This window comes from Juglans microcarpa x Juglans regia, chromosome 1S, assembly GCF_004785595.1.
Source record: "Juglans microcarpa x Juglans regia isolate MS1-56 chromosome 1S, Jm3101_v1.0, whole genome shotgun sequence".
In the NCBI taxonomy this organism is placed as follows: domain Eukaryota; kingdom Viridiplantae; phylum Streptophyta; class Magnoliopsida; order Fagales; family Juglandaceae; genus Juglans; species Juglans microcarpa x Juglans regia.
In genome coordinates this window covers 5544352-5616440 of record NC_054595.1, presented here as the reverse complement: position 1 = coordinate 5616440, position 72089 = coordinate 5544352, and the positions used below count along the sequence as shown (strand labels likewise).

Below are 72089 nucleotides of genomic sequence, written 5' to 3'. Positions count from 1 at the left end.
CCCTGCTTAGTAACGCTCTACCCCTAGAACTAACCAATCCCATCATGGTCTACCCAAATTGAGAATACCAAAGTGAAAAATAGTTATGAAATCACTTGGCATGGGAGCCCATCTCAAAATTTGCTGATTGGGGGTTATGGGAAAGCCCGTCTAGGAAAGATAGTAAAAAGAGTACCAATCCAAAGATTTGAACTTAGATACGCCAAATGTGTAAAAAGAAACAAGAGATACGCCACTCCCCAGATTCTCCTTGAGGACGGAAAAAGATCCCTCAGCCCTGGAAATATCAGAAGTGCCCCCATGAGCTATGAAAAAGACACTTGAACTTAGACATGCAACTGAATGAAGGGTAAAAGCATTAAGCAGAAATTTTGGGAACCTTGAAGCACAGCATGGCAGCAATGGTTTCTGTTGATAGATAAGAACATAGACCAATATCATAAGAAGGGAGTCTCAAACATGTATTGTTCTCTTGTGGTATTTCTGAATGCAAAAAATGAAATTCCCGTAATCATGAATGAGCAGATTTATCTGCATTTACATTTTGTATAAACCTTTCGAAATGCAAATTTCGTAATGATTGAATATGAAGGTAAATGAAAACAAAATAAACCCACGGGAATCTGAGAGACATTCATCGATACCACCACATTAATCTGAATGGAAACAAATTAGGGAGCAATTTCAAGCCTGGGCTCAAAGCAAAAACCAGTAAAGAGCTGAAGTGGGAACCTCTTTGTCACAGGGCACTTCAGTGACCATTTCCACTGCTTCTGGTTCATATCAAAGATAAGAAGTGCTGGAGCTCCATAGCTCTGGATATATATGAGATCATCTGTACCACTGCTTGCAAAAACATCATCAAACTCCCCAAATCCCTGAAAGAACTTATGTGGCATTCGCGCAATCTCCCGCCACTCCCTCCCATTTAGAACCCAGATGCCAATCCCCTTGATTATGTCCGCTCGATCTTGTTTACCAATTCCTCCCACCATCACCAGCTTCCCCTTGAGGTTCATTAGTCGGCCACACGTAAGAGGGCAAGGTACTGGAATAAAACTCCTATTCAACAAACCATGGGAAGTACGGCTAGAAAGACTATATGCAACTAAGCCATGACGACTTTCTGGTACACCACTCCCTGTTGAATAAATCAAGAAGTACAAAATTCCATTGCAGATCACACTTTCATCGCCACCTCTCCATCCTGTTAAAACCTCTGTCAAAGAGGTTGTCCACATAATTGTTTCTGAATCATAAATATGAATTGAGATATCCCATTGGAAAAAATTCCCGGGGACTTGCTTAGATTTCACGACTGTGATGAGATAACCAGGTGATATCCTGTTCACTGAGACTGCAAGGGAACTGTAATCAGAAAATTTCAAGCCAGGGGGCTCTTCAAGCTTTTTGCAGCGCTTGGTAATAGGGTTGCAGATATATAGCTCGCTTCGGCTTTCATTATCCATGAATCCAACCAATCCACATGATGAAGCAATGGACCAATCGGGTGCCTTGATCTCGGGTAGTTCAATGCCATACCACTTCCTAAGGATGGGATCATATGCATAACCAATTGGCTCACCAGAGTTGGTAAACATAAAATACCATGGTTTTTGTGATAGGACATGCGAAAAATTCCATAAAAACCTATTTGAACTAACAATTTCATGCCATCTTTTACACACACAACCTGCTCTAAAAATGCTAGCAATTGGGAGATAGGCTAGGATCCGCTCCAGCAGGTCATCAGGCAGGATCAACTCAAGAGAAACTGCAGTAGTTTCGTTACTGCTTTCATCATCAAGCTCTGAGAATGAATCAAACTCTCCAATCTCTCTTGGTGTGTCATCAAGGCAATGGTTGGTCCATGATGATTCTCCCGCCATGACCTAAACAAAATCTGAGCCCAAGAAAATCAAAGTAAAATTATGCTATTAGGTCTCCCAGTAAGAAGATCATCAGCAATGTTAGGAACTCATCAACGGCTGATTCATATAAAGAAGAATTAGCCCCAGATTAAATCCTTGAAATATGATTTAAAGCAAATTTACCAATCGAAAAAAACAAGTGAAATATGGTTCCCCTTATGTAAAGATAATTTCCACCTGCCTCCACGCTGTTAACAAACTTAAACTACCTCCACACCTTCTATATGAAGAGAAAACTGTAAGCATCCTCAATAACAAGCCAGGTTAAACAGATACGAGGAGCTAGAGAAGAAAACCCCGCGTCTCAAATCTGACAATTTGGAAAGAATTCAAAACCACAGAACATATTTTTCACATATATATTAGAGATTACTGCCTAGCCGGAAAATATAGCTAAATAGATAATAAACAAATTGAAACAATTAAGCAGCCTCCAATGAGATCGTAACATACTCGGAGGAAAAGTATCACGTAGAGGAAAATTAGCAGACCATGCATTTGTTAGCTAAAAACATCATTTTAGTAACCTATAGGAACAAAAAAAAAAAAGAAAGGAAAATCGCCTATTTCTCGCAACAACAACAAAGAATAAAAACAAAAACATATAAATACCAAGCAACAAATTGATATGAAAGGGAAGATTTTTAAGAAATTTTTTTAACCACACTGCGTCAGCTAGTCCGAGAACAAGTAGTTTTTCCTCAGAAACCAACTTTTACAGTACTCTTAACATCATACCCTAAGAGAGATTTGCGATTTATATTTATTAAATAAATGTTCGGAAGACAACGATTGGACCACGGAGACCTGCCAGTCAAAAATCAAAACCCCACATAACTGAAAAGCAATAACATCAACAGCTTAACCAATGACACCCATAAAAAAGATAGATCAGTGAAAACACAGAAAACAATTTCAAGGACACGAAAAGAGTAAAAACAATTCCAGAATAAAACCCATCATGAAAATACCTCGTTTGAAACCTCCTCGACTGTCACTGACTAGAAGGGTCTTGCTAGATTTGGCCAAAGTCTCCAAATTCAACACCCGTGAAAAATAAATCAAGGAAATAAAATTTCTGAATATCTGATACAGAGCAACCCGCTATTTCCACAAAGCATTAAAGAACATGTAGGAAAGGAGACTGGTTATATAGGAGATTTCCCTTCAAATGGTAGGAGAAAAGGAAAATGGGATGCTCTAGATTTAGCCGATAAACATGCCAAAGCAACACCCAGACAGAGAGAAAGGGAGTTCTGGGGGGGAGAGACACTGTGTGTATGTGCGTGTTTTGTTTCTTTAGCCAATTTTCTTCTTCTTTTTTGATATAACAAAAACGACAGGCAGAGAGTGAAGTGGTGAGGGGCGGTTTTTCTTTTCTTTTCTTAAAAGGACTTGCGTGGCTTTCATTTTTTTGGGAAATACAGATTCTTTGGATATTTAATATTAAGATATAAATATTAGAGAAGTGATGTGAAATAAAATTATTATTTTATAATAAAAATAATTTTATAATTTAAGTTATTACCTCAAATCACATCAATCTATAATTTTATTTTTATAAATTTTTTTATAATTAAAATATTTTATAACGTAAAATATATAAAATTGTGTCTATTTTTTTAGTTATAGAAAGATTTATATAAACAAAAAATTATAAACAACCTTAATTCAAAAGAGGGAGAGACCGAGATCACATAAATTTGAGCATTTAATAATTATTGTAAATTTTAACTGAGAGTACATATATTATATTTATAGTTACAATTGTCATAAATATTGTAAAACCTACTTTATGTGCATTTATTTCTCCTACTAAATCTTAAAATTTGAGCATAAAATTCAACCACCTTGATTTTTCTTTAAAAAAATTAGATTATTTTTTCTCTACTAAATACTCCCCACTCCCCCATTTATATTACAATTAATGCTTTTTTTATTACACATTGTGGCCCTATTCCTCCAACTTTCTTCCTCTTCATAATTTAATTTTATTTTTGATTGGGTTTTAGTAATAAATGGGAGGTTGATATCGTGGATTTAACCTAAACGGAGGAGTTCTCTTTTTATAAAAATAAAAAGAGAAGCAGAGATCGTAGATTTAAGTTGCGTTTAGATAGTAAGGTATTCTCAAATATTCTGAAGATAGTAGTAAATAGTAATAAGGTATAATACTTATGATATTCTCAGTATTCAAATTAAATATTATTACGAGTAACGAGTACATGCTGTAGAAGAATACAAAGTTCTGAAAATAAGAGGAATCCATGTTTTTAATATTTTACAATGAGATTGTAAGTGTTGTTTGACAAAGTTTTTTTTAAAAAAAAAAATAATTAATTTCATTCTATTCAGTTTGCATCTAAATATCCCAAATTAAGGGATCTACTCTGACCAATCATGCTGCCGACATGTGTATGCTTCTTTTCTTCTCCCATTTTGCTTTGGGTACTCTGGCAATGGGCCTGCTTTACCTAACTAAAACCTAATTGCATATCTTTCAAGGTCTCAACTCCTTGGTCATTTGGTAGTTCTTATATTTTGCACGGCCATATTGGCTCAGACTGTCTTATTCATTACATTAATTTAGCGCTACAATCATTCATGCATGCTAAACAATCAGATTTTATTCTCTGAACTCACTTTCTCTTACACAGTGGCTTTGGTTCGTTCCCCCATTAGATCTTGCATAATCTACTCAACAGAAACTTTGAAACAAGAAATACAAATAAAGAATAGAAAAATGGGCACACAAGCTAAAAAGACTGACACAAACAGAAATGAAGAATTACTGACAAAATTTCTACTATTCAAAGCAGAGAAAATAGAGATATGAACACTTTAAGTACTTAACTAAATAGATTCAGGATCTATTGGGAAATATAACTGTTTTCAGATATCCTCAGATTATTTCATTATTATTTACAAGTTATTTATTATTATTTCATTACTATTTACAGATAATCTGAGATACTCTTTATCCAAACAATGCCAATCTCTCTCATTTCACATCCTTGAATTCAGATAAAATTTTCAAAAAACCTGATCGACCTAACATCACAAACCTTGTAAGGATGTTTTAATTAGGTCGTCTGCCTGCTTAATGTATCCATTATTATGCAAAAAGGTCAAGTGAACATGACACCCTAATGTGCTGATTTCTACAAGTTCAAAAAAATCTAACTAGTTTTAGCGGGTAACACTTGAAGAGGTTTGCTCTGTCTTCTGTCTGAATTTTCCCTCTTTTCTCTGCAGAGAAGAAAGAAGCCATGGAAAGATAATAATAAAACAAGTGTAGGGAAAGAAGATGGCATTATAATATGTATCGATCCCGAGGCTCATCTCTCAAGAAACAAGCACAACAAAACATTATAGAATATTGGAATTTTCTCCAAAACACTATCAATGCACAATAGAACAAAATTGGTTTTATCTATAAATAATCTTCTAATTTATTGCTAAGTGGTAGTATTTGGAGCCTCATCCACAGAAAAAGAAAAAAGAAATCTTCTGCAGGTGACTAGACAAGCAAACCAAAAAAATAAAAAAAAGGCATGTGGGCATTTACCTTAGCATGCATATAGGCCTGTTTGGATAGTGAGAAGAGATGAAATAATTTTATATGAATTAAATAAAATATTATTAGAATATTATTTTTTAATATTATTATTATTTTAAAATTTAAAAAAGTTAAATTATTTATTATATTTTGTATGAAAATTTAGAAAAATTATAATTATGAAATAAAATGAAATGAATTGAGAATATTTATGTATCTAAACGGAGTTTTAATCACAGTACTGTACTTCATATACAAAATATATCTGAAAAATATATAATAAAAAAAAAAAAAAAAAAAAAAAAAAAAAAAAAAAGGGAAAAGAAGTGTTTGAAGTGGCTGCACCACCACCATAAACTCTCTTTCCAGACAAAGCCACCTGCTGCTCATCAAGTCATGGCTCACTTCAAATAGTTTATTGACCTCCTTCACCCAAAACCATTATATAAATGTTTCTGCAATTTGTCTACATATGTATAGAATCTATCAAGGAAAAGCCGCCAAGTACATTTGAAACATAAAGACATGGAACTAAAGAGAAATGGCTAAGCAGGAATTGAAAGTGATGTTTCAATGATAATTAAGCCTTACATACATGCTGCAGACTGCAATTCATAATAATAATAATACCCAGTTACACGTTCATTGCAGTCTAATCTTGTTCTGACCCATTCCTCTAAACTGCTTTGGTCTCTATCATTGTAAATTGTTCCTTGAGAAAGTGGCATGCAAGTCTTGAAAAAACTTTGCCTTTTGATTTTTGTTTTTTCCTTTTCCTTGAGCTTTACAGTCTCGTTTAGATTTAAAATTCACGCCAACTCATTTCAATTTATTTTATCTCATTATTATATATTTTTTTAATTTCTATATAAAATATAATAAATAATTTAATTTTTTTAAAATTTTAAAATAATAATAATATTTTATTTAAATCACTTCTATTTACCTCTAAATTCAAATGGACCTAAATGTCAACATGATTATCTGTCTGATTGGAGTTAATTTGGATGAGTAAGTGGGGCTGTTGAAATGACCCTTCCTTTCCAGTTGGGTGTCTAGCATTCAGTTCAGTACCTAATGCATGATACAAAAAGGTGGAGCCTGTAGCAGGGACTTAGTGGAGCTAGTGATTAAGGAAAAGGGACAACACATGCTTCTAAATTCGGAGGAGAATTATTACCTCTTTTTATGCGTCATGAAAGTGGGGAGGGAAATGAGTGTTCCCAGTTGAAAAAATATGTCAAACCCAAAAGTACCTAAAAAAAAAAAAAAAATGCTCTTAGTCTTATGAGAAAATGAGAAATGGTATAAGAGGGAACTATTTATTGTGAATTTATCGCTATTATAAAATATCAAAATAGTGTTTTAGAATGATTAAAAAATAGAATTGTTAATAGAATTTCTTTTTTCTTATTGAATGTCATGATTTGTCACATGTCAACAAAAGGTGGCAAAGGTCAGTGGCAATTGGTGGCTGCAATTTGTGGGGTCTTTCACGTTAGAGTGATGCTACTATGCTACCTCTGCGTGACCATTTCGTGTGCTGTTTAGTATAAATTATATATATATTTTTTTTAAATATTTTTTTAAATATTTTTTAAAAAATAAAATAAATCAATACACTAATAGTCACTTTTTTAATCATTAAAAATTTTTTTTTAAATAAATATATAAGTGGTCAAAATGAGCTACGTGCCCATTTCGTGTGCTGCTTAGTACAAATTATACTTTTCTTTTCTTTTTTAAAATATTTTTTTAAACATTTTTAAAAAATAAAAAAATTAATATATTAATAGTCACTTTCTTAATTATTAACAATTTGTTTTTAAAAATAAATAAATATACAAGTGATCAAAATGATGAGACAAAATGAATAGACATATTAACATTATTCTTCAAGTTAATGCTCCACATTCTATTGATTTGATCGAATAAATAAACATATATTTTTCTTCAAACCATTTTTTCTAAAATAAAAGTAAAAGATATACCTTTTTCATATCATAACCAATGGAGGTCTAATGTGGCGTGCGTTGATTTATATTCCTTTCTAACACAACTTCCGGACGATCTCTTCCAACATAAAGAGTATGAAAGAGAGGTCAGCCCTAATCAAATCATCATATAATTTAAAAAGATTAGAGGGGTCACAAATTTTTTTTTAATGGGATTAAATTGATTTTTTTTTTTTGTTAATATTTATTATTGTATATTAAAATATGTAAGGTTTTACAGTTTTGACTAAATACTAAAGAAAATTACCAAATATGTCTCTCAGTTTTTGTATGTTTTCAAATTAGAAAATAATTTAAAAATGATAGAAAAAAAATACAGCAAAAAAGACTACAAAAAAAAAAAAAAAACATACAACAGAATAAACATAGCAAATAAAAACAAAAAAAGAAAAGAAAAGAATGCAAATTAACTAAATGAGGTAAGGGCACTTTGATCTTCATGACTGCCGACTACTACTTTTTATATTTTTCTTGTATTTTATTGGGATTATTTTAATTGTATTTTCTTAGACATGTGAGTCGGTGTGACAATGTATAGTTGTGGGCTAAGCAACTCATGGATTCCTGAGGCCTAATTTAAAAATGAATCTGATGGTGAGTACAGCTCGTTTGGATAAAGAAATAAAATGAGATGTTTTTAAATTAGTTGAATAAAATATTATTTTTTAATATTATCATTATTTTGAGATTTATAAAAATTAAATTTTTTATTATATTTTATATAAAAATTTAAAAAAATTATAATAATAAAATAATAAATTAAGAGTGTTTCTATATCTAAACGAGACTTAAATCATCATCAATAATGGCAAATAAGGCGATAGGACTACTATCAAAGAATTGGCTGGATGGCAAATAAATCGTCATCAAAGGTTGGGGTGGAAACCAAAAAAACCAGTCAATTGGTGAATCGGATCGGTTTTATTTTTCTTAAAATTGGTTGAAATTGATCGATTTTTTTTTTTTTGACACTTGACCGGACCGATTCATATTTATATGTATTTTAATTTTTTATATTATATAAAATATATTTTTTATGATTTTTTATATTATATATAATTTATATAATTATATATAAAATAATTTTATATTATATGCTAAATTATTAATTAATATAACAATAAATTTTAAGATCATATTATTCATGTATAATAATAATCTAATAACATAAAATTAATGTAACATTTTACATAACATAAAATTAATCTTATAAATGTTAATATAACATTTGATATAAATTATCGTTAAAAAATTTAATTTTATAACATAAAATTCATATAACATAACATTTTAATCTTAAACATGAACATTTGATCATTTGTTATTAATATAAGCTATATATATATATATATATATATATATTAAGGATAAATACATTTTATAGCATAATAAATTATAATATATATTGTTTTTGATAAATAAATCTCTATACATTTGATCCTATACACTCATATAAAAAATGTATGTAATCATCATATTATCACTAATATACATGTAACCAAGCATATTATTACTAACATATATAATCAAATATATAAATTAGTTAGACACTGACATATTTGGAGGGGATAAAATATCTCAAACCCATGATGGGTCTCCAAGCCCAGCCTAGGTGGGAGAGTCTCATCAGAAGGGAAGAAATAGAGAAAGAATGAGGGCACAAAAGGTCTAGAAAAAAAAATGTGTCAAGAGGAAAAATAGGAGATGTGATATAAATGAAAAATGATATGACGTAAAGAAGGCAAGGGGCAGAGGATAAAGGGAAGAGACCAGACCACTTTAAGGGGGCTTCTTCTAGACGACTTTGGAGGTGAGACTTCAACTTTCCTAGTGGATCTTTTTCAACCTCACCACCAAATCATCAATGACAATGCCATCATCACAAGATAGACCTTCAATCTCCATTGTACAATGAGGATAAGAGACTATAAGAGATTGTAAAACAACCATCTTATAGGTGGATTCTCCCCCCAAACAACCTGTGGACGTAGTCATTATGCCAAACCATGTAAATCTGTGTATCTCCCTCTCTTTTACTTTCTCTGCATTTATTTCATGTTCATTGTCATGGATGTATGCACGGACATTGTACAACCACACCAGACCATCACCGTGGGCTCCAAACCACACCGATCGTGGCCCGAATCTCCATAGCGAGCCAGGAATGACTCTTTCTCTCCTTCCGGCCTATTGTTCCATTTTTAAGCATTAACAATTGGTGCCATCTCTGAGATTTGATTTACTTTCTACACTAAAAGTGGGAGAAGGACGATTTTTCATGCAATTAGGTTCATTGCCCGCCCAATCACACTATGCACTTAAGCACAGTGTGCATATGGGACACTGTGCACGAAAGACATCAAATTGAGGATTATGAAAGTGCACATACAACACACACGCTATGCCTGGCATGAACAACAGCGTGGGGGTGCTGAAAAAATTCATGAGTCTAACTCATCTCATAAAATAGGTTCTACAAGAGATGATTAATTACTCCTTATAAACATGCCCAAGACCTTGTCCACAGGCAATGTGATATTATTCTTCAACACCCTCCTTCACGTGCAGACCAGTATTTTCTCTGGTCCTTGTCACGAGGAAAGTAATGGAACCTCCATTCATCCTGTGGCAGGCTCTGATACTATGAAAAAATTCATGGTCCTAACTCATCTCATAAAACCGGTTCTACAAGAGAGGATTGATCATTCCTTATAAACATGCCCAAGACCTTGTCTACAGATAATTTGAGATTATTCCTCAACAGATGCACATGGCGGTGGGTTGGCTTCCTGTCGCCCCTTAGGAATGTCCTCGCTTGCCGGAGACCTCGCCTTCAAACTACCGGACAGAACCAGCGGAGGTCACCCCGCCAGGTTCACGTCGTGCGAAGTCCACGAGCTGAAGGGATCCATCCCGTTAGCCTCAAAGGGAGCCTGGGATAGCCACCGGCCACCACCATTGCGGTCATCGGCAGTTCCTGTCTCCGAGGTGATGGTCCCCCTTCCAAAACAACCACCACCAGCGGAGGCAGCACACACAACGGATACCGCATGCTAAGGATTCGCACAGACTGTGAAGTCCTTCAGTAACCACCATCATGCCTTGCCGATGACCACCTCTTAGGCCACCAGAGATTTCTGCAACCACAGGAATGGCCACCATCCATAGAGGCGGCGCACGCAGTGGACACCACGTGCTAAGAATCTGCACTGACTTCGAGGTCCTCTAGTGGCCACCACCACGCAGGCATTTTCTGTAGTCGGCATGGTGGTCCTCGGCCACAGAAAACGCCGGTGTTGAACCTCTCTACTGGTCCCTCAGCAGAAGATGCTCCCTGACCACATTGCGAGCTGCCTAACCATGGGTCTTTCTTGGCCACTTGTGGCTGGGTCACCTAACCTGAGCAATTGCCCAAACTGAGCAACTTAAACGCTGCTCGGCCTGGGCACTACCGGGACTGAACTGCTCGACCACATGCACATAGTGTAGAGCCACTGGCAAGTGAACAACCACCATCTCAGCCATATGCAAGCGAGTAGAAAACGTCATAACCCAACACAACCTCATTACTGCTCGGACTCATGCATCACGATGCCCGCCACCACTTGTGGCAGGCAACCTCTTGCCTGCCATGCAACGCCCTCTCTCTCGGCAAGCAAACCTCATGACATGAGGTCGTAAGCCTTGGCCAAATCCGATGAGACACAAGAACCTCCACGTGCAAGCCTTTCTAGTGGGTAACCCCCATGGTACATTGCATGGCCCATGCGATATAACCCACCGATCACCTGATACATTGCCCCACTCGGGCAATACTCAAACATCCCAGTATGTCTTTATCGAAATAAACTACATGGCATTCAAATGCACGAGGGTAACTCCCGAGTAGCAAACAACCTTAAGAAAAAAAATAGAGAGAGAAGAAAAAGAGAAAAAACATCGATGGATAAATTCAGTCAAGCAAAAATTAGAAATAACAACCTCAATGCTCTGATTCTCTCCACCAAACTCGTTGAGGTTCTACGAGAATCTCGAGGTTAGCACACCTCGGGAACATATTTTACCAGAGCTCACCAACATAGGGCAGAACATCAGATACATAGCCCCACTCTGTATCGCTGGCACCCCAGACCCTCATCATCATCGAAACATGGCTGCCCACAAGCCTCACTGGAGTGCCTCATACCCTTGCCACACTCCAACATGAAAATTCAGCTTCACAAATCTCAAACTTGTGATTTGGGATTATCTACGCTAATCGGTTTGGCTTTTGTAGCACAGTTAAGCACTTCCTCATCTTCCCCGTGAGGCTAAAAAAGGATTGGTAACGAGGCGAGTCTGCTCGGCCTCTGTCACTGAAATAAGGCGAGTTCAGTCTTACGAATTGTTCGACCTCCCTCACGTCTACGAGGGTCAACAAGGCGAGTCCAGTCTTATGAACTGCTCAACCTTCGTCACAGCAAAGTGCGGATCCAATCTTATGAATTGCCTGACTACTTACCTCACTCATGAGACTAAAGAGGCGATTCTAGTCTCTAGGCTGCTTGGCCCCTCTCATGATAGAGTGCGGATTTAGTCTTACGCACTGTCGGATGTTAGTCCCAGGACGGCATCTCCACCAGCAAACGTCAGGTCTCCGCACTCGTGCCATAACCTTTGTTAGCGAGTTACTTTTGAGAATGAGTCTTCAAAGTTAACTTGTCTCCAAACTCCACAACCACCTCATGCGGGTTACCTTCGGGAACAGGTAAACGGGCTCGACAACAGCCTAAGGTGGCCTAACGGGTTGACGTTCTCCCTGACCACTTTTCATAGGTTACTACAAACAAACACTAACCCTGATAGCAAAATGGAAACTTTAATAACAATTCACATAGAAAAAGAAAAACTCACCAACAGCTTCAAAAACAAAAACATCGGATGAATATACACTTTTCGACAACAGCAGACGTTCATAAAAATGAACTGTCCGACTACTTAGCTTCCCTTTAAGCCCCAATAGGCGAGTCCAGTCTTACGAAGTGTTCTGTCTCCCTCACATCTACGAGGGTTAAGGGTGTAAATCAGTCAGTTCGGGGGGGTTTCGGTTCATCATTTTCCTTGGACCAAACATCCATAGGGATCAGACCGGACCGATAGCTATCGATCCATTCTAGTCCGTTCGGTCCGACCTAATTATTTTTTGTTTTCTTTCTTTCTTTCTTTTTCAAATAAATTAATAAAAAAATTTATTTAAATTACTAAACTAAAATTAAGTGAATTATTAATGTGGATTGTGTAACTAACTCATTAAAAAAGTAATTAATTATAATTATATTGACGATGTTAATTGCTAATTTGTTACTAACTTAGAGTATATCAATGTGTTATGATAGTTAATACATAATGAGCTATATTAAACTCTCTACATTTTGTATATGAAGCATAAATAATTGAATTATCCATAGGTCCTCATCCATACATGTTTTATATTTACTTGCAACTTAGGTATTTTACAAAACATTTATCTAATAATTTTAATTAGATCATAGATGTAGATGTTAGTAATTAGTTAATGGTGAATAGGTGATATGTTAGTTAATTAATATCATACATTAGTTAATTACAATTTATAATAATATTTGTAATTGCTTTATATTTACTTGCAACTTAGGTATTTTACAAAAGATGTATCTAATAACTTTAATTAGATGATAGATGTAGATGTTAGTAATTAGTTAATGGTGATAGGTTAATTGATAATATACATTAGTTAACTAATAGAATATTAATTTGTAATTATATATTTAAAATTTTATATTGTTACTGATGATAGGTTAGATGAAAATTACATAATTTATTATACAATTATTGTATAAAATAATATATATTATATATTTAAAAATTAAAAAAATATATTTTCCTATTCGATCGGTCCTGTTCGGGAAAACCTCACCCCGAGACCGGACCGAAAACTGAAAAATGGAATTTCTTGGATCAAGACTGACATGTCCCAACTTCGGGCCAGTTCAATCGATTTCTTCAGTCTGGACCTATTGGCTTACAGCCCTAACAAGGGTCAACGAAGCGAGTTCAGTCTTATGAACTACTCGCACTCCCTCACGTCTACAAGGGTCAACGAGGCGAGTCCAGTTCTGCCTCCCAAGCGCCCAAATAGGCGGGCAAGTCATTTGACTACCCAACTAGCCTCGTGCACATAAAAGCTGAGCTTCGCACTCGTACCTTACTCGTTCGAGTACATCTCCCGCCAAAGCCAAACTACACACGATCGAGTACATCTCCCTCCGAAGCCTAGCCTCGCCTCCCACCTAACACAGTTGAGCCCATCTCTCTCCAAAGTTGAGCTTCATGCTCGCACCTTACACGGTTGAGTACATCTCCCGCCAAAGTCGAGCTTTGCACTCGTACCTTACGCGGTTGAGCCCATCTCCCACCAAAGCCGAGCTCCACACTCGCACCTTACACGGTCAAGTACATCTCCTGCCAAAGCCAAGCTCTATGTTGGCACCTTACGCAGTCGAGCCCATCTCCCACCTATCTTATGCAATCAAGCCCATCTCTGCGCTCGCACCTTACGCGGTCAAACCTATCTCCCGCTTAGTCTCGCACTTGGAAATCTTTCTCACTTAATGCAAGCAAAACAAAAATCTAGGGATTCATCCCGAAATTTATTTTTCTACAGATTTCTATGGACTACCTTTATCACATATTTTATCTTGAAGATTCTCAAGCCTTCTTTCGGAGTGAATTGACATTAAGAATCGCGGGCAATTGGAGGGGATAAAATATCTCAATCCCATAATGGGTCTCCAAGCCCAGCCCAATGTGGGGGGTTCATCAGGAGAGAAGAAAGAGAGAAAGAATGAAGGAACAAATGGCTGAGGAAAGAAAAGATGTCAAGAAGGAAAAAAAATGAGATGTGATATAAAGGAGAGGAAATGTGACATAAAGGAGGCAAGGGACAGAGGATAAAAGGAAGAGACCATACCACTTCAGGGGGCTTCTTCCAGATGACTTTGGAGGCGAGACTTCAACTTTCCCAGGGGAGCTTCTTCAACCTTATAACCAGAGCACTAATGACAAAGCCACCATGAGAAGATAAATCTCTGATCTCTATTGTATAGTGAGGATAAGAGACTATGAGAGATTGTAAAACAATCATATTATAGTGGATTCTCCCCCTCCCCCCAAATGATCTGTGGACATAGGCATTATATTGAATCATATAAATCTGTGTGTTTCCCTCTTTTTTACATTCCTTGCATTTATTTCTTATTTACTATTATGGATATACGTATAGACACTGTATAGCCATACTAGACCACCGTCAAGGGTTCCAAACCACACCAATCGTAACCCAAATCACCATTACGGGCCAAGAATTACTCAGTCTCCTCGTTCGGCCTATTGTGTCATTTTTAGGCATTAACAATATTATCACTAGCATATTAACACTAACATACATAATCAAATACTATATCATTATATGACTATTATATATATACTAAGACTAATACTTGTACTATTATTAATCCACTATATATAAATAACTATATAAATCACTATAGTATAATCTATTAATACTATACTAAAATTGAAAAAATAGAAAAATCGGACCGAACCGATAAAACTAGAAGTACCAGTTTAGAGACTTAATCGGTATGGTATCGGTTCTTTAAATCTCAAAATCAATATATACCGATTCGATTTTAAAATATATCTAAAACTGAATCAATTACACCCCTAACCAGAGGGGGATAGAAGTTGAACCAACATAAGGCAAGATGACATGCAAGTTATTAGATCAGGCTCAAGATTTGGTAAGAGCGAGAGCAAACTCAATCCTCCCTCGTTGTTCGAGAAACGGAAACTTCAAGACTTAGAGATACTAATTACAATATAATGTGTTGGAGTTAATAACAGAAATGTTTTATCTAAAAATAAATTTATAAACTTAATATAATATATTAGATTATAAAATTATTTTAATTTATAAAATTCATTTATATACTTGATGGAGAGCTCTTTGACATTAACAAGGACAAGACCAAAATAAGGTATTGCACACGCGAAATCCACACAACGTACGTGATCATTAAAAGAGGCATTAAATGTGACCATCAAAATATTGATGCTGCAAAGGTGTCTCCCACACAACGTCAGCGATACTCTACCATAAAAGGTTGATTAATGCATTCCGTTTTACTAAAGAGGCCAACATAAGTATAAGAGCTTTCGTATGCCGGAGTAAGTATCCGGACCAAGTTGTGTTCTTGTCCGTAAGAGCTGAAACTACTTTGAAGTTTGAAGAATCATCCATATACATTACAAGGGGTGGCAAATCATGTTTTCAAGTTGTATTCGTGTTGTATCAAATTATAAACATTCTATTATCTAAATCAATCCGAACTTAACCCGTTAAGCTAAACGTATCAAACTTTCAAATCTTAATCCAGCCTATTTAGATAATAGGTCGTATCGTGTCATCCATTTTGACCCGTTTAATAATTAATTAGAAATATATTAACACGACAATACTCATTTAAACCAAATTGTTTCATGTAAATTGGTTGAATTAAAAGGCATAACTCATTTAACATGATTAACCTAATTTTACATATAATTTAAAATCTATATTTATTAATAACCATAATATCTTAAAAAATATATATCAATATTTTTCAAATTTTAACATATAATAAAATCAATATTACAAACCATACAATAACAAATATGGCATAGGTCTAAAATTACAATCCTAACAATAAAAACAATAAAAATATAAACATACTGAAAATATCAATATATCAACTTAATAATAATAAAATTTTAAATGGTTCAAAATGGGTTGGTTTCGTGTTAAATATATTGACATGTTTTTGACTCATTTATAAATCGTGTCTTAACGGGTCAATCCATTTTGACCCGAACTCGTTAACATCATCAAACCTAAATCCATTAATTTTGTATAATGTTCGTATTGAATTCATGAATCGTGTCACATATTATCACCTATAATCTATGTATTGGAAACTATATTTTCGTCTATTAGGTCTCTGATCTCTTACTAAAAACTAGATGGAAAAATAGTAAATGATGAATTTAAAACCGGCCGAAATCACAAGCCCAAACTATCACAAGCACGTGAGCCAGATGCAGGTGTGTGGGCCCATTCGTCAGTTTAGAATGTTTAGAATGTTATCAAGCTCTGATCGATCTTATCCTTAATACATTTCCTATCGTTTTTCCTAAAAATTTGACCCAACGTATTCCTTTTATTTACTGAAAAAAAACAAACGAAGCTCTCTAATGAACTCTCCAACACATCTTAAGCACACCCTTCCTCTAAAATGTGATACCCCCACTACAATAGTGCTATAGTCGAATCTAATTAGCTTCATTTCTAAATGGGAGCACCTTTGGTGGAGATGTGGTGTTTTACACGCTTCTAATTATCTCTCTATATGGTGGCCGCTACCTTCTTCTTTTTTTGTTTTTTTGAAAAGAACATAACTTCATTACTTCAACCAGAGTTATGGCCTTCTACCATTACAGAAGGCATGATGCTAGTATCTACATAGTCTACATCAAAAGTTTCTTGAGCTAATGAAACAACTTTTTTAGCTAGTTGATGTGCCACCTTGTTAGCATCTCTTCTCACATGTTGAATTGTCCAATTTGTATCTAGCAATGTGGTCTTAGTGTCCTCCACCAAATAGGTTAGTATTCCATTTTGTATTGTGCTTTGTCTCATAGCATTGACAACCTGAGTTGAGTCCCCTTCAAAAATGACATCTTATAGGTTCAGTTCCTTACACAATCTTGCAGCTGTGAGTAACCCCTAGCTCTGCAATGTCTCGTTGTGAACAGAAGTGAATTGGTTGCATTAAGGTGGCTAAAACTTCAGCTTCACTGTCTCAAATAACCACTCCAATTCCAATTCTATGGTCTTCCTTTTTTATAGCAACATCCCAGTTAAGTTTGAGCCATGTATATAGTGGTGCAATCCATTGTCTGCTAGCTTGTTGTTGCATCCTCCTGTGCATACCTTCTTGCTATATTTGTATATATTTGAAATCCTGTTGTGCTTGCTTAGCTCTATTGGTTATTGCTTCTGGGGATAGGAAATTGCCTTCAAAAATCCATTTGTTCCTCCTCTGCCATATTTCTCTTGTTGTTTCTGCAAATAAATTGATCGCCTCTTGGTCTGTTCTCTAAAGCAAGATAAGAAAAATGGAACCAAAGTTTGCATCAATAAAAGCTGCTTTTTGAACTTTCCTGCTTCCTAACCCCCAAACATCTTGCAAATGGGCATGACCAAAGAATATAAGTAGATATTTTAATTGCATTCTGACAGATGGGGCATAATGGGTCAGCTATAATCTTTCTTTCGTGCAAATTCTATCTTGTTGGTAAAGCATTAGTAATGGCATGCCAAATGAATACTTTGACAGAATTCTTTTTTGCAGCTTCCAAATTTGTTTCCATAATTCCCTTTGATCCCCTTTTGTAGAGATTCCCCCTTTGATTTTGTTGTTGTTGTTTATACATGTGATATGCACTTCTCACAGAAAAATCTCCTTTTGCTGTGGCTTTCCATACTAGCCTATCTTCTCTATCACATTGTGACATAGGTATTTTAAGTATTTCTTTGATCTCTGCCTCATTGAAAGCCTCTCTCAGTAATTGTATGTCCCACCATCCCTTGTTGTGATCAATTAAGTCTGTCACTTTTGCATTACTTGACAGAACTCTCATTGGTGATTGAATGTTGCAAAGTCCAGTTGTTGGGATCCATTTATCAGTCCACACTTTAATTTTTTTTCCATCTCCTACTCTCCATATGCATCATTCTTTAACTATGTCGATTGCTGAGTATAAGCTCCTCCAAACAAATAAGGGTCTTGATCCAAGTTTAGCCTGTAGAATGGATGAACTAGGGAAATAGATTGCTTTCATTATTGTGGCTGCCATTGATGAAGACTGAGTAAGAAGTCTCCAAACTTGTTTAGCTAGTAGGGTCTGATTGAAACTCACTAAATCCTTAAATCTCATTCCTCCTTCTGATTTTCTCAAACTCAAAATCTGCCAATTTTCCAGTAAACTTTGGAATTATTTTCATGGGAACCCCACAAAAAATTTTCCATTAAAACATTTAGTTTATAGCTTAGTGTCTTAGGTAATGAAAAAACACTCATACTATATGTAGGAATAGCCTTAATGACAGCCTCAATTAAAATCTCCTCTCCAGCTTGTGACAAAAACTTATTCTTCCAATTCTCAATTCTCTTGCTTCCTCTTTCAATAATGCCTTGGAATTCCTGAGTTTCGACCTTCCAATGAAAGATGCAATCCCAAGTACTTTTTCATATTGGTAGAAGCTCTTAAACCAGCAACTTCCATGAGATAATTTCTGGTCAATTTCTTAGTGTTTGTGCTAAAAAACAGTGAGGTTTTCTGTATGTTGAGTTGTTGTCCAGAAGCCAATTCATAACCGTGTAGAATCTGATTCAATCATGCCCATTCTTGTAGAGAGGCCCTACAGAACAGCAAACTATCATTTGTAAAGAACACATGGTTCATCTTTATCCTCCCTCCTGCCAATAGAACTCCTAAAATTATACCTTTATGTTTAGCTTGGATCAATTTAGCAGTTAATACTTCATCACAAATTATGAATAAAAAATGGGATAATGGACAGCCTTGTCTTAATCCCTTTGATGGTTTAAAAACTTCTAGAGATGCTCCGTTAAGTAAAACTAAGAATAATGAAGAAGTTATACACCTTTGAATCAGTTCAATCCAATTTTGATCAAACCCCATTTTGAGCATTGCTTCTTTAAGAAATCTTCATTCTACCCTATCATAAGCCTTGCTCATATCCAGTTTCATTTCCATATATCCTTTATTACCATTCAACTTTGTTTTCATAGTGTGAAGTGTCTCATAAACTACTAAGATATTGTCTGAAATTAGCCTTCTTGGAATAAATGCAAATTGATTCTGTGATATAATGGCAGTCATGATTTCCTTCATTCGATTGGCTAAGAGTTTTGTAACTATTTTGTATAGCACATTACATAAGCTGATTGGTCTGTACTCAGTAATATTCTTTGAGTTGTTATGCTTTGGTATCATCACAATGTATGTGTAGTTAATTGAAGACATGTCTTTCTCAAAATTTAGAAGATATAAAATGGCTTCACATACCTCATCACCCACCACAGACCAATGTCTTTGATAGAAGTAAGCTTCATATCCATTTGGACCTGGAGCCTTGTATGGCCCCATATGAAAGACTACATCTTTAATTTCTTCTTTACTAAAAGGTAGAAGTAACCTGCTATTCATCTATTGAGTTAATTTCCTTTCAATAGCATTAAGAAATTCCCCAATGTGAGTAGGCTCAAAGGTTGTAAACAAACCCCTATAAAACTGAGTAAAAGCCTTCCCAATCTATACAGTATTTGTCAAAGTAAGTCCAGTCTCATCCACAAGTTGCAAAATTGTGTTCCCCTTTTTTCTTTGGCTTGCACAGAAATGATAGTATTTTGTGTTTCAATCCCCTTGTTGTGGCCATGCCACCTTAGCTCTTTACTTACATTTCAAGTGTACCCTCTCAAGTATATCATCTACTTCTTTTTTAGTCTATTTAAACTACTGCACTGATTCTGCTGTAAGAGATTGCTGTAATTGTTGCAATCTGTTGGTTTTTTTAATTAAACTGCCTCTTTCCTCCAATTCCTTTCTATAGCTCCATCTCCTTAAGTCAGTCATACAATTCTCTAACTTTTCCTTGATCTTTTGCAATCCAGCAACATGACCCCTCCCTTGCTGCCATGCCTTTTTTTTTATCACATTTTCCCAATCTGAGAAAGATGACCATCTATCTTCATATCTTCTGACCTAAGTAGGTTTGATTGAATTAATATTCTGCTGACTTAGTTACACTAAAATAGGACAATGGTCAGATGTGGATGCAGTCAACACTCTCACCTCTCCCCCTCCAAACGTTGCACACCATTCAGAGTTTGCAATTGCCTTATCGAGTCTCTCTTTTGCAAAAGTATAATCTGACCTGCTATTAGCCCACGTATACTTACCATTTGTAAAACCCATGTCATTAAGCTTACATTCTTGCAGCATTTCCCTGAACCTTTCCATCTGTTTTTCCTCTCTTCTAGCCCCTCCATACTTCTCACTTTTGTACAAAATCTCATTGAAGTCTCCTAAGCAAAGCCACCTTTTAGGATGTTGAAATTTAAGGTGTTTCAAGAGATTCCAACCTTTGTGCCTATTTTCTGTTTCATGATGACCATAGAAGCATGTCATCATCCAAGAAATTTTTTTTTATCAATCCACGAGTTGATATGCCTCTAATAGTAGCTATGTATTCTGAGTTTGACTTCATCCTCCCAAAATAGAGTCAATCCCCCACTTTTTCCTACTCCCTCCACAGTAAAAAGACCTTTAAAACCCAACTTATATTTTATAGCTTCCAGTCTATTTTTATCCATCTTGGTTTCCATGAGAAACGAAATACTAGGCTTGTGAATCTTAACCAAATGGCTAAGGTCCTTAACTGTTCGAAGGTTGTCAAGCCCTCGGCAGTTCCAACTTAGAAGCCTCATTTCTCCCGATGGGGCTGATTAACAGCCTCCGCTGATAAATTCACAACAGATTCCATAGCTTGTTTCTTGCCCCTAGCATCCTGATTATTCTCCATGGTAAAAGTAGTATTGTATTCTTCTGTTTTCCTTTCCCTTGTAGCATAAGGAGTATTAGTTAGCACCTCAGTATTAGCCGGCCCCCTAGGCCTTCTTTTCCATTTATTTCCTCTTGTCTCAACAGCCTGATTTGGTATGCATAAGAGAAGTTGATCCTTCTCTATTTCGATTCATTTCCCCTCAATGTTTGTCATCAAATTTGATGAGGGGTCTGGAATTGAAATGTTCAGGCAGTTGTGTGCCATATCCAAGGCGCTAGCTTAGGTAAAACAGTCATCTTCAGTAATTCTGTCTTATTGGTCTTCTGATCTTCATTCGGTACTGCCTTCAATATAATCTTACTACTCTCTTCCCTTATCACATTTTTATTTTGTATATGCCTTTGACTTTTTGTATCCTTGCCAACAGACTTAGGCATATTGATAGTTTGAAGTGGCTTTCCTGAACTGCTACCGTGACTTGAACTTGTTCCCGAGCTAGTTGTACTAGTTCCTGAGTTAGTAGCTCTCATCCAAATCCCATATTGATTGGTACTAGTCAACTTAGCAGTATCCACTTGATTATTTTGGCCAATACATCCACTTGAAGCATGTTTTATAACTCTACAAGTAAAGCAAAACTTAGGAAGTTTTTCATATTTGAAGTTAACAAACCCTCTGTGTCCCAGCAGATCCACCACTTTCCTTCTTGCTAGTGGTTTCCTCAAGTCTATTTCAACAAGAACTCTCAGCCATCTCCCCCAGCAGTTCTCATTGATATCAACATCCACTGTTATTACAATCCCAATCGATGATCTAATTCTATTCCCAATTTCCTTATTCATACATTTCAGAGGTAAGTTATGTAACTGAACCCAAAGATTTGTGTGTAAAAGCTAGGTCAATTATAGGAGTATAACCCTTAAAGTTTTTCAAACATTGTAAGTTCATATCAAACATCTAAGGTTGTCCCTCTCATATCCTATTCAAGTCTGTCTCAGTTTGGAATTCGAAGATATATAAGTTTTCACCTATTTCGATAATCTTAACATCAGTACAGAATTTCCATATCTTGCACATGGTATTTTAGAAGGCTTCTTTATTGATCTTCTTATCAGCTATAATTTTTCCCACCATACAAAGCTTACATCTTTCCATGGTCTCCTTGACATCCTTTCATGTGATTACAATTTCATCTTTTCTTCCTATATTAGTGAAAATCTATTCCATCTTTCGGTTAATTCTTTTGTCATCATATAAACCAATCCTCTATTCTTGTTTACTTGTAGTCACTGAGTTCTACTATCTTGCTCTATCAAATTGCCCTTGGCTCCTTCTAGAGTACTCTGGAAACAAGAGGAAACCATGGTGGCTGCTACCTGATAGACGATCAGAACAATCACAAATGTCATTAATCTTGCCATCACTTGTGGCAGCTATTGCCACAGTGACAAACAGCCTGCCCATGTGCGACATCGGTATGGCTGAATCTAGCCAGAATGGTTTGATCTGACTACTTTTCTTTCTCAATTATTTTTTTTCACCAATGTGGCAGCATTGCCATTCAATATGTTGCCATTCAATATGGTATATGTACTTTGGTTCTGCTGTGTCACAGTATGGTAGGGATGTTCTAAAATGCAAATTTATCAATTCACTGGTTTCCTCATGTTTCGAAGAAAGGCATCAAATTTGTTCAATAATGGTTTCATACTAATTGCAACATCAATGAAAATGACTACAAAAGAACAAAGACTGGATTGGGTAATTACTACTTTCTTACTTGATCCCTTGGGTTCTGTTTAGTTGTTAAATTCATCTGAGTACAACTTAATTCAATCTAATTTTAAGTTAAATTTAATATCCAAACACCCAATCTCAAATTACTAAACTCATATCAACTCAAAACTTATTTACACGTGGAACTCACAATCTTTTTCAATTCAACACTTATTTATACATGGGACGCACAACCTTTTCAACTTATTATAAATACATCTAAACTCATCTTAACATCTAAATACATTTTTAAACTCATCTTAGATGGAACCCACGAAACTCATTCTACCATCTTAATTCATTATTATTCATAAAGAACTCAGTTCAGCTCAACTTCCAAACGTAGGCTTAGACTGCATTTGGATGTTGAGCTGAGCTCAGTTCTTTATAAATAGTAGTGAGTTGAGTAGTGGAGGAAGTTATGTGGAGCTCATCTAAACTGAGTTAAAGTGTGTTTAGATGTTAAGATGAGTTTAGTATTTTTTTATAAGAAATTGAAAAAGATTGTGAGTCTCACGTAAAAAGATGTATTAAGTTAGAAAAAGTTGTGGGTCCCACCTGTAAAAAAATTTTAAGTTGAGATGAATTTAGTAATTTGAGAGTTAGATATTTAGATGTTAAACTCAATTTAAAATTAAATTAAACTCAACTAAATCTTGCAATTAAATGCAATCTTAGAGTTTTTATTCATTTTAAGTGAAAAAGATACGTGCATGTAAATAATCAAGTCTTAAAATGATTATAATGTTAATCGTGAAATTCATTCGTGCAGCTATAATCATGAAAAACTTTGAAAATACCTAATAATTTTTAGCATAACCTTGTCAAAGATAGAATTTTGGGCCCGAAATCCCGAACACACGACAACTGAATGATACAGTGAAATCCATCAACTAGGGAATGATCGTGCACTGAACCTTATCCAATTTTTCTGGTCATCATTTCTGAGCTAAAAAACTGAATTCTTGTTTAACATTTAACTACGGTCCTCATAAATGCAACAACGACGATAGAAGATTTATCAGCAGTACAATTCAAATTTCAAAACGAAACCCTGACGTTCCTTACCTTCCCCTCTCCTGGGACGCACCCAAAGCTTCGGGGATCATCCGTTGGGCTGTAACAAAACTACCTCTGCATCAACAACCCGCACAACAATCCTGCACCGTCGGATGCCTTCAAACCCTTCGTTCCCGCCAACTCCCGAATCCCGTTCCAGTCCTTCAGCACATTCGATGCTGACGATGAAGACGACGTCGTAGAGTCACCACCGTCCGAGTGGTCTCCTGATCCTGGACAAGAATTCTCGCCGTCTCCATTTGACCACGACTCCCTTCGGTTCTCTCTCCATCTCCGGTGTCGTTCGTTCTCCTCCATTTGCTCGCGGTATCCAATAGCGGACCTCCCCTCCAAGGCCGGGACCTCCGAGTCGAATATCACCTCCGCGCAGATGTTCAAGACTCCCTGGAATCTTCCGGAGGGGCGGCGGATTTGGACGGCTGTGAAAGTAGGGATCCTCGAGCCGATTGAGACGGCGGACGGGAAGTTTCCGGTGAGGAACCGGACAGTCCCGATAAGATGGTCGCGGAGGTAGCCTACGGCGTAGATCTCGATGCAGACGGCGGATGTCTCGCTGGAGAGGAACTCGGGGCTGACCTTGAAGAAGAACTTGTCGTTCCAGGTAGGGTTCTCGCAACCGACCCGGTCGGTACGGGTCCTGACTTTATGGTCAGGGTTGACCCAGACGAGTGCGTAGGTATGCATGCGGCGCAAGTTAGGCGAGGGGGGTTTGAGATTCTGCGCAGAGATCAAGTTGATCTCCAAGGCACGCATGGGCTTTCTGTGATCTTGCTCCGAAACCCTATCATCTCTCCTCATTTTTCCCAACGGAACCGAAGGCTGAGAGATTTGATCAAGAAGACGGGAGAGAATCGAAGGGGGCCGGAGAGAAGTGGAGAGTTCGGAGCCGATCAAGAAAGAAGAAAGAAGAGATCAGAGAGGGTTCTTGATCGGATTCAAGAATGAGTGTCATAGTGTGACATGGTGGCCGCGCGCGCGAGGCGAGGAAGAGAGCGCGCGAGAGAGGGAGAGAGTCAGACAAAAAGTGAAGGTTCTGTTAATACAAAGCTATGGTATAGCCTATAGGTGAGTGAGTCCAGTCGAGAGTGGACGCTTCGGCTTTTTTATAAAATTTGTTGCAGTGAAATTTGTTGCAGTGACTCATGAGTAGAAGAACTCTTCGATATATGGTTGGTGGCGAAAGATATATAGTGAAGCTCACCAATTAATTCTCCAAGGATAATCTACATAAATATATGCGGTTTCTTTAAATAAATATTTGGTCTATACATAAATCTTGTATAAGAAAGTCTACACACAAAGGTGGTTTAATTAGCGCCATCCATTAATGTATAAAATTTGTGTACAAACTTCATTTTATAAGATTTGTGTGGAGGGAAGATTTAATTAGAGTCAGATCCGAGCTTAGAACTTCTATTCTAATATAATGTCTCTCAGTTCGTTTCCATCTTACTTTTCTCTCTCGCAACGATAAGAGTCTTTCTCTTGGCGTAAGTGCTAGTTACTTTTCTCTACATTTTGGAGTTGGCTTGTTTTAATTCTTCTTCTATTCTAGTTGTTTACCTGTCGTATGTTGTGATGGCGGATAATCTTACGGAGCGCTAGAATTCCCTTTAATTATCCGAAGCAGAAAAATCTACTATACGCTTGTCTAATTCTACAGAGTCAAATAAAGTTTTTGATACTACAAAGTGTTTTCAATTTAAACTTCTGACTATGAAGTTTTATAACAATGAGGCATTTAAAATGATGATGAAGAACTTATGGCATCCATTGATGGGTTTTCAGATACATGTGAAATTTTTTTTTCCTAGCAGCCTGTTCTATGAAAGGTGAAAAAGAAAGGATATTATCCAATGGACCCTAGACCTTTGGAAACAGTCTGGTTATCCTGATCTTATTGAACTCTGGGAGATGTTGAAGATGTTGATCTCAATTAGTCAAGGCCTGGCTAGGGGGAATATGTTTGTGTGTGCATATCCACGGATACTAGTAAACCATTGCCGCAAGGTAAACGTGTTGCTATGGGAGACTCAGATTATATATGGGGATATCGGGACATGGGAATCATGATTATCTGCAATGGATTAACAATAGAGATGTCGTTGGGAACTCTGATTTTCCTTATTGTTCATGGTTGAGGGCGAGGGGTGCTTTGTGAGAGTGCGTAATCATCTGGGATTGCTTACTAAAGGAAGTACGGGCCACTATTCGCCTGTAGATGGTGATCAAAGTAAATTGCCAGTGAAGGATTCAATGGCCATTATTGATTCTCCACCTCAACCGTTGACGATTGCAAACATAGAGCAGTTGAGTAAAACTGCTAATGGGAAGGATAACCAACTGCTTGTTTCAAAAGTTAATGGGCTTCATATGGGCTTGGGGCCCATTTCAGTTTCAAGTCAGTTGCCTTCTTTACAAACGCATGAGGCCCATCCAAACTCAGTATCTTCTTCTTCTCGTAAAGACAACAGCGGTTTCCTAGGGTGGATCGTTCCCGTCGTGCACGCTTATCTCGGATTCCGTTGGTTCCTTCAAAGCGTTAGTCCAATGAGAAAGCTTTGGGAGATTCAGGAAATGTGATTCAGTGGAAGAAGCAGAAGTATGTTGGTGATGATTCTCTGGTGATGTCCCAATTACATTGACAGAGGTTGAGGTTCAACCCCGCCGACAGCCATGAAAATCATGAGCTGGAACTCTCGAGAGCTTAGGAACTCTCGGGGAGTTCGAACCCTTTGAGATCTGATTCGGAGGGAAGATCCTAATATTGTCTTCATTATGGAGACTCATTCTGGTCATTCTCGTATGGAGGTCTTGAAGGTCCAACTTGGATTTTCTTATTTTCTTGCTGTGGGAAGCAATGGTAGGAGTGGTGGGCTATGTCTCTTCTGGCGACAGGGGTAAATCTTTTCTTAAACTCTTATTCTTAGTTTCAGTTTGATATATTTGTTTTAGACCCAATCTCTGGTAATTCTTGACCTTTGTCAACAATATATGGACATCTGGAGACTAATCTCAGATGAGATACTTGGGTGTTATGTTTATTGAAAGATCAATATGATATAATGGGCCATGGTTATGCTGTGGGGATTTCAATGAAATATTCGATAATGCTGAGAAATTGGGGGTAGAGAGCAACCTGCTAACCAAATGAGAGGTTTTCAGGATGCTTTTGATTATTGTCAACTCCGTAGTATAGATGTTGTTGGGCCTTTGTACACATGGAGTAATTTGAGGGAGGGGTTAACTCTTGTACAAGAAAGATTGGACAGATTAGCTAGCAATTTGGAATGGCTTGAATTAAATCCCTCTTGTAGAGTTTGCAATCTTATTCTTCAATCTCAAACCATAGTTGTTTGGTCTTGAATACAGATGGATTAGTGCACAATGTTTTCAGGAAACCTTGTTTGTTTAAGTTTGAGTCTGTGTGGGTGGGAGAAAAGGGCTGTGAGGAAGCGATTGCAAATGCATGGAATTATTTAAACTCTACTTGCCCCTTTGGATGATAAAATAAAACATTGTCATAATAATCTCACAGCATGGAGTAAGGATTATTTTGGTAATGTTAGACAAAAATTGGCTATGAAGAGAAGGGAACTGGAACTGTTACAGAGTGTACCTTATCCTTCTTACCCATCACATGAGATAAGTTGTATAAAACATGAGACTAATTATCTCTTGGAAAAAGAACAATTGATGCGGAAGCAGAGGTCCCGTGTGCAATGGTTGGGAGATGGTGATCAAAATACTAAATTCTTCCATTTTAAGGCTTCTCAGAGGCAGCGGCGCAATTTTATTACCAGACTAAGGAATGATGAGGGTTTTATGCATGAAGGATTTGAAAAGTTTTCAATGATACATGACTATTTTTCAAAGTTGCTTTGTACCACTAATCCTTCTGATGGTGATGTAGTGTTATAGTCTGTTCAGCCTTGTCTTTCTGATTCTATGAATGGTGATTTAATACGTGACTTTATAGCGGTTGAGATAAGAGCAACCCTATTTCAAATGCAACTATTGAAAGCTCTAGGCCCGGATGGTATCCTCTGTTATTTTTTCAAAAATATTGGTATCTGGTGGATGAGACTATTATTAATTCTGTATTACAAGTGCTTGACTCGGGTGTTATGCCTCCTGACTTAAATCTTACCAATATTGTATTGATTCCAAAGATTAAATAGCCTGAGTATATAAAGGTTTATAGACCCATTAGTTTATGTAATGTGATCTATAAGGTCATTGCTAAGGTATTAGCTAACAGGCTTAAATTAATTTTACCTAGAGTGATTTATGAAAATCAATCATCCTTTGTTCCTGGAAAGCTGATCACTGATAATGTTCTAGTGGTGTTTGAAACTGTGGATGCAATTAGAAGGAGGAAACGTGGAACGAAAGGTTGTATGTCTATTAAATTAGACATGAGTAAAGCCCACGATAGGGTTGAATGGATTTTTCTGGAAAAACTAATGCTGCGTATGGGTTTTAATTTTAAATTTATCCTTCTTATATTGATGTGCATTACTTCAGTTTCTTACAAAGTTCTTGTGAATGGAATTGTCATTCAGTCTATTACGCCTACCTGTGGTTTACATCAAGGGTATCCTCTCTCTCCCTATTTATTTTTTTTATGTGCTGAGGTTCTATCTTTATTATTGAAGCAAGCTACAGCGCAACACCACTTGAGGGGTATTAGTGTGTGTCATAATGCTCCCAGGGCCAGTCACTTATTCTTCGCTGATGATAGCATCATTTTTTGTCAAGCATCTATTTTAGAAAATCAACATATAAAAGATTTGCTATCCAGTTATGGTGTGGCATCAGAACAGCAACTAAATAGGAAAGAACATAACTTCTTTTTAGTCGTAACATGGATCCAACCATTATGCATGATGTTAAAGGAGTGTGTGGTGTTCAGGATATTCAGCACAATGATAAATATCTTGGTCTACCCTTTTTTGTGGGAAGATCATAATTCCAAACTTTTAAAGCAATAAAGGATAGAGTTTGGGCAAAATTACAGGATTGGAAAGAAAAGTTATTGTCACAAGCTGGTCGAGAGGTGTTGATTACAGCTGTAGTATAGGCTATACCCACTTATACAATGAGTTGTTTCAAGATTCTAAAGGGTTTTTGCCAAGAACTTGAGGGGATGATTGCACAATTTTGGTGGGGGCAAAGGGGTCGAGAGAGAATGATTCATTGGCTGAAATGGCATCACATGTGTAAGTCAAAATTTAATGGTGGATTGGGCTTTCAGGACTTGGAAATTTTTAACTTAGCATTATTGGCAAAGCAAGGCTGGTGTTTACTTCAATCACAAGGCTCTCTCTTTGCATTAGTGTTTAAAGCAAAGTACTTTCCCAACTCTAATTTTTTTTCTTCGGTGCTAGGTTCAAAGCCATCATATGTATGGCGCAACATATATGAAGCAAAATCTGTCATCAAATCTGGAAGTTTAAGGTGAATCGGTAAAGGGGATAAAATTAAGATATGGAAAGATAATTGGTTACCTGATTCTAACTCTAGAAAAGTTATTACTTGCTGTAATACCCTTGCTGAGGATGCTTGTGTAGTTGATTTATTAGATGCCTCTTCTCCTAGTGGGTGGAACACAGATTTGGTGAAACAGGTATTCATTCTGTTTGAGGCAAATACTATTCTTAAGACTTATTTATTCCTACATTGGGGTGCTGATAAATTAGTGTGGATTGGTACTAGGAATTGTATTTTCACTGTAAAGTCAGTGTATTTTGCTCTCAACTTAAAACATTCTTGGGAGACTGGTTCTAGTAATCAAGAATTGCTTTCATCTTCATTTTGGAAGACTTTGTGGAATTTGCAGCTTCCAAATAAGATTAAAAATTTTATATGGAGGGCTTGTAAGGACAGTTTGCGTACAAAAAAGCTTTTATCTCATAGGCATATTCTGGGTTCTAGTACATGTGATTTTTGCCATAATGCAGATGAAGATGTTTTCCACATTTTATGTAAATGCCCTTATTTTCCTAGAGTATGGGAAATGTATTTTGGAAGAGACTTGAGGTTGATATATTGATATTTATCAACCGATATTCTGGATTTGATACTGCTGTAAAAATAGTTATAAAGCTTCATAACCCTCTCATTTTGATCCGCTTCTTGTTAATTGCCGGGGGGTGTGGAAATTTCATAATCTGAAATTATTCCAACAAACAAATCTTGATGTGAGTATTGTGGTTGGAAATTGTTTTGATTATTTTGAGAATTACCAATTAGTCCGTAAGCATGTAAAAGTTCACAAGCAAATTTCTACCTATCGTCGGTATCCTCTATCATATGGGACTTTTAAGCTGAATGTAGATGGAGCTATATTTAATTCCTCAAATTCTTCTGGTGTGGGTGCTGTGTTGCGGAATGACAAGGGTTGTATGGTCATAGCAATATCTAGAAGGGAGTTGGGTATTCATGAGGTGGAGGATATAGAAGCGCTTGCTTTTCTAAGGGGTTTGCAATTAATTTCTCAGCTAGGTATTTCTCACTTGATTATAGATGGGGACTCACTGTAATGGAGGCTATTTGCTCAAGGGGAGGATCTGAACATGTGCAATCTTTTAATTCATGAGGTGAAGAAAGTGTTGTCCAGTTTTATTTCTTTTGAGGTTCTTCATGTTGGTAGACATGGCAATGAGGTTGCACATCTTCTAGCTCGACAAGCACGGTTTGTAGATGACATTTTACAATGGTGGAATGAACCTCTAGACTTTATTCGAAGTAGTCTTGTAGTGGATGTAGCGAGTGTTTTCTGATAGTTGTTGTTTATTAGTTGGTTGTTTATGTGCCCATGATGGTGTATTATGTATTGAACTATGTTTCTATGCATGAATGCAGAAGCTTTTATTCTCAAAAAAAAAACTGTGGAGATCAAACAATACGGTCCATCCTACAGTCAATCAAAATAGATAATAATTGTTTGATCTCAATATTATAATATATCAATCGTTCTCGTTACTATTATGTTTTTGACATTTTATGATCCATTGAGGAAATTTGAGGCCGAAATTCATACTTCTTTTGTGGATATTAATACATATCATTAAACAAGAATATGAAGGTAATTTCTTGGGGAAAATGTAATGTCTAACCTTTATTCCTATTGAAAAATTAGATTATCAAGTTGGTCCGATGATCACACAATAAAGTTCTTGTATATATTTGAAAGATAAATTTTAAAATCTGAATCTTACAAATCAAATATTTTCATTTAAATTACAAAAAGTCTGACTTTGAATTCTTTTCTTTGTTTGGCAAAGTGCTTGATCTATTGCCTTGATCGAGCGAGTTTTTTTTTTTTTTTTCTTCTCTTCTCTTCTCTTAGAGTGAAAATCGTATTTGCTCATGTTTGAAAACTACTTACAGCTCTAGAAAGAGAAATTTCTGAAATTAAAAATTATCTCATTTAATTATTACAATTTTTTAAAATTTTCAAACAAAAGATAATAAATAATTCAACTTTTTCAAAATTCAAAACAAAAATAATATTAAAAATTTATATTCCAATAATATTTTATTCAATTTTTAACTCTTATCTCATCTCAACTCAACTCAACTCACTATCCAAACCTCTCATTTCTTCTTTTAGGCACGTGAGTAAATGTATTGGGTCAAAATAAGTTGACTTGATTAGACATAATTAATAAAATTATGGCCGGATAACACGAAATCCGCATTTAAACTATATAACTTGAATTTAAAAAAAAAAAAAAAAGATTTTTAAAAAAATTGGTTTTTTAAATTGGTTTCCTAATTTCACTAGTTCTGCATCTCATAACAATCCAAGAGGTCAATCAGTAGTAGTAGTGTCTTTCATCTTGTATTTTTTTTCATCCGAGATAATTTTGATCATGTCGTAAGTCTTCATGCATGTTTTCTGAGTTTTTGTGTTCTTTGGTGCATGAGTTTGTTGGTGTTTTTAGTTGAGGTTTATCCATGATTAATGTTGTCAGTGAATTTCTGTCTCAGATACTCTTCTTTCATATTTATGAGTGCTTTTAGATATCCTAGCTCTGTCCAAATTGCTTAAGATGTGAAGGCAGTTTCCACTTAGATCATTCCTTCGGTGTTAACTTTTAACACGAGATTATGGGAGGTCCTATATTTAATCCTTTTTAGAGTTTTTTAGTTTTGGTAACAGTTAGAGATTATTATTTGTGCCTAAAAATGGTTAGGAGGAGAATATTATACCTTTGGATCATTCATTAATAGATAAGAGTTTTTTTTAGAAATGATATATATATATATATATATATATCTATAAGTCTCAAATGCACAACTCTCGCGTAAACTCTATAAAAAAGTAAACTCCATCTTGAAAAATTATGAAAAACTTTTTTTTTTCTCTTTCCAATTCTGCTACATACAATCAGTTACGCATACTACTTGTGCACTCCGCTAATGTGACGGAACTCAGTAGCTATTTTATATTAAAAAAAAGTGACGCACCAATCACATCGGCTTGTGTGCCAAGGAGTATACAAAAGTGACTATACATAAAATTTTTCTTTTCTTGATGGGGTTCATATTTTTACAAAATGCTTATACAAAACTTGTACATTTTGGATTTGTACATGCTTTTTTAAAGAAGGGACACATGACAATTTTTTTTTTTTTTTTTTTTAAGTCAAGTTGAAAAATAAAAACATGTGGCTCTCACATGCTAAAGGAACACTTATCATATTTATAGAAAAGGTGAAAGAAAATTTTCTCCACCCAGTTTGGAATAAAGCTTTATCATTTACTTTTGAATAATGTTAATATCCTTCGTTATTTTATCTCTTCATTTTGACCGCTCATGTATTTGATTTTTTTTTTTAAAAAAAAAAGTACTTACTGATTAAGAAAGTGTTTTAATTTATTGGTATTTTTTTATTTTTTTTAAATGTTTAAAGATGTTAAAAAAATTATGAAAAAAAATAGATTTTGCATAGTGGGTATGGCCAGCGGTCACTACTGAGCAGCACCCTAGCAGTACTCTTTACTACCATTTTGGATTTGATTGTGTCCGTTTGATATATAGTTGGTGACATGGTTTGGGTACAAGCTTTTATTTTGAATTTTTGTAATATTTACCTTAATTCTACTGCTTAAGATTTTACTTAATAATGACATGTTGTGATCTTGTTTGATTTGCACTGCTTACTGCAGGAACCACACTGTCAGACGGTATTGCAAGAAACTTAAAAAACAAAACAAAACAAAAAAAGACTATGCTTTGCACATCAAACTACTAAAATGGACTTAAAAAAGCTTTGAACTTTACATCCACATACAATTCTGGATATTAAGAAGAATAAAAAATAGATGGCATGGACGAAAAGTATGAAACTTCAGGGCAGTTCCATTGAATTAGCTTGCACTTTCCCTGTGTAGGCTCACCAAGGACAGGCTCTCTTTTTTCTCTTCCCCTTTCGTTGTTGCAAACTCATGTCAAAAACGATAAGAAATTTATTATGATTGAATGTTCACGAATTCACCCACAGTGACCAGCGCTCGATGATCAGAAATGTCTTGGCCTCTTCATTTTCATTTTCTATTCCAAAGAATGTATCATATTCAACAAATGGGATAAGAAAAGAGAGAAAAATGGTCAATTATATTACATTTTGGCCTTAAATACCATCAATGACCAGAAGGATGCAGTTTTTACATACAAAACCGCCACATACAAAATACAAATTGATGCATCCTTCCAGGCAAAAATTACACGATAAAGAAAAAAAAAATTACAAAGAAAAGAATTAGAAAATTACACTACTTTAAATGATGCCAAAACCCCATGTCATGCAATATTTTACCCTACCATACTGCTGTTTGATTCCAGCGGGGGCTTAACATACTTCCCTATCACTTTTTGGTGGGTTCGCCTCCGAATTCTATTGATTTTTTCCTTGCTCCTTTGCTTCCTAGTTTCTTTTTGCCGGTGGCGTAAAGTCCGTTCTCGCTCATATACACCTTGCCAGAACACCTCACCAGTTGATGGCCACAACCACCGCCTCGTAGGGTGCAAAGTGTCTACTTCCTCCGCCAAATCCTCATCCATGCTCTTTAGTGTTGCATATGAAAACCATCTAATCCACATTTTACCTTTACGGCTGTCAAATCTATGATGTTCCTGCATCTCACCCATCTCAGGGTTTACGTACACCATCCGCCTCGCACTGTGATACGCCCAAACATTTATAAGTAGCTCAAGAAGCCGCGAGTAGCAATGTTTATCCTGCAGATTGTAAAACTACTCATTATATAGGCAAAAAATATAAAGCCAACCATATAATCTGGAAGAAAAACTTAAGAATATCTGCTGATTCTGAGCCCCTCTTCTGCCCCTTTAGCCTTTAGGGCAAGTTGAGTAGGGCATCCAGAAATCAAGAAATGAGACCATTTCAATATTCTGACAAATGCACATACATGCATAATGGTGCCTCCAAACTAATATCTTGAATCTCCAACCATGATTCAAGTATGACACTTGGCTTATTCAATTCCCTAGCTGTTTTTGCTATTATCAGTGAATTTGGTGATGCTGTCATTAACTACTTTACAAGGCAAACTGTTTGTATCCAAAATTTAAATGAACTGATAGAATCATCCCATTTAGAGATGGTTCCTAAGTTCCCTATTGAAGTCCAAACAAAAATTGACTCAATAACCAATGACCTATTAATCAAGTAGCTGACTAAACTTGACTTGCATTTGAATACATCTGGCCATTTTTTCATGGTCCTCGGATGCCTTTGTTGAAATAATAGGCCCCTTTTTGTGTAAGGAATCAAACTTGATGGAAAAAAAAAAAGTCTTCAGAGACAAACAGCCTGTTGTGTAAGTAAGACATCAATGAAGAAAGAAAGTTACTTTGAACAAACTCAGATAACAGCGTCCACTTGAATGGTGCTCGTCATACATATGCACATCCAAGGCATCCACAAACATTCTGCACATGAAATCATATTGACAGATTAAAAAGTGGATCAATTCTTAGTAGATAACTTTCCCCCAAGTCATTCAATCTCTCCTACCTAGAAAACATCACGAACTCAAGGAAGGATCTAGTTGGTAAAGCCCAGCTGTGCATGACAGACCATGTGCCGCCATCTATAGGCATGGATGGTAAAGAATCCAAATTGTGCTTTATGCCATACATTCTCTTAAGAGCCTCAGAAAATGCGAACCTATGGTTGTCAGTGTTGTGGAAAAAATTAAGTCGAAAAGTTAAATTACAGAGAGTGGATATAGATACCAGGTTTTATACAAGACAGAAAAAATTCAGTCACAGTTCTTTTAGTGATCTTACTTGCAATTTCCAGCATTTATAGCATCACAGAATGACCAAAAGTCCAGCTGCAAAGAATTTCGTGGATCTGAATCCAAGCGCACCCAAAAGTAGAGGGCATCCCCGTGCCTCCGTGCTTGGATAGAATCTACCAGTGCATTTTCAGCCATTCTGGACAAAGTTACCTGTTTAAACCTCCACATCAGATATAGAGCAGGATTTAAAAGCATGATAAAAAAACAACTTCATTGCTTTGCTTTTTTTTTTTTTTTTTTGACATCCAACAACCCCAATAATATTGAACGAAATTGAAGTCCTTACCCATCAAGAAAATAAAGCAAACTCAAAAAGTTGGGTGCTGAATAGACCTGATGTAATTCATTTTCTTGACCCAAAATATTCTATCTGCAGCAATTTAATTGTTTCCACTTTTCTTTCGTTTTCTAAAAAATTTAACCAAAATTCACATTTGATAGTTATTTCAAGGTAATTAAAAGAGAAATAATATACCCCACCAAAATACAAAGGAGTTTTAGGCTTTCTCAATATGGCAGGTAAGATGAATATAAATAACGTGCTGAAAATATAGTTTTAATGAGACAAAGTGATCCATGTTTTCGTCTTTTTGAGACCGAGCCCCTTCTACTCATCATCCCCACACCACACTTGATTTTTTATTTTTTGTTTTATCATTGCTAAACTATAGGAATTCTTCTACTCATCATCCATACACCACATATTTGGCAAGGGAAAAAATAAAAAATAAAAATAAAAAAATCATGTGTGGTGTGTGGTGTAGGGATGATGAGTAGATTTTTTTTTTTTTTTGAGACCTACAGGGTTCAATGATTGGAAGGCACATGGCAGCCTTCTTTTTATATGTTCCACAACATCATTACAGGATATTGTTTTAGCTTTCCAAGAAGACATGGAGTCAACAAAAAAATCCAAAGGATGGCCCACTAGACGGTATTTGAAATGGCCACCAGTTGGTACTCAAAAAAAAATTTTGGATCGCTCACTTGAAGAGGAAACATTTTAGAAAAGAAGTACTCCAAAGCAGATCCAAGCAACAAAAACCTTGGGTAAAGCAATATGGAGAGCGATGACATACCTTCCTCGCTGTTGCTCTCCAAGAATGGAACCCTATCCAAGCATTCTTATGTACACGGTCAATCCGATTTGCAATTGCAAAATAAGCTCCAAATTCACCAAGTATATCTCGATAGTACGTATTACTAAGAAGTGGCAGACGAGAAGGAGCATCAACATCTTCTGCCCCAGGTCTCCGGCCTTTATTAGACTGCAAGTACCCAGTCCATGTATCCTTATGAGATTGAATACAATATAACTCAATATAACTCAATATAACTCATCTCATCCAAATTCCAACTTTAGAGAAACAAGTACGATAACTATTAGATAAGTATTAAGGCACGCTTATGCATAGCACAAAGGTGCCCAGGAAAACACAAGCACCAACCAGAATACCAAAACAAGTGAAGACACCCACAATGAACCAATCTTGAAAGTAAATGCAAATACTACAAAAGGTTGTCTAGCAAGAATTGCAGAAGCACATATAAGATGAACAGAAGCCATGAAACCAACCAACCTCCATCATAAAGGCATAGCATATTCCTGTCCTCTTTATATACCTCACATCATAAAAAATCAACAGAAAACACAAATGAAGTTTAATCGATTCCAATTACTAGTAAGTAGTCACTTCTATCAACCTTTCTGAGGTACACTTTAAAAGAAACATAAAGAAATGACATTTTGAAATAGTCAACAGAAAATAACACCCCACACTAGAATTTGTTATACTGCTAAACAAATATATATATATATATATATATATAGTATCAACAACAGTAAATGGGACTATTAGGAAAAAAAGTAGTGCTTGATTGTGTACAGGAATGAATATACAGTTTCCCTAGCATACCATTTCTAACATACTTCTGGAGAAAAAGAATATTGCAATTGTAGATATGTACAAAAGTATGATCTACAGCTGTCTACATTATAAAAGCAAAGGTGAAAAAACTGTTTGCTAACTCACCAGCCCAATCCCACGATAAAGTGAAGATGCATGTAGGAAAGGCCATGTACCCTCTCCGAAGTAAGGTTCATAAATGCATAATGGTTGACCAGTCCTTTCAAGCTCGCCTTCGTCCCTTTCATGCAAATCATGCTTAAATCTATCCGCCTTTTTAGCACTTCGATATACGTCCTCCCAGGTCCCATGAGCTTGATCAGTTCTATCCTTTAGCTATATCAAAGTCCAAAGTCCAAATAAGGTGAGATTTTACACAAAAACCAATACTGAGTCAACACAAGAAAAATATTTGAACCTACATCTTATACATATAATTTTGTCCTGTACATAACTTACCTCTTCTTCCTCTCTTCGTTTTCTGGCATTTACCATCTCAATGCTTTTCTCATCCTCCCATATGCTATACAAAAACAACTCATTAGCAGCATTTATAGCACTAGATCTTTCCCTTTGAGTATGGTTCCACTGCTGCTCAAACTTGTCTAAAAATGTGTAACTTCTCGAAGTGATGTCCATATATGTTGAATTTGATACTGCTTCAAATAGATTCCATTGCCATTTTTCCTTCAATTTTGGAGGGATTTCTGCAACATCCTTGGGAGATGCAACTTCTGATGGGAGCTTGAGGACATTTACAAGGAGTGAAGCATATCCCTCAACGGCTTCTGAAACCATCAGGTTTCTTGCAGTGCTTCTTCCTAGTGAGGCACTATTGCGAGCTAGTGGTGATACTTTTCCTTTTAAGAACACTTGCTTTATGACTTGTGTCAGAGCCCTACTATTCTCCTTCGGGAAAAGAAAGCCATTCACCCTGTCATCAACCTAGCCATTATTGTCAATGCAGTTATTAGTTTGATAGAAAAAAGTTTGCACCGAAATGAGAATTCAAAATCATAAAACCATAAGATTCCCAGTTGTTTGAAATTAGTAAATTAAACCCACACCTTTAGTTCCTCCCTCTTACATTACTTGTGTAAAAAAATTTCTACTTTGCTAGATAGAAGAAAAGATAAGGTCCTAGAACTCAATGGCCAAAAAGGATCTCCATGCCAGGCAAGTATTGGAAATGGAACTTTGATAACTTGAACGGAAACTGTGAATGCATTTTCCCTCCCAAGACTTCTTTGTTTATTAAATACTTTTAGTTACTCAGGAACATGTGTTGGTCACAGTTGTCTGAACAGAGGAGAACAGAATTCAGAAGCATACATATTTTCTTATCATGGAGATATCTGGGGCAATGATTGGTTTCCCGTAGCACATGGCTTTTATCAAGATGTTCGGAAAAGCCTGCTCTTCAAGGAAGGATCCATATATTACAAGATCGGCCACGCCTAAAATATCGTCTGCATCCACATCAAGAGCTTTATGCTTCACAACGCCGCTTGGATATTTCAATTTAAGAGCAATTGCCTAAGAATAATTACTTTATTAGTTAAAATAATATATCCACAAATATATAGAACCAAATTTCTGCAGATATGTACCTCAATAACCACACCATAGTCACTTGTTGAATTCCCACTTAAAACAATAATTTTGAGCTCAGAATTGGAACTATTATCTAATGGAAAGTTCAGAACAACTGGTAATAAAGCCTGTAAAACAATCGCATGCTCCAGCCACAAACCCCTGTACAAAAATTGGCTTCCCACAATTGCCACGACAGTATCTTCAGGACCATAACCCATCTTGACACGCATATTATCATTTTGTAATGCCATTGCTGTGTCTACTTCCCATGCTTCGGCAGGCGAACCCGGGATAACAAAAAAGTTCCCAACATCAAATGTGGAGTAAATCATCTGTTAAAAGCACAGAAAGAAATCATACCACTATAAATAACTGACTGCTTCAGCAGCTATTTTAAAGCTTGATAAATTAGACAATGAGCAAGTTAATAAGCTCAAAATAACTACACAGGATATTTTCTCAATGTAATATTGAGCTTCACTGGATTATGGTTTAATCCACTCATTACTTATATCTCCTGAATCAGATCTACTCATCACCAATTGATAAAGAAACTAACATATAGGGAATATAAATGCCAAGAATGGTGTGATGTTACAGAGGAGCTTTCAGCTGTGGATGCAATGAAGCACCCCTTTCCATGTGTACTAATTGCGATGAATTGTAAGTATAAGATACTGACGAGTGTCTACAAGAAAAAAACTTTCTGTTAAATATTACCGGAAGGACATAGTTTGGGAAGACAACAACACTGGATCGGTTGAAGACCCTTTTCCAATCATTTAAGATGTCAATCTGCCCACTTGAAATATATTTTCTTGAACGAATTGCTAGCGATCTTTCATGGATGGTCCATATAAGAGGTAATGACTTGAAAGGTTCCTGCTCAAAACTGTAACAAGTAAAACCATTCATTTTAATTCAGCACAATGCTGATTATAGGAATTCCTTAACATCATTGGCAACAAATTCAGAAAACTCTGTAAATAAACTTAAAAACATAGATCATAGATGTATAGAACTAAGACAGAATGTAACCACGGGATTGCATTTTGTAAAACGGGTTTAAGATCTTTCATTATGCACATATTTCAATAAAAGAAGCTTCCATAATTACTTTGTGATGATCAAATAAAGAAATACTCATACCAGGAAGCACATGCACCTCCAAAGGGCAAAAAAAGTAGCGTAAGACATATCAAACATGGATGCCCATGCCCCTACATCTTACACATCACCAACTGGGACTAATCCTGATTTGGCCAACTTGATCATCAATGAAATAAAATATGTTAAATGGCCAAAATTTCTTTTGCTAATAAATTTGGCCCCCACTTAACATAAGTTTTGCTCCACCACTAGGCATTATACACATGCTTCAAGACTTATAGGCTTCCTAAACTTCCAGGCCAACATCTTGAAAAATGTTTTCTAAGAAGGCTCCCAAATGAAAAGTGCCTCACGCACGATAGCACCATGGTTCATGACCATGTCATGTAATTTCTCGTTATGCACATTTGTGTTGACAACCAAAAGACATTAAGCATCAAAAACTTAGCACCCAGCTTATGTTAGAAACCTCTGGTATTCATGTGGTAAAGGCCTTGGGCTTGGGGTATGCTCCTCCCAAGTCTAAGGTTCAAATCCCCTTGGGTGCAAACAATCTCTACAGGCCATCAGACTGGGGGATTTTTCCCTTGAATTACCCGAGGTGCACTTACAGGAAACTTCTTGCCAAGAGCCTGTGCACCCTTGAGATTAGTCAAGTTGTTATTCCTGGACACCTTGTGCCAATAAAAAAAATAAAAAATCTCTCCCAACTCAACTCACAACCCATGCCTCATACCAAGATTACAAAATTGTGCCAGAAGCGGAGAAGTACTAGTCAATCTATAAATTGAAAACACGAGTCACGACTCCATTTGAAAGTGTCGGTCACCAGAATAGGTTAACAAAAAGTACTAGAAGCTGTTGTGAGATCATTTGCATCGAAGACGTGAGTGAATTTGAAAGCGTCGGTGACCAGGTTGGGTTATAAAAATGTACTAGAAGCTGTTGTGAAATCATCTGAATGAACTTTCACTCTTTGTTCCTTTATGCTTTTTAGGATGTCATTGTAATAAAACAGTGCTTCAGAAACAAGTGTTTCACAAACTAATTCCTGTACCAAAGAAAATTTAGAGAGAAGACAGCAAACTATTCATGTGACAATAATAGCTTCTTGATTAGTAAGAAAAAATCTTTAAATAGCCGAAAAAGGGTGTCAACCCAAAACACAGGATATATACAAGAGATCCACCTAACTAGATTGTAAAAAATAATATTAATAATAATTAACACCAATGCAAAGATTGCATGAACAGAATAGGGTAACCTAGATAGAAATCAAAATTTTAAGAGTTGCAACCATCTGACCATCACATTTTTCTTAAACAAAACTCCTAAATCCAATTTTGTTTTTTATAAGAAGAATTTATTAATCCACATAATTAGGCAAAGCCCAAGGACACAGGAAGTATACAAGAGAAAAACCTATTACAAGCCAAGAGCTGTGAAAAATAGAATAAAAGTCAATAAAACTAGTCCCATTCAATACAATAGCCAAAGCCCAAAGTAACAATGTATGGAAGAAAAAATCTCTAAACCCTCCTCAATCCAATAAAACTCCTAAATCTCAAAACCCTCCTAAACCCTCCTAAACCCAAAGTAACAATGTGTGAAAAACAGCATAAAAGTCAATAAAACTCCTAAATCCAAATTTAAAACTTACAATCACCAACAAAATCTGAGAAATCGCCAATAAAACTGTAATGCAACAGCAATAACTTGGAAGTTTTTATCGCACGAAAATCATAAATAAAATAGTTAATCTTACCATGAAAAGACACCTTTGGATTGAAAAGAGCTCACAATTATGCCATCATAGCTGCAAAACACATAAATTTTTGTTATAGACATCCAAAATTTAACAAATCCAATAAAACGACATGGGAGCAACAACTCAATAATTGCTTCTAATTATATAGTCACTGGGATAACATTTTCCTAAGCATTTAATTTAATCTTATGTATAACACTCAATCATAATGGATGTATTATCAATTCTATTTCCACTAGAATCGTGGCACAAGATCAAGTAATTATTGGGTTATCACCAACTTGGAAACATCAAATCGGAAGGTTACCACAGATTTTGACCTAACACAGCCAATCAAATGGAAAATGCCATGGAAACATCTTTGACAGCATGCCAACATGTCAACATGTCAAGCATCTAGTAAGTTAGAATAGGGAGATGGTTTCCCCTTCTTTTTCTTTTCTCTTTTGAATAAATTAAATTATATGAACAGACTGATCTTTTTTGTGCTAGAACAAGAGGATCTTAAGTTTTGATTGAATCCAAAATCCCCTCGATAAAATATTGTCATCCAATCTCAATGTATGTTACATACATTAACCAATCTACACCAATCTCTGTCTTGTCACATGTTTGAATAATGGTGACTGGAATTCCAATTTTTCTCCAAATCTCACGCACAGGACCATTTTCGAGTGAGAAAACCTGAAAATTATAAGATCAGATGTTATATTTATATTAAATACGACTGTAGAATTTTATTGGAAACAGAGAACTCAAGGTAAATTCTTTTAGCTAACAGACGACTCAGGTAGTTCAGGAGATGGGCAAGCCTCTAGCAACAAGTCAACAACAAAAGATAAAAGGACTTTTAGTCATTTGTCCTGCACTACAGATATCATTCTTAAAAGAATATGGAAATTCCACCAAATGCCTTCCACCATTTTTCTTTTCTGCAAAGAAGTGAGGGACTTTGGGTACAAATCAACAGGGAGACGAACGACTAAATATATAATAGCACCTATTTCATCTAATAGTCTCCAATTTTATTCATGATACCTAATACATATATTTGAGTCCTCATGCCCAAAGTTCCTTTCCAAATCATTCCAACCTTTCAAGTTGTCACGACTAGTAGTCATCTACTTCAATTTCAAATTGACATCAAATTATGTCATTCATTTGATTTTCACATTTATAAATCTTAAAGGTCATTTTCTTCAACCCCAACTGTGTACTATAGCTTTTATACCATTCTGTCTCTCCTCAAAATTGGTAAAACTTTATTCATAGCACACACAACTTCCATGGGTAAGGATATGTGGATAAGTGTAAGGGGAAGAACAGGATAGTGAAACAGTAATGCTTGCACTTTCTGATCTCAGCATCATTAAGAAAAAATGAAAAATACTCGACTCCCTTAGCATAGAATTTTGGAAATCATAATGGATTTGATAGGTCTAAAGGTAAAACCCCAATATTGGTCTAATTGATTTTGGTAATCCATAATTCTAAGCACACAATAACAGAAAACTGGGTGGTAAAGCAAACATCAAGCAATAATTTATGATAAAAAAATAAATTAAATTTCAAGCCCGCATGTCATCTGTAACACTTGGTACAAAAAAGTTTTATCTCACGCCTCCTCACTGCCCCCCCTATGACAATTTGTAGCCTAAGGGTGTCGCAGTCATCCCATAAATAAAAAGAAAAAGAAAAGAAGCCATATAACTAGAAATGTTTCTTTTTTATAGTTTCTTCAACCATACTCGGCATATTAGAATTACAAATTAAACCAAAAAAAGTATGCACAGTAGACTACCTGTACTTCGTAGCCAATCTCCTGCAAAGCAACTGCAACTGTCACCATCAGTAATTGTTGTGAATCAACCAACAGATCTGCAAAAGCCTTCAAGTAGAAAATGAAGTCAAACAGACAATCAAAGAAAAAGGCTATCCACCAAGTAAAATCAACTACGAAAGATAATAAACCAGAAAACATGCCATATGATAAAAATTGATAACCCACAAGCATTCGTTGTAGTAGTCGAATACTGACCAATGCAAGCCGGGGCTTTCTGCACCCAAAACGCTGTAGTGTCCTGTTGAAAGCAGAAGAATGCAGATTTTTCGCCCTAGCTTCTTTCTGAAACTTCTCCAAAAGCTTAGTAGGCTCAAATCGAACATCCTCCCCAAATTCAAACACACCCATCTCCTTCAAAATGTTCAAATTCCCGTAACTCACTTCCATTTCATTTTCGAATGAAGCCCCTGACTTTTCAACCATCGAACCAGGCAGAAACATTTGGAAGAGCACCACAAAGAATAGGAACACGACCATCGTACAAATCCATAGGAGGTAATCTAGCTTCTTGAAAAGCAAAAACCTTGAGAACCTCGATCTGGGTCTCTGTAAAAATGGGTTTCTCTCGGTTCTACCAGATGAGTTAGAGCGGAAAAGGTTGTCTCTCTTCAATGGAATCCCGGTTTCCAGAGACCCCATTCAGTGTCCCATCCAAAATTACCAGAAAAGCTTCAAATTTGACACAAGCACATTTAAACCAAGCAAAAAGAAAACACTACAGACTAAAACGGTGCTTTCAGTGCAGAGTGAGGACGAATCTCTGCGAGCTTTGAGCATACAGAGGAGTGAAAGGTCGGAGAGAGGCCGAGGTTAAGAGGATGATGATAGCGTGTACTGTGGTCGTAGTCATAAATTGTCGACTGAAGGTAACCAATCATAAAATGGGTTTTCTGTGACATTTGAATGTGAAAACACTTTGCGAGCTAAAAACTCGGAGACAATCTAATGGCGGATTTACTGTTTGATGTCCGAAAGTTTAATGTTTTTTCATGCGAATAACACGTTGACAGGAATCTTAATTTTTTTTTAAGTATTTATAGTTTTATTATCACACGTTAAGTACATACATTCTGATTCTTCTCAGTATATTATGATTAGAATTTAAGATTTCATCAATTAAATTACAAGTAAATCCTTCAAAAATATCGAGTTGATTTTATTTTTTTCCTTTTTTCAGATAGAAAACCAAATACACCTCAGCGTGGATTAGATGAACAGTAACAAGATCTACTTCGTTCTTCTATATATTTCCATACAATAATACAAAAAGGAAGATCTTTTCTTTTTTTTTTTTAAAGGGAAGATCTTGGAGAGTATGAAACGCAAAAATAATTTACATTTTTTTTTTTTAAGTAGAAGCAGTAGTTTGCATGATAGTGGAACAAAAGCGAAATAGTTATATTTAAAAGAAAAAGCGAAATAGTTATATTTAAAAAAAAAAAGAAAAAGCGAAATAGACTATTCCAGTAAATGGACAACTGGACAGATGTGTTGCTGTCAAACACGAGGATAGGAACCTTTCAATTTTCTTTTTAAATAATTGATAATGGTATATGATATTATTTGTTCTTACTTTATGTACGTGCACATGTATGGCGTAATTATTGGATTACACAGTATTTTGTGGATAATCTTGCCTGTGTAAAGTTTCAAACTGTTGACCTTAAAATTCACAAAGCTTTTCCAATCTCTGGTGATTCCGTAAATGGTTTACACTTTAATTGAAGCCTGAAAAATAAAAAAAAATAAAAAAAAAGGCTTTGATTCATGTGGATTAGGGGCGGGCGTCGGAGTCGGAATGCCCACTCCCGACCTGGGATCGAAGGTCAAACTCTACTCCGACTCCAATTGGAATTAATGTTCGACTCCAATCAGAACTTGGAGCTTGGAGCTCCGATCATAATAGAAGATAGGCTTGCCCAATTGCCCTACTCAAATTGAGCCTGGACCCACGACCCAATATCTAAGACCCAATCTGAAATTCAGATTGGCCTACCCCTATTTAAAAATATTAAAAAAATAATTAAAAATCTAAAATACTGTAAAAAAAATAAGTTAAAAAGCTAATTCATGTGTATCATCGCAGGAAGATATCGAGCCGATTGGGCATGAGGAGCTATCAATTTCGGTTGAAGACTGATCACTTCTGTTGTAATGGCTATATAAATCATCAATATCACATTTAAACGATCTAATAAACTGATAAGCATTATTATCACCGAGGACGTCTCTAATCCAATCTTCTACAATCGCCAACTTATATCGGGGTCAAAGATTGTAGCCACAAATAATAATCTATTTATCTTCTCCACATCCCTCAATATTTATTATATTTGTATTTCATACTCATAGCCATTGCATTCAACAAACTCACATCATCAGCACAACTCTATTGCAAGTGGTCATAAAGTCTCGAGAGCTCATCAAAATATATATTTGTAGTAGGATATTTTGTCACAAATATCTGCATAGTTATGTTATAAAATACCTGGCATTGGCCCAATTAACTGTGTCCGGCGTATCGAGCCCCCTTTCTCCCCAACTGACTCCAGCAAAGCATACCTCATGCCCCCATCCTCGACCTCTATCCTCTCGAACGTTGTTTGGTACTTATGCGCTACATCCAGCATCATGTATGTCTAGTTCTATCGAGTCAGAACATTCAGTTGCAACATATTGAAAGATGGAATCTCAAGTTGTTCGGTTATTACCTTAAACTGGCGAAGCCGTTGGGGAAAAACCCTCACATATCTCACAAGGTTTCTGGCTTTAATAATAGAATCATCAACCTCCTTGAACCCTTCAGAAACTATGAGGTTGATGATATGGCACAACATCGAACATGAATAAACTGGTTCTCACGAATGATATCCTTTTTTACCGTCATATTCTGCCTGAACCAATCAATGACAGTGTCATTCACACTGGCATTGTCATCCGTGATATAAAGCACTTTTCTGATCCTCCAATCTTTTATATAATCACACATCTCCTTGCCAATGAATGAACCTTGTAATTAACAATTTCTTTGAAACCAATAATCAACTTATGCAACGTCCACTTATTATCAGTAAAGTGGGTTGTGGAATACATGTAGCCCACATTTTGTATGAAGGTCCATGTATCAGTCATAAATGATACTATCTGGCTAGTGGCGACAAACATTTTCTTCATTGTTGTCTTCTCCTTGGCATGCCTCTTCAAACAATCGCGTATCACAGTATTCTGTGAAGGCATGAGAAATCATGGCCCTAAAGTGTGCACAAATTCACAGAAACCTGCCTTGTCAACGGTGGTAAAAGGCATCTCATCAGTGATTATCATCTCCGCAAGAACATCCCTCAACATCTTCTCGCTGTATTAAGGGATTAATAGCTTCTTAATTTACTTGCCATTAATGGTTGTAGAAGTCTCGTAGTTCAGCTTTGCCTGATCAGTTGCTACTAGCCCTTTATGTATCCTATACCGCTAACAGCCTGTAAGATGTGCTATTAATACTGACATGTCTTGCTTTTTCAAATGATAATCACATGATCACCGGGAATAGTGGCATTGAGTCTATAGATTCTCATGATCACCGGGAACTTTGATGAAATATTTACATGTCCACAACCTTTTCTTACTAGGTCGTCCTGGTGGATCGGTCTCAACATTCATCAACTCATCCTCCTCATTAAGCATATCAACGTTTTCTAGATTTATTGGGACTCGACTACTTATAAAAGAGATAGCTGCTCTAGATGAGGGTCTACGGCCTGAAATACCTGTAGGTGATGCCAACAGTTGTATGTCATCCTCTTATGGAGAATCGCGGTGAAATGGTGTAGCATCTATAATTTGAGCCAATAATCTGAAATAATTAATAAACAATCGTCATTTAATATGTTATGAAAATTATCTACAAATTAGAAATACATTGAAAAGGAAAAACATATGTGTTTAGTTGTGTTTGTGATTTTAAAAATAAATAAAACACAAAAAAATGAACGTCCACTCGAGCCACACTCGGGCGAATGATTGAGCGAACAATCTGTGTGAGCTTTGCTCGAGCCACACTCGAGCAAAGGCTCAATCGAACAATTTATGTGACGTGAGGGAACGTCACTTGTAACAAAAATACCCAATTTTTTCAAAATCTAAATCCCTCAATTCTTAAATTTAACAGCCTAAAAACCGAAATCATTGAAATGCAAACCACAAATCATTAAAATGAACTCCGAAAGGTGGCTTGCAGCGACCTCAAGTGACGGCAGACGGTGGGGAGATGATCTCTTGTGGCAACAAATGGGTCTGGACTGTTGTGTGAAAGTGAGGGGGAAGAAGACCCCTTTCTTCACGAAACGATGTCGTTCAGCTCGACGTCGTTTAGTTACCTAACCAATGACCAAAACGTCCCCTGCTTGAGTGAAACGCGTCGTTTTGATCATGTGTTTTTTTTTTTTTTTTAATATCGAAGTTCGGAGTTGGAGTTTAGAGCCCACATGGGCTCTAACTCCGACTCTAAATTCCCCCATCTCCGACTTCGTCGGAGTCAGAGCCTTATCAGAACTCGTTCGGAGTTGGAATCTTGAAAATTTTGCCCACCCTTACTGTGGATTTAGTCAATTCAAGTTGAATCGATCAGAAATCGAATCAATTTTAGTGAATATATTTTTGAATTGTTTATTGAACCGCTTTGTTGATTTTAGACCGACTCCAATCGATTCAAAATTGTATTTATTTTTAAGTTGTCTAATAGCTAAGTTTTTTTCTTTTAACTTTTGGTACAAAAATACGATAGAATTAAATATATATCGACTTTTTAATCATTGTATTCAATAAGAATTTAAAAAAAAATTAAAAATAAAATATGCAATTCTTGATTTTTTTTTAGTTGAACAAAATATTAAGGAGATGAATGAGTATTTTATATTAAATTTATGGTTGTGCATAAAATACTACATTTGCCATGTGTTTACAAGGTAATGATCTTTATATTTTTTGTATATAAGGCAAAAAAATATCCACTATTAAGGTTAAATACATAAATATGTTTTTATTGAAATAATTTAGATTCATATCTTATTTTTATTTTAAATTAGTCAATAAATTTATATTTTATACATGATATAAATTGCTTAAATTGCATCAAACATGATTTTTAATACATTTTATCAATATTAAAATACCCAATTCAAAATTATCATAAAACGTTGGATTTATTGAATCAATCCTTACACGATTTCGATTTTTTTGGGCATTGCTTTAATCAGGTCTCGTTCGGTGCTACTTTCCACCTCTAGATCTCTAATTCCACCCAAAAAAAAAAAAAAAAATCTAATACCAATGAAATGGGATTTTTTTAGAATATTTCTGAATTCATATTTTTATTTTTTGAATATTGACCCTAATCTCTGCTTTTAAATAAAATAAAATTAAAAACTTTAAAAAAATAAAATATGTATGATGTATACCCTTTTCTGAAATCATGCTTTTTCAAAGAAACCCAAGTTGAGTTTTGCTAATGTTTGTTTTTTGTTTTAAACATTTAGAACTATGTGTTTATAGCCGACACTCCTTTTCTTTTATTCAATTTTATTATTCTCAGCGATATGCAAGCAACAGCGTTTGTAGTCCAACGGTTAGGATAATTGCCTTCCAAGCAATAGACCCGGGTTCGACTCCCGGCAAACGCATTTTTGTTTTTGTATTTGTTTTTTTAAGAACTTCTTCCTCTCCTATTGCTGGCTTGGCAGTTGGCAGTACTGAGTTGGTGTGCTATGTGTTTTGTCCATTTCCAGAGGTTTGGTTTTCACAACTTCGACTGAGGTTGGTGCAGATTTTACGTCAGTACGAGTATGTCTGGTGTTAGACAATTCCGAACACTTTTAAAGCAGGATCTATGGCAATTTACAAAAAAAGTCCTATACTCTGCACACTACTTAAAAATATGTGATTTTACTCTTTTACCTTCGTATGAATGTCTAGAAGTTTTCTTTACCAAAATAGGGAACAAACTAGCATTCCCGGAAAGAGAACAGGATCTATGGCAGATTACAAATTTTTTTCATTTTGGTGTTTGTAGAAGTACCCGAAAACATCACATAAGAACTCGAGGAAAATGACTGATTTGCAAAAATAGTCAGATGTATAATGAGTAATAAATTGTTCACAAATTTGAATTTACGCAGAAAAAATGAATTTTTTCAAAATCTAACTGGTACAACTAACTAATTGACATCTCCTTTTCTGCTATCTGGGACACCCTGCCGAAACACCAAAGCAGCAGTGGGAAATTTCTGACCCAAGAATGGTTGATAGTTCTTTATAATCCTTAAAAGGACCCATCAGAACATAAAAAAAGTTGGCTGCTCATGCACGGTTTCCTCTCACAGATTTCACGGGAGTAGTCACTGAGCAAGAAGGCCAAGGTCACCCAGCTAGAAGCATTTTGCAATCACCAAGGGTCTGCACGGTTTTCAATTTATCATAGTCTGCCTAGAGGGGACTCGAGGGCATGATCATCAACCAACCAGAGGCCAAAGTCACGGAAGCGCTTTATCTTCTTCTCAAAACCTGTGATATAATTATTGTGAATTATAACATGCTTTCCCTTGGTTTCCTGCACCCATGTCTGGTTCTTGAAGTATAATCCTCCAGTTGGAAATGCTGCCTGGGGAAGCAAATAGAGATCTACCTGCGGAAAAAACTTTAAACAACAATTTGTCTAAATAATCTAAACAATGCAACTTATGAATACATTTTAAAAAATTTAAGATGTAAAATCCACTAATGCTCACTGTAGGCTGCATAGTTTCAGACCCATAATACTGACACGTCTTTTACAGGAGTCTTGGAACCAAGACCTTAAAAAAGTTCTGGTTTTTGAACACGTAGAATATAATTTGTACAGTTAAATAAACCTCCAACATAAGCAGAAAATTCTTAAAGACCTTTTCAGATTAATTTGTAATGGAATTTTAAAATGAGAGAGCTTCCCTAAAATATATATTCAGGGAAATCTGAGCTACAAAACAACCGGAAAGGAAATAATGATAATGCAAAGATAACAAACCGCTCCAACAGTTTTGTTCAATGCCCAATTAAAAGCAGGCTGATCATTTGCCTTCTTTGCTTTGGACCATGGCTGCTCTTGAAGTTCCCCGATCCACTTCTTCATAACCAGTTTTGCTCCAGTAGTTGGGCGAAGGAAGATCATACAGCTACATATGTAAGTGCGCCCCTTGTTCCCCGGTGGTGGCAGATCATGAGAGTGTTGCAATGGCTTTACCTGGTCATCCAGGAAGAAGAAATTATTGATGATCTTAACAAGTTGCTTCTGCAGTCATGGTTCATAATGCAAGTTCAAGAAAAAGATTACATTCAAGGATTTTCCGAGCCAGGCTGACTTGACCCTTTTATGCTTGTTTCTGTTTGGACACAAGGCATATGCTGGAATGCAAATGAAATTGGTTGCCAGAATTCTCAGCTCTTCTAGAGTCATACCGACTCATCTGAAATCCTTCCAGAGAAATTGGCATGCGCTCATCTAGATGGATTTTGGCTTTCAAGGTTGACTTGTCTTTTTTACTTTCTTTGCATTACTTTTCTGTTAGTTTGAGCCAATGGCTAGGTAAAGAACACGCAAAAACAGCCACTCAGCTGTTATCTGCAGGGTATTTGAAAAATCTCGGCAACAAGAAATCAACAGTTGCTCCAGCAGAATGGAATTTGGGTGTGTTAGCAGATGTGATGTTTTGATGTTGCAAGACAACGGAATCTATTCCAAACATACATGCTATGGTCCATGAATCAAATATATGGCTAAAAAAGAGATTTCAAATGGTATCCAAGAAGACCGCCTCTTACACACTAAATCTCCAAACAACAAAAAACTAGGGCCACCAAAGCATAGACAAGTTTAGTCCCTTAAAGAAAATGTCCTCCATATTTTAGATTTATGATCTATTTGAGTTCATTTGGAATGAGTTGGTTCTATAAGCACATATACTGCATATCTCAAACAAAGTGCACTGTATTGTCCATAAATGGCAGATAGCAAAATCAAGCGGCAAAATTGGTGTACTTACTGCTGCCATATCATCTGTAAAGTACACATCGTGATTTCCTTGCAAATAGAAGAACGGATCAGCCAACCAGACCATATCAACGTCATTGTACATAACATTATATCCAAGCTCCAAAATGTGTAGTAAGTGGCGTGGTCTTCGGGATGTAAAATTGAAGAATCCCTTTACAGTGAAACCAATACGATAAGAATTGTTAATAACGAATCAATAACGTCTTTTTTTGCCAATGTGGCATCAAAGTCGAGGTACCAAAACAAACGAATCAAACCCAGTAGTTAAGAACCAAAGTAACACCTGAGAACCAAACTTGTGGGCAGTTTGTGCATCGGGGGCAGGAGGCACGAGGACGGCGTGGCCGGGCCACCGCTCGTTCACCTTATAGAGCGTGGCGTAGTCCTCGGCAATCACGAGGACCTTATCTTGATGCTTTTGCCTGGAGATGCTAATCAACCAGTTGTTAAGAAAGGGCAAGTAAGGCTGGCTGACGGCGCAAACGATCACGGTGCCATTCTTGGCCACAAAAGAAGCAGCTTGTGCCAGCGAGTAGTGGCGCCACTTGGTAAGGGAAGGTGATCTGGTGGTCGAGAAGATGAAGACGGGCATGCCCGCCCAGGGCAAAAAGACCCCGAGGACAACCAGCAGAGACAAGAGAATGAGAAGGGCAGTGGGTTGAAAATCGAAATGGGTCTTTGGGAAGTCGAGTTAGAGCGAGGGGACAATAGGAAGTGATTCGAAAACGGGTTGTGGATGGGCCTTTGGTGCAAAAACGTCGACATCATTATGAATATGGTCTGGGTGTTTTTTCGATTCGGGAGAGGAGGAGAGATTTTTGGGAGGGAAATTTGGGATTTTATCTGGAAGAGAAGGGGACAGAGATAGATGATTTGGAAGTGCTTTGAATCGACTACAAAGTTGTCGTGGTGTGTTTGTTTATGAAATCAGTGAAAGATCGGATCTGGAGCCTGCCTGGGATGGGACTTCAGACTTCAGAGGGCAACACTGCTATGCGCTTCCCGTTTGGCAGCGGATGAATAATTAATGCTGCACGTAGTTGTAATTTTATTTATATTTTTACAAGTTTTAATTCATTTTATTAATTTTTTTTTTTAATTTCATAATCTACATGTGGATTATGAATTTTTATTAAGTACATTAACATTTCTCTTAATAAATATTTACAGATTTATTTATTGACACATTAAACCCACTTGTTAGTTTGGTGAGAAAAAGCCACTCAAACTGACAAGGAAAAAAATGTGGCCCCAAGGGCATGCGGCGGGAAGAGGCGGATGTATGGCTGTAAATAAATAGAGCAGCTCGTGAACAGCTCGGCTTATATATACTCGATTTGAATTCGGTCTCAGAGTAAAACTTATATAAACTAGACTTGACTCGTTTGAACTTGTTTTGAAGCTTGCGACCATATGAGTCCCTACTTATTATAGAATGTCCAGTTTGAATCATAGCTATTGCTCCAAGGGCGAGCCTGTCACCACAACACCCTCAAAATATCCAGCTAATCCAAAGCCCATCTCATGTCCAAAGGTCAGGCTTTACTATCACAAGCGGTTTCAACTTTTGTCATTTCAAATTCCTGACCTCGAAACCATGAAATACCAGTTCGTACTAACTGAGATACTACCTTGGTAGTTTGTATGTGTTATATTTATTACATGTTAGTTGTATTTTATATATTTAATTACATATTATTAATATATATATATATATAGTTTACCTTATTTAATATATTTATTATGTTCCCAAAGTGTGTTTAGGACAATTATGTATTATGTAATATAACATTAATGTTGTATATTGATTTTCTAATTGTTACATAGATTATAACCTATTGATATAGTAATTAATGAACGAGTGAATACACGTTTACTAATATTTGTGAATTTACTTTTGTGTAATAATTTTGTAACTAAAATATTTCTCTTACCAAATGAACTATACTTGATTAACTATAATTTGTATAATATTACATATTATTTATAGTTGCATGCTATTATATTTTTATAGTGTAATATTTATACACCAACTTATATGTTATAATTATATACTTATATCATATGCTTGTAATACACCAATAAATATAATATTTAATAATGTAAGCTATAATATATTCTTAACTTATATTTAATAATAATAAATTATACAATTAGAACTTTTGATTTATTACGTTATCTATAAATTAAATGGTTTAATTTAATACATTTATCTTATGTATTATTATTTTTAATTTATAACTATAAGTTAATTTATTTTATAAAAAGTTATATCATAAGATTTTTTTAATAAAAAAATATTTGGGTTGAATAGGTTAGAATTTATTGTGAAATTTAAAATTTGTATATATTAATTAAAAGATAAGAATTAGAATATTAAAAATAAACCTAGTGTAGCTTGAGTTCGAGTAGTTTGTTTATTTTTAGTCGAGCTTGAGCCGAATTCGAACAAGAATATTGAGTCTTATTAGAGTTCAAGCCGAGTAAACATGTTAATCAAGTTGGAGTGCCCTTATTCAAATTCGGCTTGACTCGATTCATTTGCAAGGCTAGGCGGATTGGATTGCAACTTGCAAGGCTGACCTTGTCGTTCGATGGTTGGCAACGTCGGTTCTAGTTTGTGTTGTATATAGTCTCTTAGTTTATTGCAACTCCAAAGTATGGCTCTAGGGTAATCTGAAATCTCCTTGATAAAAAATTGATGCTTCAACAGTTTCAATTATATTGGGCTATAATATCAATATGTGAAGAAAGAAAGCTCGTTGACATACAATATAGAGCTCGTTACAGGTCCCAAATCTAGTTGAAGCAACTCTTAAGAATAGCAACCGCCACCATCAATCGGCATTATAGAAATAAATGGTTTTCACAGTAACTTTACTACTACATTCTTGCATATACATTATGATCAGTGAAAATGATAGACATTGGCACACAATTAGCATACTCTGGACAAAAGAAGTATTTATGACATCCTAGAGATCAGGGCTTATACTCCAGTGAGCAGATCCTGACCATCTTCACCGTGCAAATTTGCACATTATTAGAAAGCTAAAGTGAAAGGGTTGGAGTAGAGTAAAACTTGATTTCAAGCAATTGCTGAACTAATTAATGGCCTAGAAAACAGCTCATCATCAAGCATAGAAGAGATTTCCTGGCAACTCGACCCAAGGTTTGCGGGGTGGCTTCTTTGATTTGTTCTGAAGATTCATGCAACAGAACCGGCCTTCATCTTTGATGTTTTCTGTTTGACGAAGAAGGATGATAGTACGCTTTTGCTCCGAACAGGGACATGTACAATTGCACGTCGGTTTTGGTTTTCAAATGACCTGTATGTTGTCAATGCTTTGGAACTCTCCATTGCATCCTACAAAAATAGACCTCTCTCAGCTTTCTAATTTGACCAAAACAGGTCAGATACTAGATAACAAGAAATAGAATGCAGTGCAACAAGGAAAAAAATATTCACGTCAACATATAATTGTGCTAACAAGAGGCCCAGTGATAATATTTCTCAATCAAATGTCAAATTTTAGTTGAATGCAACACATTTCAAGAGAACTACACCAACTGAATAATCTATTAATCTAATGAACCTGATGTTTACAATACAAGCATTCTAGATCATACATATAATAAGGTGAGGCTCGTGCCTAAATTAATGACAAGACTAGCCAAATGTGGAACTTATTAACTCCTTAGAATCACATTGATTAATCCCCCATAAGTGGAAAACCTCCATTATGATATATGATCTGAAAAAAGGGAAAAAGAAAAATCATAGGACGTAACAACAAAAGAAAAGGCCAAGTAAGGTCATGACTTGTACTCCAAAAGGACTAGTCAAGGTTATCATTGGAATTCCCATAAAGGGCAAGAACTTTTCCTTGCAGACTATGTAGGATCCCTTTTATCCTCCTCTTATATTCAATCTGAGATATTACAATCTCTCCTTTGAAGCATTGGCATCCTAGTTAGGCCGGCCCATTAGAATTATGATATACACTATACCATCATCCTATTCTCATCTTATTATATTGATGTGACACTATCCATCAACCATTGGATCAATTTTTATTTTTATTTTTTTATCAGTAAATAAGAGCTTTATTAAAAATAGGCACAGCCAAGTACACAGGACATATACAACCCATGCAAGCAACACCTATGCATGAGTAACCATTGGATCAATTCTTATTTAATAATTATAATAATAATCAAGGGTTAATGGGTAGTGGCACCTCGGCATAGTAGGATGAGAATGGAGTGAGCATATAGTTTTTAGCATTTCTCATTCCATTATAGGTGACATGAATCAAGTTCAACACTTGGCTAGGATTGGCTTTGATACAATTTGTAAACAACTCAAGTAAAGCCAAGAATCACTATTAGAGGCAAGAACTTCTCTGTGTCTCAGATTATGTGGGATTCCCTTCACCATCCTCCTATACTCAACCAAGAGTATTACACAAGATTAATAACGGGTCATCACCCTACTAAATAGTACACACACGAAAGTTTTTAAGAAGCTTTCATGAAAGATATCGTGTAAAATTAATACATAATCATGATATATGAGCCTTCCAGATAAACACATTTTACTTATAAAAAAAGAGAAAGATCCAAAACATTTTAAACAAATTCGAGCAATTAATATTGCCAACAGAAAAGTTCCAATGATTCGCATTTTTTATTATCAGGCATGCATTTGGAAGCATATTGAACATATTTGTGTTCTTTTCACTTTTGACATTACCCTTACAGTGGTACCCGATGTCTGCACAATTGCACCAGAAGCAGGGCCACCACTTAGTAACCGTAGATGAGCTGCTGAGGATTTGGTCCTTGAAGTCTCCTCAACATCTACAAGCATATGAGCTTAAAGCATGAGCATTTTTTTTATAAGTAGCTTAAAGTATGAGCATTATCACATGTATATCCATCTACAGCTCAAATGAAAGGGACAAGGAAATAGGACAAGGCTTGATTAGAATTCCACATACCTACAAGATGGAAAACCTCTGAAGTCTTTCCAGAGGTTCTTGCATCTTCAGTGCTGTACCAAAGGAAAATGTTAAAAACCCAAAAGTAATTAAAACATCTTTATGCTCTCTTAAAGATAGCAAGGGCAAGAAGACCCGCAAAAAGAAAAGGAGATAAGTGTGTGTATTCACCATTGAGACTTTATGCAAGAACCTTTTTTAGTTACCTGGTTGAAGCATGTGGAATCCCTTTCAAGGTGGATTTCATTTCCGAGGCTAAATGCCATGAAAGAGTTTTTGATGCTGGGATACCTTCTTAGAACACAGCAACATGAGCAAAGCAGAATTCACTTAATGCCAGGTGAGAAGTAACAACAAAACCAATGTGGAAAACTAGAAAATAAGATATCCCTACTGAAAACTTACGAAGTAGATACCTGAGGGCCGAAGATGAGCTCTAGCTTGAAAACTGTTTTTCACAGCATCAGTCTGTATGTGTGGGCTAAAATGTACCCGCTTATTGACAGAATCTAGGTTGGAGGTAAAACCAGAAATTTATTTATTTTCCATAAAGAAGAAAAAAGAAGAGAGAAAAGCCATCATACTAATTATAAATACCAATATAGCTGACCGTATTAGTCTTACTCGGCAAAATGTAGTGCTTATGATGTCTGGGAATGAATGCCAACAACTGCTGCTGCCTGAGACCTTCTCTACTCATGTATGTTTGACATGTCAGAAGTTGCTGATATTAAGAAATCATGTTGGTTCAGCTATCCATTCAATATTGAATATTCTCTTGATGATAGAACATCCAGTCAGAGTAAACTTAGAAATTGACCTGATTTACACAAGAAATATTCAGCTCGATAGTTGAGACTTCTGATGTTTGCTGCTCAAGAAGGTCAGTTAATTTGTATGCAACCGTCCCAAGGTGATCAACAGCATTTACCAGGGCTCGAACGGCATAATCTTTCAAGTTGTCCAGCACCCTGATGCAAATATATAAAAATATTTTTCTGCCATGAGCAGTGATAGAATGCATATGATCCAAACCCTGTCAAACAGATATAATGCATGTTCTTGCTTAAGTTTTTTATTAGTAGCTCAAAACACCAGGACAAATGGTTAAAAATAGTCATGGTACATTCATCCCGAAAAAATATGCCATCTTTTCATTTTAGTGACATCTCTGAATGAGGATATAATGGGTTCCGTCTCAAAATACTCAACAAAGCCTTACATCCCATGTCCTAATGCTTGGGCTGGCCACACAAGGCTCCAAGTCTATGTAGGAAAATGATATACCACCATGTCTATGTTTATTGGTAATAAATGAAAGGTCAGGAACAATGCAGTATAAGCCCATCCGCCTTCCTAAGATCATGCCCTCTCTGATTTGTAAAAATTTTCAAAATGATTTAAGATTTTATGTTTGTTAGATGAAATTAAATCAACGGGTATAAAATTCAGTCCTAAATTCTATTTACTGTATTGTTTCTTAAAGTGGAATTCACATATTTCGATCCCACTTTGTAATAAAATCGGTGCTCTTACATCTGTTTCTGCTCACTATGAAGAAATGATTTTTCACAATATTCTGCAGCAGAATATAGTTGAGGTCTTAAGTTCTTCAGTTCCTGAAATAGAAACAATACAAAAACGAAATTAGGATCAAAGCAACAATCTGCTTCAAAAAACATAACCACATTAGCAGTCCCCTAAAAAGCTGTTCATAAGAATACTATATCAAAGAGTTTGACAAGCATAAGCACAACAATAAAATAAAAATGCATCACGAACCTAATTAAAAAAAAAAAAAAAAGGTATCAAGCTTGTCATTAAGGACTCGTGTAGTTAGATAGTTGGATAATACCTGCCAGGTGTAAACTTATTCTAGGAAAATTGTGCCACATGAAGCATCAAAATGTAATAACTTTTTTTTGATCGGTAAACAAAATTTTATTGATCAAAAGGAGGCAAAAAGCCCAAGTATACGGGACATATACAAGAGCAACGCCTGTGCGTGCTAGTTTAGAGATACAAGGAATTCATGAAAAGACATGCCATGGAAATCAATTACAATCGACCAATGAAGCAATGTACTGAAAAACAAATTTCTAAGCTCTTCCATCGATCGCTCTTGATCTTCAAAGCTTCTTACATTCCTCTCCCTCCAAATGCACCACCATAGACATATAGGTATCATTTTCCATATGGATGCAATTTGAGGGTTGCCCCGAATACCTCTCCACGAGGCTAAAAAGTCATATACCCTTTCCGGCATCACCCAAGCTAAACCCAATCGAGCAAAAACTTCGTTCCACAAGATCCTGGCAATCTCACAATGTAGTAAGAGATGGTCAGTGGACTCGCCCCTCTTCTTGCACATATAACACCAGTCCATAACTACGATTCCACGTTTCCTCAGGTTGTCTATAGTAAGAATCTTCTCCAAAGAAGCTGTTCAAACAAAAAAGGCTGCCTTTAAAGGTGCCTTTGTCCTCCATATGCTCTTCCATGGGAAGGAATGGGCTGAGGTGTGCATGGTCAAAGAATGGTAGAAAGAATGTGCTGTGAAAACTCCCTTCTTAGAAGGGCGCCAATAAATCTTGTCTTCGCCTTCCCCCAACACACGAGTGGAGTACACCTTGTCAAAAAACACCAAAAATTCATCCATTTCCCAGTTTTGTGCATCTCTAAGGAAAGTGATGTTCCATTGTGGAAGACCATTGGAGATGAGAACTAAATCTGCTATTGACACCTTTTTTCTTCTTGCTAAGCCATAAACTTGAGGAAAAACTTCCTAGAGTGCCCGATCACCACACCATAAATCATGCCAAAATTTTACCTTCACTCCATTTCCAACTTTAAAACAAGTATGTACTGCATAGGTATCCCAACCTCTTCGAATATGTTTCCATAGCCCAACTCCATGAGGCCCACTCACCTCATTGGAACACAAATCTCCCCATGGTTCTCCATGCCTCAAAGCAATGACGGTTCACCACAAGGCCTCCCGTTCATTGTGAAATCTCCATAACCACTTGCCTAGCAAAGCGTTACTGAAAGATTTCAAATTCCGAATACCCAAGCCTCCTTCTTTGATGGGAGAACAAATTGTGGCCCATTTCACCAAGTGGAATGGACAAGGGGATCCCCTCTCTACACTCCTCTTTGTTTTTGTGATGGAAGCTTTAGTAAGTTGATTGCAGGGGCAGTGGCGGGTGGTTTCTTATCAAGATTCTCAGTTGGTGAGGCAGCCTCAGGTTCGATAAACATCTCACATCTCTTGTTTGCTGATGATACTCTAATCTTTTGTGATACCAAACAAGAGCAAATCCGAGTGTTGAGGGCCTTTTTATTATGCTTCGAGGCCGTGTCAGGGTTGAAGGTGAATTTGGCCAAATCTGAGGTAGTGCCAGTGGGGCTTGTACCCAATGTGGAGAGTTTGGCATCCATCTTGGACTGCAAGATATCTCAGCTGCCCATGAAATATCTTGGTCTTCCGTTGGGTGCGGCTTTTAAATCAAAATACATATGGGATGATGTGCTAGAAAAAATGGAAAGGAAATTAGTCGGTTGGAAGCGGATGTACCTATCCAAAGGGGGTTGGGTGACTCTCATCAAGAGCACTCTCTCCAACTTACCAACGTACCTTCTCTCATTATTCCTGCTCCCTGCCAAAGTGGCTCATCGTATGGAAAAACTTCAACGTGATTTCCTTTGGGGAGGGATAAAAACAATCTTCCTAGGGCAGAAAGGAAGCACTAACAGCATATCAACAATTAGAGCTCTTGTGACACCAAGTTTTTAAAAAAGCCAAGAATCATATAAGGATCACCTTTTTAGGATCCATAGAATGTTATCCTCTCCGTGCACACGTGTTTCTAAGCTACTTTTATTCTAGAAAAGCACCATCTGATATAATCCTGCTAGTGTATTTAAACCTTCTCTTGTAATATGTTTTGGTCACATCATGAGGCATTTTTTCTTTTATGTCTCAGCACATGAAGAGATTGAAGGTTCAAATTTTGATATAATAGAACAATGCCAGAAAAGTCATCCAACGCATTGGTGAGATTTGGTGGATTTGGGCATTTGACTCTATTAGTCTTGCAATTCCAAAACTAATGTTACTTGTCGATCTTGAATCTTGAACCATGCTAGTGTTTTGGAGAACATTTTGGCTCCATGCATTTTGTACCAGAAAGCATGTCTAATCTCCAAGACTCTTTGAAGATCACATCGAGTTCACAACACTATAGAAGCACATTTTGCTTCACTAATTGCACTAGTAACATCTGCTAAGACCAAAAAAAACAAAAAAAAAAAAAAGAGTTGCACCAGTAATATCCTTTTGAAAATTTCTTCTCCCCCACACCTGTCATTGCTAGCTAACTGAAATGGTAGCTTTTCCCTCACTATCCAATATGTCATCTGCCTCCTAGTATACCATACTCGCATGCAATATGTCATCTGTCATCTTACTACTAAGTTAGCTACAACCATGTTTACTGAGCAAGAAATATGTGGTTAAAAAACATGGGTAAATTAAGTTTTACCACTCCAAGCTACCATTGAATCTTAAACACACTTTCAAACTTTGAATCGCCACAACTCTTCTTCCAAATAAATGTTTCGATTTCATTTTACCCTCTTCCGTCAAATTCAGCAATTAAATTATACGGGAAAGCTTGTAAAATATTGGAAATGTCCCTTGATAGGTAATCATAGAAATTTGATTCATTAACTGTTGATCTAATGAAAAACATAAAACACTAGTGACGAGTTTGACTCCACCCTTCTTTTGAGTTTTTTCAGAGGGCCAGTGAGTTCTTTTGTCTTTTTAGGATAGATACAAAACGGTCCTTCCATACTAGGGGCAATTTGGCAGCATCACAAGTTTTTCCTCAGTCTAAACAGCTGAATTTGATTGGAAGTGTAAAATGAAACCGAAACTTTCATCACACGGAACTCCAAGCAAAGATTATCAATGAAACAGCAAGAATCCGGATCCAGTCAACAAAATCATACATACAAATTAAGGGGAAAGAATTATTGGACCTGCAAAGCTTTGACGAAGCTCTTGCTGCGCTCCATGGAGACCTCGTCGAAGGTCATGACCGCATTGAGCGGCCTCGATTGCTCCACTTCGATCATGGTACAAACCACCAACACTATGAATGCCACGGCTAAAGGAACAAGGAATTAAGGAATATGATAAGGATTAGATTTGCGGTTGGGTTTTGGTGGGAGAGCTAACAAGCGAGTGGTTAGAGACAGAGAGAGAGAGTGAGGTCGAAGCAATATCGGCAAGTGCTTTTTTGGATGGAGTTGAGAGGAAGCGAAAACGAGAGAGAGAGAGAGAGAGAGAGTCAGATGCGTGAGGCGGTGGCTTTCGAATTAATTAAATTCAACCAACGGCGATCGTCGCTGTCCGAGACAGCTCACGTCTATTCTCTCCCTCTCTCTCTCTCTCTCTCTCCCTAAATTAGTCAACGATGAATCCCACTTTCAAGTTGTGAACGAGAATAAAGAAGTCCACTCGGTAAGTTAACGAGTTATCCTCAAGGAAAGAATAATCTTGCCATGCCGCTTTATTTTGTTTTTGTTTTTTTTATTATTTATTTTTACTTATTAATTAAGAAAATAATTATTAATATATTAATATCTTTTTATATTTTTTTAAAAAATATTAAAAAAATATAAATAAGAAAAATTAAAAAAATTAAAAATAAAATTTTACCTAGAAACACGCCCAACAACTACTGCTAAGCGGCACACTAACAACACTCTTAAGGAAAATACACTATATTGCTTAACCAAGTATTGAAAAAACAAAATTAAAACATATTATTAACACTACGTGTGTTGCTTAAATTCTTATTAATATAATTATTGACATATGAATATATAAACTATATAAAGATATTTAATATTTATAAAAGTCAAAAATTTTTTTTCTCAAGATTGGTAGACAAATTCAAGATGCAAAATGTTAGTACTTCAAAATTAAGTAATTGGTGTACAAGTTCAAACTCGCTCGAATTATAAACGATCTGTTCATGAACATAAAATGAACTTGACTCGTGTTTAAATAAAAATGAAATAAATCAAGTCAAACTAGTCACTACTCGCTCGAATTTGACTCGTTTACACCCCTACAATACTTTCACTCTATATTTTATTAAAAGAAAATTTTCACAAATGTTCCTAAATTTGTATTATCCTTAGTTACACATATTGATATTTAATTGCAAAAAATATGTTATATCAACAAGTATAATTGGGAAAAACAAATCTATAATGAATAATAATATTGTTAAAAAAATATTCTTGTATCAGTCTAATTGAAATTTTTTTGTTTAGTATTTAAAATCTCTTTAAACATCGTGTACCGAAAATTACTTGTCATTGGATAAAGAGAATATCTTCATGCAGACAGCTCCGTTTTTCTCCAAACAAATAGCCTCCAATGATGAGGTGCCATGTAGACCTCACACCCAAACTATTGTACTATGCGGTTCAGAGGAAAAAATTTCCTCTTCCCCCACCCAAGTCTCTTCTACCCTAGTTCCACTCTCGCCATTTTCGCACAGGCAGCTCCATTTTTCGCCGTTCCTGCTTCCCCTCTCTCGCCATTTTCGCACATAGCTGTTCCTTAACTTTGTTCTCTTCCACCAGGCCCAGGATCTCTCATTCTTAACCCTAACAAAGAAAGAAATTCTCAGAAGCGCTTCCTCACCAGTCTTAAAACCATCTAGTACTAGTAGTAGTATTTTCCAACCGTTTCCGGAATCGGATGAGGTTCTCTAGATCTTAACTTCTCGATTCCAGTCCATGTCTCTCTCGCCCAGTTCTTCATCTTCTCCGATCGACAACAACTGGGCAATGAAGATATCTAGAATGATGTTAGACAACAATCTAAGGCCCAAAAGTCTTTCTCTAGCGAAGAAGACAAAGATTAACCTCTATGCGGGACTGTTCGGGAACGACTTCGTCGAGGAGTTCGGTTGGGTTGGATAAATGGTGCCTTTTTGGTTGTGGTGGTACTGTTGGGCTGGCAGTAGTGGAGATGGCAACGAAGGTAATGGGAATTATTGAGATAATGGGAGTGAGAAAATGATGAGTATTACAAGAAAATGATCATGGCGTACCCTGCGACGCTCTTCTTCTCTCTTCACCGAGGCCAATAGATATCCACGAGAGTGGGAAATTTGTGTTTGCAATCTTGTGTGACGAGGTACAGCAACTTATTATGGGATTTTCTGATGTGTCACTTTTCTATTGGGTGCCAATAAATCCAATATATATAGGACTTGCCGGTCCAAAGAGGAACCGTTGAATAAAACAATTTTTTTTCTTTGTTTATTTATTTATTTATTTATTTTTGAAGCTAATATCCAAAATTTTATTAATAAACTCTCACTTTAACGGAAGAATACTACATACAATATCAATACCTTGGTCATTACATCAATACAAGTCTTGTAAAACATACTACTACTCTAAGATAATAAATAAATAAATAAATAACGTTCTATACAAAATAGAAGTTGGAATGGACAAGTTTCCACAATCAAATTAAGCACACTCAATAATTGTATAAATATATTGGTTTTAATACCCAATTAAATAGAGAAACTAAATATAGCATAGCTTGAGATGAATCCCATAACTCTCTCTGCCACAACCAGCAAATGAAGTACCTTTTATGTACCATCAATATTCAAATTGAGGAAAGCAATTGGGCAAAGCATCCAATTTCACTATAAAGAGTGTTGATGGCAAAAGTTGCACCACATGCAGAATGGAGGAAAGAATTATTTCTAACCCACGATGATGATCCAGGCTTTGATATGGTACTTTTTATGTTCATCTATAAAATAAATAATAAATAAGAGAGTAAAAATAAATAAAGAGAGTCACAGAGATTTACGTGGTTTGACATAAAAGTCTACATCCACGTCCACATCCACGGGTTGTTTAAGGGTAAAATCCACTATAATAGGTGATTTGCCAATCTATCATGGCCTCACATATCGCTCAATAAAATGAATAAATTTAAAATTTCGGGAGATTGAAGACGATGCCTCCCTTGAGAGAGATCATGTGGAGTCACTGTTGGTGGTGGAATATATGCGTAGAGAAGTTGTCGAAAGTCCCCCTCATTTGTAGAGATCTCCTCCTTTTATAGAGGTTTATTTTCTTCCTTGGAATGATTGAGTCCAACTTGTCTTGTGAAGCCTTTTCCTTTTAAGAGTCTGAGTCAGCTTCTTTCGGTTTATCTCTTCCTTGCCCTATCTCTTAGCTCTATCTCTTTTATTATTAGTGATAAGTTTTCAAAGGGTTGGACCAAGTCAATTTTATCTTTAACAAATGCCCGTAATTCTTATGATCGACTTGCTCAATAAGAAGGTATTGAAAATCTTCAAGTCAACCGTGATGGAGGTAACCTGTAGAAAACCACAGACAAAGCTATTTTTGGAACTGGTCCATAGTTTGTTGTTGTTATGCAATGCAATGGAGATCTCCATAGGTGATCCTCTATAAGAATCCATGAAATTTGTAGTATGGGCCTTCTAGGATGGGCCTCTGGGAAGTTTATTTGTAAGAATGTTTGCGTGATAATTGAATGTACTAATAATTGCATGTGACTGTTTATCGTTAGCAAAGTGCGCATATTTCTCTATTTGGTGATTGTTTTTGATTTTTTTAAGACGATCTCGTAAGTCAGAAAATATCCTTCTCCCAATTCTAGTGTAAAAGATTAGTCAATTCCACAGATGACGCCAATTGTTAATATAAAAAATTGCACGACAAACCAGAATGGAGGAAATAATTATCCTCGACCCACAATGATGATCCGGACTTCGATATAATGCTCTTTGCGTTCATTCATAAAATAAAGAATAAATAAGCGAGTAAAAATAAATAAAGAGAGACATATGGATTTACGTGATTTGACATAAAAGCCTACGTCCACAGGTTGTTTGGAGGCAAAATCTACTATAATAGGTGATTTTACAATTTTTCATGGCCTCATATATCGCTCAATACAATGGAGAAATTTAGAATTTTGGGAGGTTGAAGATGATGCCTCTATTGAGAGAGATCCTGTGGAGTCATTGTTGGTAGTGGAGTATATGCGTAAAGAAGTTGTCGAGAGTTCTCCTTATTTGTAGAGACCTCCTCCTTTTATAGAAGTTTATTTTCTTCCTTAGAGTGATTGAGTCCAACTTTCCTGGTGAAACATTTTCCTTTTAGGAGTTTGAATTAAATTCTTTCGATGTATCTTTTCCTTACCTTATTTCTTCCCTACCTTATCTTTTAGCTTTATCTCTTTTTTTATTATTAGTCATAGGTTTTCAAAGAGTTGGACCAAGTCAATTTTATCCCTTACAAAGAGGTTTTCTAGTGATCCATAGATGGACATGAAATGAATAATATGATAAAAATATAGAAGAACATATCTTTATAAAAGATATACACCAACTTACTTATTGGTTATTTGAGAAATCACCTATAAAAGAAAATTCTACATACATTCTCATCCTACTTTCAACTGCATGTGCACAATATGAGTCCTTCCCGTTCGAATCTCTACATTGAAGCCAATGGTCTTTTGCCCTTTATTTGTTGGTACAACTACAAATTCACGTGGGTTTAGCTTGATTGAGAATTGATAGGTGTGATTTCTTTGGGAAGGGTCTAAATTTTTCTCAATCTCCATGGATACATCCCTTTATCTGTTGTACCCCTAATTCCCCTATATATTCAACATGCTAACCGCAAGGAAACCCACAAAATCCACCAGTTTTCGCATATGCAACCATCGACCCTCTCTCCCAAAGTTTGCCCATAAACAGCATTGGTCCCATTCAAGTACCACGACCTCAAGTAAGGTCGTATCAGGTAATGTAATCTGTCCTCCTATTTCAAGTTCTTTCTTGTTTTTTGCTGGAATATTTATGTGTTCTCTATTGGTATATGTGGATATGATGTGTTATATTCTGTACCGTGACACATTGAGTGTTTTGGTTTGATTTTCTTGTTTGAAATTGGGAATTTCTGTAAGTTTTTTTTGTTGTTGTGAATTTCTGTGATTTGGGTGGAAATGTTTGATTTTAGAATTTTTGTGTTTAATTTGGGAAATTTTGTGTTTGATTTGGGAATTACCGTGGCACAATGAAATCCACCAGTTGACTTTTTAAACCCTATATGAGCAATCTTAGGCACATAAAGGAATGAAAATGCCAAACAAGTTTGAATATGTTGTGCTCTATTTCATGAAGGATCTCATTCCTTCACAACAATTCACATTAGGTTAATGCATACATACTCTTATTTATCATAAAAATATTCGATATCAACAGTTAGGCAAACAATAGACAAGGCATGGATGCACTTTTTATATGTATAGATTTGAAAATTTTTTATCCTAGGTACACACTACAACATATTTTCGGTGACATGTATGTTTGACGCAACAACAAGCACTTGACCATTTTAGTGCGGTGATCCTAAGAATGTCATGATAAGTGATTAATTGTGTCGAATGTGTTGTCGCCACATTAAGTTTGGACCTATTAACGTTTTTATCGCATTGGGGCGATATATCACAGCGATCTTGGGTCGACACAATAGCTATGCAGTTGGGAAATATGCTTGTAGTGAATTTCGTCGCCATTAAAGGTAATTTTGTCAATTCTATCACTCTGTTTTTTCTCCCCCAACCCGATACCCTATAATTTCCCATTTGCCTGTGTATACATCTAACAAACTACCCTAAATGCCCCTTCCCACCCCATTCCGTCACCTCCACACGGTAGCCACTTTGTCCCTCTCTCTCTATGCTTTTGCATCACAAGAGTGCTGATCTAGTGGATTGGTTTGGCTCTTTCACTCCAATCGATGCCAAATTTGAAGGGATGCCCACAATCACGCACACACCATCAAAAATCAGGTATGTAGGAAATGCAGACTCACTCCATTGATTCTCCTCTATCCCCCCTCTCTCTCTCCCTCCTTACTAACCTTTAATCGGTTTATCTCACCCCTGTCTATCGGGCTCTGTACCCCTATCATATGGTTTCTTTTGAACTCTTGTATGCTTTGTTTGGTTAGTGATGGGATAATTAGATGATGTCAACAATTTCCGATTATGAGATCCACCGGATTTTCTCTTTTCAATAAGCTCTGATGTTTTTGTGCATCTCCATCAGTTAGTGGAAGGGTTAATATTTTGCATGTATTTGAGTATCAATTGTGATAATCAAATTGAGTTAAAAATCGTATGGAATTTCATGGTTAATATATTTCAATGGTAGATGTCAGACTATTTCAATTAGGATAGTGAAAGACCTCATGAAATTTCAAGCACTCGCATCACTTTTTGATCTGTGTCATGTCCCCAATATCTCTCATCTAAAATTGCATATGTTTCTTTGTAACAGTTTTCACCACCACCCCAATCTTCTCCATTGCAATATGCACAGAATGTTAGGTTTTATTTCCATGAACTATTATTTGGGCCACGATACATCCCTATTTCATCATGATTTCTTATTCTAAAAAGTAATGACTGATTGCATGGTGTGTCTGTGTGTGTGTATATATATATAACTAAAAACAATATATGTATATGATGAAAGTTAGATATTAATTACTTAGTATATAATCTTCCATTTTCTTCATTATTGGTATTGTGTCTCAAGCACTAATGTATATATATTTTTGGGCTATGTATCATTAATTTATTGAGAATATAAAAATTTTTCTGATCCATCATTTTGTATTATACTAGAAATTCTAAGAGATACCCAAATCCTGAATTGTTTATATATATATATATATATACACACACACACACAAAAAGATTGGGCCGATTGGGGAACAAGGGACCAAGAGTAGGAGGGAGTCAAGATATATTAATTATACATTTCATGAGTTGGTGACATGCTAACAAAAATCAATTGGGTCTTGGTTCTACTGTACCTGAACTTCCACCCAATCTGCTTGTTGTTCTTAGAGCCCGATTTCACGAAGCATCTCTATTTCTTTATAATAGTATCATCTGGACATTCAAATGATTCCCACCTAATCATTGCCACCAAAAATTATTATTGTAAGATTAGATTGCTAATTAAGTTGATATTGTGACAAATGATTAATTAAGGAGTTAACTATATAGCTGCTAATGTTGGCCTACTTTTATATATCGAAGATACTTATAGAAATTTCAGGCATGGCCTTCTCCACCATAAGTAGGAGTCAAACAACAATATGTCTACATCTGTCCAATGCCTAGCATGCTTCTCTATTGCCTTGACTCTAACAATCTAGAATTATGGTTTTAAAATTTAGTTGTATCTTAAGATCAACCTTTTAGTTATATATTATTTCTTTAGACTATTGCTAATCCAATAATTCCTATGAGATGCCTTTGTAGACTTGGTGTCACTCAAGACGGATATCTTGTGGGGTACTGCATGTACTACACGGAGATATTGTGAAGTGTACTGTTGTGGGGCTGATAGCTTTTGAAAGAGGTATCTCCTCAAAACTCCAGTGATATGAATGAGTTACGTTTGATATTTATTATATACTTTGGTGGCACTAATAATGGGTAGGCATGATTATAATTTAGTCTTATAAGTATTGGCCTTAACTCAGTTTTAGATGACTGTCATATAAAGGCATCTTCTTATATTCGTTATAGTGGTTCAATGATATATAGATAGTTGGGAACAACATATTTAACTGTAAATAGTTTGATACTTTTAGTATGTTTCTTTGGAATTGAGCTAGTTTAATTTTTTGATGGTGTGATGGTTTTTTTCTTTTAATCAGCATTCTGTATAATGATGGTTGGAATGAACTATTATGGAATTTAGTAATGAAATGTCATATATTTCATTAATATGGCCTAAGTAGAATGTTCTTGGGTGCAGAGCTATGTCCGCTACATAATGAATTAGATTTGTGGTATTTATTAGTTTTAACATAGACATGGGGTTAAATTTGATATGTCAGTTTATTTAACTGGTTGGAAGTGATGATAGGCGCTGCTGTTGATGCCATCTATTTCATTAGTCTTATAACTTATTTGAACTTGGATTATTGGTCTTTCATTCCCATTTAATATTACTTTGTGCTTTAATTCTTAGAAAACATGGATGCAACAAAGGGTATATTACACTTCCATGATTGGTCATTGCTAAAGAGATGGGATGTACAGGTTCTGGGCTAATTTATATCGCACCATGCTTCCAATGGCTAATTTCTATCCCACCATGCTTCCAAGATAGGGAGGACAAATATGTTGTCTGCCACATGACTATAGAATATATTAATGTTGCCTTGTATATATTAAATATTTCCAGTTTGTCGCTGCTTGAGTATTAGTTACATGTTGAACATGTGCAAATGTATTGAGATTTTCTTGCATGTATTTCGTAGCTGTTGAACATTTCCAAGTGAGTGATTGGTACAATATCACTCACTTGGATGACGAAATACAAACTATAAGAAATATTATAATTTATGTGCACACTTTGATGGTTGGCCTCTACATGAAATATTGATGAATATATATTATTAGTTGGCATTGAATCTGTTTAAATTTTAAAATTGTAAGTACATTGGCCTATATGTATACAGATTAGTAAGTGGCCATAGAGTTTACATGTACCACTGGGATGGCTTGATGATTTTCAGGTTTTACGAAAACAATGCGGTTTGGGTTTATAGTCAGGGTTATGGTCATGCAAAATCATGTGTACAATTTTTTGTCATACACTTTAATTTGTTTATCCTCATTCTTTATAATAATATTTACAGCTTATAAAAGAGGGCAAATTATGTAAAGCATGATTCTTTATAATTGCAATTATTTGCTATGAAAATATTTATATGTACACAAGAGAGAAGGCCATTAACCAGTCCATTTGAGTCCTTATATTTGGACGCTAATATTTATTATTCCTATCATTAAGGTTTTTTTTTTTTTTTTTTTTTTTTTTTTGCTTCGTAGGGAAGAAATTTTGCGACGCTCGATTTCACTGGAAAGAGAAGCACTTTTGCGTGCAAAATCTCTTGTGTCGTGTAAAACTTTTTGAGATGAGTCTTTATCGACCATGTAGCGTTGAAATCAGTTGGACGTTAAAAAAAATTTGTGTCTACAATTTATGTTATTGCAGCGATTTTTTTGGATGGAAAAATGGGTATATGTTATAGTGACAGTTGTGAACAATCTATACATGATGGCACAAAACATAAACCAAAATCAATTTAGCACTTTACCCAAAACTTAAACTATGATGTTTTGGGTCAAAAGGTTTTGGGCCTACATATTTAGTTGGTAAAAATAAACAATGAAAACAGAGTTGCTATACATATAACTCACTATGTACATATAGGGTAGGATGCACATACCTTTCGAACACCAAGAGGTTCTTGGACACCTTTATCATTTGCCCAGTTGGAGTAAAGCATATGGTTATAAGGTTCTGCCTGTGTCCGTTGACTTTCTCAAAATAGGTTATAAGGTCATGGAGTTTACCCATCACTTTACATAGAGGCATTACCTTATTCATGGAGTTTATCCTTCACTTTAAATATTGTGTGATTTATATCAATAAGCTGTTAATTCAAAGTTGGTTATACATTACTATCTTGGTTAGGCAATTGGTTAAAAGTATGAATAACGTGATTTTTGCCTGTACGCTTATCAATTGTTCTTCTACTTGAAACCCTTTCTTGTATTTATAGTGCTACCCTTTACACTCCTCCCACGTAACTCACCGTCACCTGGTGTATGTATGGCCTATGTTATTGTATTTCATTTCGATTTTAAATTTAATGAATAGTTTAATTTATTCCCATAAACTACTTGATGCAATGTGCTTATATATTACTGTAATGCATCTGGGCATTGTGGCTAAGTTGTATGCTTATATGACACACTATTTAGCCTGCATATATATATATATATATTGTGTGGGTTCTTTAGCTAATATATATGGATGATCCAGAAAACACAATACGCGATCATGAGTTGTGGGGGGATGGACTGGAGGACATTTTCGTGGACATGTTTTATGCAGATGCCCTTAATGGTGCACTTAGGGCAAGAAAGATCACCTCTAAGGACCACACACGGTGTGCTAAACGTTTTACGACGGTAGGTATAATGGTGTTTGATGTGGGACAAATAAAGGGCAAACTACAGATGCTAAAAAAAAAAGAAGCTCTTTTTTATTAACCTTATGAGCCAAACTGGTATGAAATGGGACCCGAATACCAAAACGACTATAGGCAGTGAAGAATATTGGAAAAATGTGCTGAAGATAATGATTTTCTCCCTATTAAAAAAAAGCCCTCTACCATT

At 35.9% G+C, this 72089-nt stretch overlaps 5 protein-coding genes, 1 long non-coding RNA gene and 1 other non-coding gene across 10 annotated transcripts; 1 reads left to right on the top strand and 6 right to left on the bottom strand.

Annotated features, from left to right (window-relative positions):
- Window positions 1-415: 415 nt before the first annotated feature.
- On the bottom strand, window positions 416-3284 carry LOC121247614 (F-box/kelch-repeat protein At3g61590-like). Of its 2 annotated transcripts, XM_041145992.1 has the most exons (3): window positions 2903-3284; window positions 2670-2738; window positions 416-1903 (listed from the first exon to the last, which is right to left on the bottom strand). In XM_041145992.1, the coding sequence occupies exon 3, from the start codon at window positions 1887-1889 to the stop codon at window positions 672-674; it is 1218 nt and encodes a 405-aa protein (XP_041001926.1). In that variant the 5' UTR covers window positions 1890-1903; window positions 2670-2738; window positions 2903-3284; the 3' UTR covers window positions 416-671. The 2 variants fall into 2 exon arrangements, with proteins under 2 accessions (XP_041001926.1, XP_041001925.1); XM_041145991.1 differs by lacking the exon at window positions 2670-2738.
- A 20623-nt stretch (window positions 3285-23907) lies between these two features.
- Window positions 23908-25155, bottom strand: LOC121247612. The gene has a single exon (XM_041145990.1). The coding sequence runs from the start codon at window positions 24865-24867 to the stop codon at window positions 24118-24120; it is 750 nt and encodes a 249-aa protein (XP_041001924.1). The 5' UTR covers window positions 24868-25155; the 3' UTR covers window positions 23908-24117.
- An 8519-nt stretch (window positions 25156-33674) lies between these two features.
- On the bottom strand, window positions 33675-44593 carry LOC121247611. 2 transcript variants are annotated; one of them, XM_041145988.1, is made up of 14 exons: window positions 43829-44593; window positions 43592-43678; window positions 42365-42474; window positions 41788-41838; window positions 39633-39804; window positions 38927-39244; window positions 38649-38852; window positions 37776-38261; window positions 37443-37652; window positions 36489-36677; window positions 35396-35559; window positions 35121-35273; window positions 34957-35035; window positions 33675-34321 (listed from the first exon to the last, which is right to left on the bottom strand). In XM_041145988.1, the coding sequence occupies exons 1-14, from the start codon at window positions 44270-44272 to the stop codon at window positions 33896-33898; spliced, it is 3093 nt and encodes a 1030-aa protein (XP_041001922.1). In that variant the 5' UTR covers window positions 44273-44593; the 3' UTR covers window positions 33675-33895. The 2 variants fall into 2 exon arrangements, with proteins under 2 accessions (XP_041001922.1, XP_041001923.1); XM_041145989.1 differs by having other exon boundaries at window positions 43592-43668; window positions 43829-43972.
- A 4643-nt stretch (window positions 44594-49236) lies between these two features.
- TRNAG-UCC lies at window positions 49237-49308 on the top strand. Its single transcript has one exon. It is a non-coding gene; the product is annotated as a tRNA-Gly (tRNA).
- A 433-nt stretch (window positions 49309-49741) lies between these two features.
- LOC121247610 (UDP-D-xylose:L-fucose alpha-1,3-D-xylosyltransferase MGP4-like) lies at window positions 49742-52709 on the bottom strand. The gene is given in 5 exon segments (XM_041145987.1): window positions 49742-50309; window positions 50688-50903; window positions 51703-51864; window positions 51997-52370; window positions 52373-52709. Coding segments are annotated over 5 exon segments (1071 nt in total). The 5' UTR covers window positions 52482-52709; the 3' UTR covers window positions 49742-50099.
- Window positions 52710-54535: 1826 nt separating this feature from the next.
- On the bottom strand, window positions 54536-62188 carry LOC121247608 (protein ABIL1). Of its 2 annotated transcripts, none has more exons than XM_041145986.1 (9): window positions 61763-62188; window positions 58253-58335; window positions 57537-57687; window positions 57341-57440; window positions 57133-57225; window positions 56923-57007; window positions 56717-56769; window positions 56476-56576; window positions 54536-55080 (listed from the first exon to the last, which is right to left on the bottom strand). In XM_041145986.1, the coding sequence occupies exons 1-9, from the start codon at window positions 61856-61858 to the stop codon at window positions 54922-54924; spliced, it is 921 nt and encodes a 306-aa protein (XP_041001920.1). In that variant the 5' UTR covers window positions 61859-62188; the 3' UTR covers window positions 54536-54921. The 2 variants fall into 2 exon arrangements, with proteins under 2 accessions (XP_041001920.1, XP_041001919.1); XM_041145985.1 differs by having other exon boundaries at window positions 56470-56576; window positions 61763-62184.
- On the bottom strand, window positions 58812-61574 carry LOC121247609. Its single transcript, XR_005937263.1, has 3 exons — window positions 61563-61574; window positions 60646-60648; window positions 58812-58944 (listed from the first exon to the last, which is right to left on the bottom strand). It is a non-coding gene; the product is annotated as an uncharacterized LOC121247609 (long non-coding RNA).
- Window positions 62189-72089: the final 9901 nt, after the last annotated feature.

What these genes read in the sequence shown, in the direction of transcription:
- LOC121247614 (XM_041145992.1), bottom strand. Translation starts at nt 1,889, where the DNA reads ATGGCGGGAGAATCATCATGGACCAACCATTGCCTTGATGACACACCA.
- LOC121247612 (XM_041145990.1), bottom strand. Translation starts at nt 24,867, where the DNA reads ATGAGGAGAGATGATAGGGTTTCGGAGCAAGATCACAGAAAGCCCATG.
- LOC121247611 (XM_041145988.1), bottom strand. Translation starts at nt 44,272, where the DNA reads ATGGGGTCTCTGGAAACCGGGATTCCATTGAAGAGAGACAACCTTTTC. An exon ending in ATTGGTGTAGATTGGTTAAT is followed by an intron (nt 41,839 to 42,364) that starts GTATGTAACATA and finishes TGTGTTTTGCAG; the next exon opens with CTATGATGGCATAATTGTGA. An exon ending in TCCAAAGGTGTCTTTTCATG is followed by an intron (nt 39,805 to 41,787) that starts GTAAGATTAACT and finishes TACTTGTTACAG; the next exon opens with TTTTGAGCAGGAACCTTTCA.
- LOC121247608 (XM_041145985.1), bottom strand. Translation starts at nt 61,858, where the DNA reads ATGATCGAAGTGGAGCAATCGAGGCCGCTCAATGCGGTCATGACCTTC. An exon ending in GCTTCGTCAAAGCTTTGCAG is followed by an intron (nt 58,336 to 61,762) that starts GTCCAATAATTC and finishes TTTCTATTTCAG; the next exon opens with GAACTGAAGAACTTAAGACC. An exon ending in TAAGCACTACATTTTGCCGA is followed by an intron (nt 57,226 to 57,340) that starts GTAAGACTAATA and finishes CCTCCAACCTAG; the next exon opens with ATTCTGTCAATAAGCGGGTA.